The following is a 72,089-nucleotide window of genomic DNA, read 5'->3' as shown; positions in this document are numbered from 1 at the left end:
AACTTGCTTGTGCAGTTGTGAGAGCTCGGATAGAAGATCACCCGCAGAACCGGGCATCTCCTCCACGGGACGACCCGTCAGCATACCTGCAGACATAACTCTGTTAGCCGGCTTCTCCGCCGTCCCCTTTATTAAGGGTTCGTTCAAGCACTTACTAAATATGCCGCGTCAAAGCCGCTTATTCTCCTTCTCGGAGTCCGCAAGCTGGGCTCGAATATCTTTCAGTTCCACGCTCAGCTTGGTATTGGCATCTTGGAGGTTGTTTTTCTCCCGCCTGACCTCAGTCAGCACGCGTTCGCCAGCCTTTAGCTGTTGTACGGCGTGCTGCTCCTCCGGATTCTCTCCAGATTCATCTGCGACATCTATTGTTAGATTTGCATCCATGCCACATGCTATATGGCACCTATCATTCTTTGAAAGAAATCTTACCTGCCGGGGACTTTTTAGGTTCTTTCAATGTGGCAACAGCGGCCCGAAGTTGGGTCTTGCATTCCTCTAGCTCCTGTGACAGTCGATTATTCTTCTCTATAAGAACCCCCACAATAATATGATCCTTAAATCAGTTCTGCTAACTGTTTTAAGTCTCAGGGGCTACTGATACATATAATCATCATATTTGCTTACCCGTACATCCTTTACATACTGGTTCGTGGCTCTGGCTAGACCATTTTGAGCAGCACGGAGGTACGCCTCTCCAGAATTGAAGGCATCAAATGCCTCTGGTGAGAAGCAAGCGTCGCGGAGTACGGCCCGGCGATGCCTATGATTCATGGCGCTCTCCACTTCTAAATTTGTAGTGGATAGCCTATCCGCATCCTCTGTAGGGGGAGTATTCGGCGTCTGCCCCATGTCGGCTTCCACCTCTATGTCCGGTCCTGGAGCCCGGCTGGTGGAAGTGTGATCGGCAGCCTCACCGGACATATTCCGGCGAGCGTTTTTTCTGTTAAAGAAACATGGACGTTGTTACATTTCAAGAAAGACGACAACCACAGAGCGGGGTTTCTGTCATACCTCTGCGCCGACGTCTCCGTCCTGACCGCCTTCCTTTTTGGCCTGCCCGGCCTCAGTGCCTCTTGTTGGCGAGTTGCTGCGGGTTCGGCATGGTGTCCCGGGTGCCTTCCCTGTAAAAACACCATATGTATATGGTAGGTGAAGTGTCCAAAAGGGGATCCTAGTTTTTGGAGTTGGGATTTTTGGTTTTTCTTACGTGCGATGCAGGAAGCAGTCCGGGATAGTCGGCCATAATGGCCACCATGGCGTCATCACAGCTTAATTGATAGAACTGTCGGTCTATTAGCTCCACGAATATGTCCGGATCTTCTTCGAGTCCTGGACCGAGGGCCCGGTCAGGGTCCTCTGGTTGTGGAGATGGACTGCTGACCTCCCTTATGACTTTTCGCAGTTCCTGCCGCAAAATGACAAGGTGAGTACCTACGATAAAGAATACGGGAAGAATGAGAGTGAGGAGATATAACTCTCCCAGCTTGGAGGGTTGTACATGGAGAATCAATCCCGTGGCTTGATGCAGATGAACTCCTCTTCTTCTCCCTTGAACAATTCGGACATAATTTTTGCTAAAGCAGCAGCGTTGTCCAGACCCTTACGCCCACAACGGGTGGCGTCATCCTCCCCATTAAAACACCACAAGGGGTGCCCTCGGTATTGAAGTGGTTGCACTCCCTGCATTATGCATATTGACATAACCTCAATTACTGTCAATCCTGATTGAGCCAGCGCTTTAATCCGGTTCATCAGGTAAAGGACTTCTCCGTTGTCTTCCTCCTAGGGGCTCCGTGGGCGCCAACTTTGGCATTTCTTCGGAGGAGCATTGCTGAACTCAGGAAGACCCCACCGAACAGGGTCCGGAAGGGGGATGTCCTCCATATAAAACCATTCCGAAGGCCAGTCTTCGGACGTCTTCTTCGGAGTACCAGACAGGTATCCGATTTCGGTGATGCACCATATTTCGGCTCCGCCCACTTGATAAAGTGACCCCTTCTGTGTGCGAGGGATGAGGCAAAATAACCTTTTCCACAGCTCGAAATGAGCCTCACAGCCCAGGAATAACTCGCAGAGGGCAACATAGCCGGCGATGTGTAAAATGGAAGCAGGGGTGAAATTATGCAGTTGGAGGCCGTAAAACTCCAGGAGCCCGCGGAGGAACGGATGAATCGGAAATCCGAGTCCCCTCAATAAATAAGGGACAAGGCATACCCGCTGCCCCGTAGAGGGGATGGGGAAGCTCTCTGCTTGCTCCCTGCCATGGTAGGTGGCGAGCCCGGCTCGGACGGGCACCATATACGCCAGAGGGAGAAATCCCTTAGTCTGCAGTTCGACTAATCGACTGTGTGGGACTGAACACAACTCCCAATCACCGGGCTTAGGGCTACGGGGGCAGGAGGAGGAGCTGCGGAGGTCAGCCATGCTAGAGTGGATCTTTCCGAAGCATGCTCCGATGGATTCTCGCTGGGGGAGGATGGTATGGATTGGATCTAAGAATCCCCATCCCTTTAATAGACAATTTATTTCTCTGGCTAGGGGGGCGAATGTAAAAATGCCCTAGCGCCTCGCATTCATTCGACGCATGGAAGATAGCCCTTATTGGGCGCAGAAGCCAAGAGGTTCTACATTTATGGGACCAGACACTTCTTAATAAACGTTCAAAATTTGGAGAAGAACCTGCATTGCAATGCCGAAGACAACACTACGCGCCGGACTCATCGTCATTGAAGCCTGGTTCGGGGGCTACTGAGGGAGTCCTGGATTAGGGGGTATCCGGACAGCCGGATTATATCCTTTGGCCAGACTATTGGACCATGAAGATACAAGATTGAAGACTCTGTCCCATGTCCGGATGGGACTCTACTTGGCATGGAAGGCAAGCTAGGCAATACGGATATGTATATCTCCTCCTTTGTAACCGACCTTGTGTAACCCTATCCCCCTCCGGTGTCTATATAAACCGGAGGGATTTAGTTCATAGAACAACATACAATCATACCATAGGCTAGCTTCTAGGGTTTAGCCTCTCCGATCTCGTGGTAGATCAACTCTTGTACTACTCATATTATCAAGAATAATCAAGCAGGACATAGGGTTTTACCTCCATCAAGAGGGCCTGAACCTGGGTAAAACATCGTGTCCCCTGCCTCCTATTATCCGCCTTAGACGCAGAGTTCGGGACCCCCTACCCGAGATCCGCCGGTTTTGACACCGACAGGGTTGCTCCACATCCGCGATGTGCAAGGCCCCAAAGGGACAAGAACTATGGAGGCTAGGCTCGAAGCTATGGGGCAGGACGTCTTCCAGTGCAAGGGGGTGGTGGAGCGTGGACTCAACGCCAATCACCTCATGATCACAGACCTCTCCCGTGATCTGAAGGTGGATGGAAATCCCGTGAAGGACATCGTCTTCACCCTCAACGAGCAAATCAACTTCTTCCAAAGCCAGATCTATGATCTCCAAAACCAAGTCTTTGAATATGAGGCGAGGTTTGAAGGTATGAGTTTGGCCGCTAGTTGCAGGACCCGTGAGACTCACTCCTCCTCTTATGATGGTGGACCCTTGCCATGGAAATCTGAGGACAAGATTTCATCACCACCACCACCTTCTTCATCACCAAAAGATAATTGAGTATCGGGTATGGGCACTCCCCTTGGATTCCTCCAAGCTTTGGGGAGGTGCCCCGGTATCGTATCATCCCACTATCTTTTTGCCTTTACTTAATTTAGTTCGATCTCTTGCTTTAGATGAATAAAAGTTTAGTTCAATCCTTTCTTCTTTGAGAGTTGGCTTAGTGATCTATCCTTGTAATTGTGTGCAAGATATATAATAAAGTTTAGTTTGAGTTTTTGCTTTCTTTACTTTCATGTTGCAAATAAAAGGAAAGAAATAAGGAAGAAAAAAGAGAGAAAGGAAATAAATAAAAGAAAGGAAATAAATCAAGAAGACCATATACTAATCTTATATTATGTGGTGACACCACATAAGGAAAAGTATAAGTAGAAAATTTTATTAGAGATTGACAAACATAGCATTAGTCAATGATGCAACCCATGAAAGAATTCATAAGGGAAGAGAAGATTCACATATAAATATACTATCGTAGAAATCTTTTGTGATTGTGAGCCCTCATCAAAATATTATATGCCAAAATTGTTGACGTTGGACAAGGAAGACAACTTAATGGTTTATGTTTGTTTATATTCACATAGAAGTCATATTGTCATGGATCCTTTAATATATGGTGCTTGCCCCCTATCTTTGCTAGCCAAAAATTCCGCACTAAGTAGAGATACTACTTGTGCATCCAAAAACCCTTAAACCCAAATCTTATTTTCAAGAGTCCACCATACCTACCAACGGATTGAGCAAGATCCCTCAAGTAAGTTGTCATCGGTGCAAAAAGGGAAATAAAAATTTCTTCTAAAAGTGTGAGATCATTTAGTGTAAGAGAAAATTGAGCGTCGTACGAACTTGTGATGGTGAAGAATAAAAGCAACAGACTGCATAATAAAGGTCGCTATCACAAGGGGCAATGCAAAGTGACCTTCTTTTGTACTAAGGGGTTGAGCATACAAACAAATAAGCGCATGGCAACTTCTGCTTCCCTCTGTGAAGGGCCTATCTTTTACTTTTATGTATTTACTTTTATGCAAAGAGTCAAAGTTTTCCTTCTATTCCTTTTTATTTTTATCCTTTGGGCAAGCATCATGTAGTGAGGAAAGATCTAGGAACATATGTCCAGTTGAATATAGATAGCATGAGTTATTATTGTTGACATCACCCTTGAGGTGAATACGTTGGGAGGTGAAACTCTTAGCCCCTATCTTTTTATGTGTCCGGTTTAAACGTTTTGCTCATGTGTACGCGGTGAGTGTTAGCAATCATAGAAGACTATATATATGATGGTTGAGTATGTGGACTTTCCTAAAGGCTCCGATACGTGACCCTTCCTGAAAAGATGATGAATTGTAGTTGCAAAGTTGACTGAGAACATAGTTTGTTGGTTTTTAATAGAGTTTTTGCTTTAAACTTCAATAGTGTGATGAATTGTTACTTATTCATGAGAAGTCTATGATAAGAGCTTTATGATAAGAGTCTTATGTTTAAGTTTGTTGCTATTATAATAATGAACATGATCCTTCTATGTCCATATTTTGTTTTTATTGACACCTCTCTCTCTAAGCATGTGGACATGTTTTTCGATTTCGGTTTTTCGCTCAAGGACAAGTGAGGTCTAAGCTTGGGGGAGTTGATACATCCATTTTGCATCATGTTTCCTTACTATTATTTTTGATGTTTTTATGCATAATAATGCCTTTTGGAGTAATTCTAATGCTTTTTCTATCATAATTTACAAGGTACACACAAAGAGGGAGGATTCCGGCAGCTGGAAATCTGGACCTGGAAAAGCTACGTCAGGCCACCTATTCTGCACAACTCCAAACAAGCTGAAACTTCACAAAGATTTTTTATCAAATATATGATGAATATTGGAGCAAATAACTACCAGACGGGGCCCACCAGGTGGGCACAACCCACCTGGGCGCACCAGGGAGCCAAGGCGCGCCCTGGTGGGTTGTGCTCACCGAGGCCCACCTCCGGTGCCCATCTTATGGTATATAGGTCATTTTGACCTAGAAAAAATAAGGGGGGGACTTTCGGGATGGAGCGCCGCCGTCGCGAGGTGGAACTTGGGCATGAACACTTTTGCCGTCCATCGGAGCGATTCCGCTGGGGGAACTTCCCTCCCAGAGGGGGAAATCATCGTCATCATCATCACCAACAACTCTCCCATCTTCGGGAGGGAAATCTCCATCAACATCTTCAACAACACCATCTTATCTCAAACCCTAGTTCATCTCTTGTGTTCAATCTTGTTACCGGAACTATAGATTGGTGCTCGTGGGTGACTAGTAGTGTTGATTACATCTTGTAGTTGATTACTATATGGTCTATATGGTGGAAGATAATATGTTCAGATCCAATATGCTATTTAGTACCCCCTCTGAGCTTGAGCATGATTATCATTTGTGAGTAGTTACTTTTGTTCTTGAGGTCACAGGAGAAATCATGTTGCAAGTAATCATGTGAACTTGATATGTGTTCAATATTTTGATAGTATGTATGTTGTGATTCCCTTAGTGGTGTCATGTGAATGTCCGACTACATGACCCTTCACCATATTTGGGCCTAAGGGAATGCATTGTGGAGTAGCAATTAGATGATGGGTTGCATGCGAGAGTGACAGAAGCTTAAACCCCAGTTTATGCCTATTCCGTTAGGGACTGATTTGGATCCAATGGTTTAATGCTATGGTTAGAATTTATTCTTAATACTTTTCTCATAGTTGTGGATGCTTGTGGGAGGGTTAATCATAAGTAGGAGGTTTGTAAGTAAGAACAACACCTAAGCACCGGTCCACCCACATATCAAATTATCAAAGTACCAAACACGAATCAAACCAACATGGTGAAAGTGACTAGATGAAAATCCAGTGTATCCTCAAGAACGCTTTGCTTATCATAAGAGACCGTTTTGGCATGTCCTTTGCCTCAAAAGGATTGTGCTACCTTGCTGCTATTTTATTGCTACTATCATTACTTGCTCGTAACAAATTATCTTGTTATCAAACTATTGTACTACTTAGAATTTCAGCACTTGCAGACATTACCTTGCTGAAAACCACTTGTCATTTCCTTATGCTCCTCGTTGGGTTCGACACTCTTACTTATCGAAAAGAGTTACAATTGATCCCCTATACTTGTGGGTCATCAGGCACCATGTGATGATCGGGTGTGATAAGCTCTACATTCACATACAACGGGCACAAGACAGTTTTGCACATGCGGAATACTCGGGTTAAACTTGACGAACCTAGAATGTACAGACATGGCCTCAGAACACTGGAGACCGTAAGGTAGAACGTGAATCATATAGTAGATATGATCAACATAGAGATGTTCACCATTGAAAACTACTCCATCTCACGTGATGATCGGACATGATTTAGTTGATATGGATCACGTGATCATTTGGATGACTCGAGGGATGTCTATATAAGTGGGAGTTCTTAAGTAATATGATTAATTGAACTTAATTTATAATGAACTTAGGCCTCATAGTTTTTTCATATCTATGTTGTAGATCAATAGCTCGCGTATAGCTCCCCTATTTTATTTTTGATATGTTCCTAGAGCAAACTAAGTTGAAAGTTGATAGTAGCAATGATGCGAACTGGGTCCGTAATCTGAGGATTATCCTCATTGCTGCACAGAAAAATTATGTCCTTGATAGACCGCTAGGTGACAGACCTATTGCAGGAGCAGATGCAGATGTTATGAACATTTGACAAGCTCGACATGATGACTACTTGAAAGTTTAGTGCACCATGCTTTATGGCTTAGAACCGAGACTTCAAAAATGTTTTGAACGCCATGGAGCATATGAGATATTCCAAGAGTTGAAATTAGTATTTCAGACTCATGCCCGTGTTAAGAGGTCAGAGACCTCTGACAAGTACTTTGCCTAAAAGATGGAGGAGAATAGCTCAGCCAGTGAGCATGTGCTCAGAATGTCTGGGTACTACAATCGCTTGAATCAAGTGGGAGTTAATCTTCCAGATAAGATAGTGATTGACAGAGTTCTCTAGTCACTATGACCAAGTTACTAGAACTTCATGATGAACTATAATATGCAAGCGATGATGAAAACAATTCCCAAACTCTTCTGCGATGCTGAAATTGGCGAAGGTAGAAATCAAGAAAGAACATCAAGTGTTGATGATTAACAAGACCACTAGTGTCGGTGTCAAAACCGGTGGATCTCGGGTAGGGGGTCCCGAACTGTGCGTCAAGGCCGGATCGTAACAGGAGACAAGGGACACGATGTTTTTACCCAGGTTCGGGCCCTCTCGATGGAGGTAATACCCTACTCCTGCTTGATTAATATTGATGATATGGGTAGTACAAGAGTAGATCTACCACGAGATCAAGGAGGCTAAACCCTAGAAGCTAGCCTATGGTATGATTGTTGTATATGGAGTTGATGTCCTACGGACTACAACCCTTCAGTTTATATAGACACCGGATAGGGTTAGGGTTACACAGAGTCGGTTATAATGGTAGGAGATCTTGAATATCCGCATCGCCAAGCTTGCCTTCCACGCCAAGGAAAGTCCCATCCGGACACGGGACGAAGTCTTCCATCTTGTATCTTCATAGTCCAGGAGTCCGGCTGAAGGTATAGTTCGGCTACCCGAACACCCCCTAATCCAGGACTCCCTCAGTAGCCCCTGAACCAGTCTTCAATGACAATGAGTCCGGCGCGCAGATTGTCTTCGGCATTGCAAGGCGGGTTCCTCCTCCAAGTCCTTCATAGAAGATTGTAAACACCAAGAGCGGTGTCCGGCTCTGCAAAATAAGTTTCCACATATAGCCATAGAGAGAATAATATTAACACAAATCAAATCTGCTGACGTATTCCGCAGTGCGTCATCACACTACGGCCAAGTCCTTTACTCGAATCGTTTTTACTTTTCCACCTCAGCATGTTTTGCGAGGCGGTTTCCTTGGCACGTCTTGTCAAAGCAAAGATCGTGTACCCCTTTTACGGGATTCTCATCAATACGGAAGTGGGTAACCCAACCGTGCCCGTTAGCATGTTTCCTCGATTAAAGACGAGTCCCAAACGGTTACGGGGAGGGCTCTTGGTATTCAACCTCTTATAAAGAGACCAAGGCCTTACTCCTTTTTTCAATCTCAAGCGAGTTCGCCCGTCGCCTCGAGTTCCAACACCCTAGGCTCCAAATTCAAGGCGCTTCGGACCTTCGACGATGTCCGGTTCTGACCTTCAAGGCTGATGGACGCCCTCCTCCGTCACTGAGGAGGACGTACTAAAGTTGAGGGAGGCTAAGTTCCTGACCGGTGAAATTTCGCATAGGTTGCCTGCTCAAGGGAAGGTCATTCCCAGTCCCCAGCCCGGTGAGAGCGTGGTGTTCATGTCTCACTTCCTTCGGGGGTTGGGCTTCCCAATGGATCCCTTTGTGAGGGGACTGCTGTTTTATTACGGGCTGGAATTCCATGACTTGGCTCCGGAGTCCATCCTCCATATCTCCTCGTTCATTGTCGTGTATGAAGCGTTCCTCCGTGTTACCCCTCACTTCAGATTATGGCTCAAGACCTTCAAAGTGGAGCCGAAGATGATCAAGGGACGGCACGCAGAGTGCGGAGGCGCTGTTATAAGCAAAAATGCTGATGCTCCATGGCCCGAGGGCTCTTTTCAAGAGGAGCTAGGCTTGTGGCAACGAGAGTGGTTTTATAGGACCGCTCCCCGGAGCACCAAGTGGGTGGCGCCTCCTGCCTTTCGCTCGGGTCCCCCACCACGGCTAGCATCATGGGTCAACAGAGGGTCAGATTCGGGTTTGCCCAAAGACGTGCCCTTGTTGCAGTGCCGCATTAAGGATCTCTTGGAAGGAGACCTCAGCCTGGTCAAGGTGACGCAGGTCATGCTGATTCGCTGAATATTGCCCGGCAAACGTCGCTCCCTTCACCTGTGGGAGTTTGATCCAGAGGGACCGCGAGCTCTCCAGAATTTCATGGGCGCAACGCCCGCGGAGATGTAAAAACTGTTCTTCGGATCACAAGAGATGTGTCCGGATTTAACCGAGGACGCAGGCCTAAGCTGCAATCGCCCGGATACTCAAGTAAGCAACCTTGTGCCTGGACCTTCTATCCATATAATTGTCATAAACTTGCCCCTAAAAGAGCCTTCCTTTTAAACAGGAGTGGATAGCGAAGGCAAAGCTGATCAGGTGTCCGGCTCCCCTTCCCGAAACCAGGCCGGATCCCGTGCTGGTCAGAATGCTAGAGATAATGCCTTTGGAGGGAAGCAAGGGGGAGGACAAGGAAACTATGGACTCCTCGAAGGAGGCTGCTCCGAAGGGTGGAACCGACAATTCCTCTCCTAAGGGGAAGAAGAGAGCCGCCTCTGACGACCCGGAAACCATGGCCTCGAAGCGGGGGGAAAAATCCTCGCCAGAGGGTCCGACGCCGGGGAGTTCCTCGGCCGGACTACGCCCTCAAGGGGATCAGCCTTCCGGCGAGCCGTAAGTAGAGAAAGATCTTCCTTTTGAGGGATGAGGGAAATCCTTGATTTATATCTAAGAAGATTAACAGAATTTTTACCTTGTAGCTCGGACCTCGGCCCTTCTCAGCAGAGCTCGTCTTTGGGGGATCTCCTTCCGGAGATGATGGAGAGTGGGACGCCTCCCCCTGCCGTGCCGCCTAGCAAGGCGGGCGACTCTGAGGTGTCGTCACGGAGGGTTTCTCCGAATCCGGCAGGGGTGGAAGATAGCTATGTGGCCCCCCGAGGTTCTCCGCATCCGGCCTTCGAAAGAGGTCGTGGGTCATGTCCGGCACCGTCTGGTGCTCGGCCGGAGGAACTAAAGATTTTGCTGGGGCGAGCTTCTATCTCGGAGGAGCACCGTGTATTGATGGGCACGGTGATTGAAAGGATCTCATCCGCCAAGAGCGGGTTGCACGAGGCTGTCAAAAGTTTACTGACGGGTTTTGAGGTACATTAGATAATGTACACTTTTGTCAGTTGCGCATGAATAAGATGCGCCCTGTGTAGATAGTAGCCCCTGAGACTCTGCGCGTCGTCAAGAAATGACGCCACTCAAAGGATCATAATCCCAGGTCTAAGATGTCGCCTTTGAATGTAGGCGGCAGGGTGTCCGGAATCAAGCCGAACTGATGATTTTACCGAACTAAAGCGGCAACTGGACGTGGCAGATGCCGACATCGCGCTTGTCAACAAGCGGCTTGATGAGGCTCAAGGTATGTAATTCCTCGGGCGGCATCAGGTAAGAAGAGTTTTATGCCAGTGTCTTACGATGTGTGTGTTTGACGCAGATGGTGCGGCTGCCAAGAAAGCCCTTGAAGAGCTGAGAGCCGAACAGGCTGCTCATTGCCGAAGCAAGGAAGAGATGGCCGAGATGGCCGAAAATTTAAAGAGTGTTGCAGACCGTTGCAGACTTCTTGAGAAAGAAGACCAGGCGAAACAAGCGGACTTAGAGAAGGCCTTTGCCAATGCCAAGGACGCGCGCTCTGCGATGAGAGCTGCGAAGGAGGAGCTGCGTTAGGCCTAACAGATTGCGGCTGGGAAGCCCTTTATGCTGCGAAGGAAATTTTGCGCACCGAAGTTTGCTCCGTTGGACCGGATGTGGAGTGTGGAGGATACCTATCTGGATTTGGCAGCGAGTGTTGTTGATGCGACCGAACACTTTCGGGATCAGAAAGATCGCAAAGTGGAAAAGCTTTTCTAGTCGCAGTTTCACAATCCAGATCGTCCACTGGCAGTGGACGATCGTTTGGCTCAATGGGCCGAACTGAATAGGTTTTCCGGACTCGCCATGAAGTACGTCATGGGTCATCTGTGGTCGGGGAGATCGGAGCCGAAGAGTTATTTCAGCTTGGTGCAGCAATTCCTTGACGTGGTGCCGCGTATTAATGCAATGAAGAGGTCAGCATGCATAGAGGGCGCAAGGATGGCTCTTGCCCGTGTCAAGACATACTGGGCAGAGATGGAGACCACCGTTGTTGCGTCCCGAGATTCGGACAAAAGCCGAGTATCCTCCGAGCACTATTTTCAGGAAGTCCTTGAAGGCGCCCGTGTAATAGAGACGCAGTGCTCGAAAGATGCTATGTTATGATAGCATATGTAATTATAAAGTAATATTTTGATAAACAGTAGTGGCCTTTTTATACTTGTGCCTTCAAGTATTGGGAACACCTCCTGTGCGGCCGTTTTAAGATATATATATACAAAATCTGAAAGATGGCAGTCGTTGGCTTCAGCCCCCACGCACATAGTGCGGGGGTGCTCGCAGAAGACGCATTTTCACACTTAACCCAACGTCTTGGTCCTACAAAGGAGGTGATAGCGCAGCGGGCCAGGCAACCGGACTATAATGCTTTAACACTTTCACTTAGCCATAGGAGCTTGACAGTGAGACTATTTAGGTAGCCCCTTGGTGGCGACTGCGCTCGCCCGAGTTCGGGGCGCGTATGTGCCTGACCGGGAAGCGGCCCTTCATTAAAGCGGAGGAATCCGATAGATTCCGATAGGTCATCGAGTGGCTGACCAGTCTCATGCTACATCATGACAGTCAGTTTTCGGCTTTCTCTACTGAGGTGCTCGCCCGGCCGAACCGGGGCACAATCGCAGTAGTTCTCCTGGTGCTACCTTAGCCGATAGAGCGGAACGTAAGGTAGCCGAACTCAGGAGTCGGGCAACCCAACATTTGACCAAAGACATGATTCGGAGCTGATGCATATAATGCCAAAACTGGCGACGCCGAACACTCCCTAAGGTGTTCGGTCTTTATGAGTGCGGGCGAAACAACATTGTTTATTAAAATATCCCCTAGTGTCCAGGTACATGCAAAAAATTCTAACGTGGCCACATGCCAAGACGCCAGCCTCCTCCTTGGTTATGTCAGAAAGAACCACGGGATGTGTAGCAAAAAGAGACAGTAAAAAAGGTTTACGCAGGGTCTTAATCTAAAAAGAATCCTTTAGGACGGGTCCCTACTGCACGTCTGCGCCTGTGTCTCTGTTGTGCCGTATCCTGGATGGGCGCCGCACGATGTTCATCTGTAAAAGAGAGGAACTGAGTTGAAGACGGGTCATGCCGAACGAAAGTTTAAAATAAACAAAGTATAAAGTAAAATATATAAAATTGAGCTTTATTGTCTCTTATTGTATATGCATGGAGCCCCTAGTGGGGGTATATGGCCACTAAGCCTGCATCAATGATGATTTTGTCCCGAACTCATCTATCCGCATTCGTGGTCTTTAATGACCTATTTCGAAGTTTTTTGGTCGGTGATGCCATTTTACTGTGGGGCTGTCAAAGCGGCCGCACAGTCCTCCGCTTGGGGAGGCGCACTTTAGTGCTTCCCCTTCAAAGAGATGATGCCTCGTGGACCGGGCATCTTAAGCATGAGAGATGCATAATGCGGTATTGCGTTAAAGCGGGCGAAAGCTTCGCGTCCCAGTAGTGCTTGATAGCGACTTGAGAAAGAGACGATATGGAAGGTCAGCTTTTCGTGGCGGAAGTTATCGGCAGAGCCGAATATAACTTCGAGCCGGAGAAAACCCATACAATGGGTGTTCGGACCAGGTGTTACCCCTTGAAAGGAGGTTTTGCTGCGGCGGATTCTTGCTGGGTTTATCCCCATGTGATGGATTGTATCCTGATATATCAGGTTTAGTCCACTGCCGCCATCCATAAGGACATTTGAAAACCGGAGTCCGCCAATTATTGGATCGAGTATCAAGGCATTCCAGCCTGCATTCTTGATATTTCTAGAATAATCTAGCTGATCGAAGATGATTGGTTTTGACAACCAGTGGTGGGACCCTTTGGGGATAGGCCGTGTGGTGCGTACCTTTATGGGCGCCGCACATTTTGTTATGTGAAGGAAGTTCACTATTTTTACTTCTTGTTGGAAGTTCTTTTGTTTCCTGGTGCTCTGCTTTTGGGGTTCGTCCTCGTCTTCGCTTGGTGTGTCGAGCCCCTTGTGTTCGGCATTGAGTCTGCCGGATTGTTTGAAAACCCAACAATCTTTGTGGGCATGGTTAGCAGGCTTCCCGGGAGTACTGTGTATCTGACATATCCTGTCCAGGATTTTATTTAAGTTGGATGGATCGTCCCTGTTATCCTGGAGGGGTGGTTTTGTCTGATTTTGTCGTGAACCTTTGAATTCGGCATTGACTGTCGTGCTCTTCGGACTTTTTTCCTTAGTCCGGTGACGGTCCTTATTGCGTCGCGGTTTTCCGTTTCCATCCCTAGTTTCGGATGTACTTGGGTCGCTGGGGCTGCACCTTGCCAACCAGCTGTCCTCTCCTGCACAAAAGCGGGTCATGAGGCTTGTTAGTGCGGCCATTGTTCTTGGCTTTTCTTGGCCGAGGTGTATGGCGAGCCATTCATCTCGGACGTTATGCCTGAAAGCTGCTAAGGCTTCGGCATCCGGACAGTCGAGTATCTGATTCTTCTTAGTGAGGAATCTATTCCAGAACTGCCGAGCTGATTCTCGGACTATTGAGTTATGTGACTAAGATCATCTGCATCCGGTGGGCGGACATAGGTCCCTTGAAAATTTGCTCGGAAAGCATCCTCGAGCTCTTCCCAACTTCCAATTGTGTTTTCAGGAAGGCTTTTAAGCCAATGCCGGGCTGGCCCTTTAAGCTTAAGGGGTAAATATTTTATGGCGTGGAGATCGTCTCCTCTAGCCATGTGTATGTGGAGGATATAATCCTCGATCCAGACTTACGGGTTTGAATCCCTCTGGAAATTTATAGTCCAGGACCTCATCGGTGAAACATAGGGGGTGTGCGGCGCCCCCGTATTTGGGTGTGCCGGATTCTGATGATGGCTTTATTGCATTGCTTACGAGAGCTTGCTTTCTTGGCCCATAAATGGACCTAACAGGGCCATGATGCGAATCCTTAGGTGGGTCGCATGCCGATTTAAGTGCGGCGCCGCTTGCCGCTTTATGGGGTCGTCTATCCGACCGTGTGGCTTTCTTACTTTTTGAATGCGAGGGCTCTAGGGCCTCTTCGTCGAATTCAGGCAGTAGCTTTCTTTTCTGATAGCTTTTAGTGCGGCTACCGTCGCCGTATTTATCTGCGGTATTGATTACTTTGCTCCATCTAATCCGGAGTGCATATTCTGCTTTTTTAGCTTCCGCTTCTGCTTTTTTAGGCTGCGTCAGTTGCAACGAGCCTCTCGTGGAGATTCTTCTGCTCCATGGGTTTATCCGGCGTGAGGTCGTCCGGAATGCCATTTTCGCCGGAGGAGGGATGTTCGGTTTCTCTATCCGTGTAGCCTTGTTCGGACGGTTGCTCTAAGGCCTGCTCGTCGTCTACCGGCTCGTCCTGCTCTATGGCTGGGTTTTTATCGAGGCGGGGCTTGGGTCGGCGTTTACGCTGACGCTTTGATTGCTTTTCAGGGGGTCGATCTCCCGTTCCATCCCCTTTTTCCTCGTTGTCGCTTCCTTTAGGGGTATCCACCATGTACACATCGTGAGATGAGGTGGCTGTCCAATGCCCTATGGGCGTTGGTTCATCGGTATCTCCTGCATCGTCATCCATGTTGTCGATGTCTCCGGAGTCGAAGTTGAGCACGTCGTTTAAATTGTCGACAGTGGCTACCAAGTGGGTGGTGGGTGGGCTTTGAATTTCTTCATCATCCGTATCCCATCCTCGCTGACCGCAGTTCGGCCAGGGCTCTCCTGATAAAGAGAGAGACTTGAGAGAATTCAGGATATCGCCAAAAGGCGAGTGCTGAAAGATGTCCGCGGCGGTGAACTCCATTATTGGCGCCCAATCGGATTCGATCGGCAGGGGCGCAGGGGGTTCGGAGTCCGGAGAGGAGTCCGGATCCTCGGAGTCGTGAGTCACGCGGAGTGTGGGGCCGGCGTTCGGCTCGATCACCTTTGAGATCGCAACCCCCGAGGTGACGTGCAACCGCTCATCCTCGATTGACACAACTGGCTCCAAATTAAGGGTCAGAGCTGGTGCGTTTGCGGCCTCCGGGATACTGTTCGGTGACAGAGCTAGATCATGCCCCGCGAGACAGTGCGGCGCGCTTGGTTGTGGCTCGAATCCGTCGAAAATCAAATCTCCGCGGATGTCTGCCATGTAATTTAGGCTTCCAAACCTGACTTGATGGCCAGGGGTGTAGCTTTCGATCTGCTCCAGGTGGCCAAGCGAATTGGCCCGTAGTGCGAAGCCGCCGAAGACGAAGATCTGTCCGGAGAGAAAAGTCTCACCCTGGACCGCATCGTTGTTGATGATCAAAGGAGCCATCTGGCCTAAAGGCGATGACATAGAGGAACTCTCAATGAAAGCACCAATGTCGGTGTCAAAACCGGCGGATCTCGGGTAGGGGGTCCCGAACTCTGTGTCAAGGTCGGATGGTAACAGGAGACAAGGGGCACGATGTTTTTACCCAGGTTCGGGCCCTCTCGATGGAGGTAATACCCTACTCCTGCTTGATTAATATTGATGATATGGGTAGTACAAGAGTAGATCTACCACGAGATCAAGGAGCCTAAACCCTAGAAGCTAGCCTATGGTATGATTGTTGTATATGGAGTTGATGTCCTACAGACTACAACCCTCCGGTTTATATAGACACCGGATGGGGTTAGGGTTACACAGAGTCGGTTATAATGGTAGGAGATCTTGAATATCTGCATCGCCAAGCTTGCCTTCCACACCAAGGAAAGTCCCATCCGGACACGGGACGAAGTCTTCCATCTTGTATCTTCATAGTCCAGGAGTCCGGCTGAAGGTATAGTCCGGCTACCCAAACACCCCCTAATCCAGGACTCCCTCAACTAGTTTCAGGAAAAAGGGCAAGGGAAAGAAAGGGAACTTCAAGAAGAATGAAAAGCAAGTTGTCACTCTTGGGAAGAAGCCCAAAGCTAGACCCAAGCCTAAAACTGAGTGCTTCTACTGCAAAGGAAATGGTCACTAGAAGCGGAACTGCTCCAAATACTTGGCGGATAAGAAGGATGGCAAAGTGAACAAAGGTATATTTGATATACATGTTATTGATGTGTAATTTACTAGTGTTCATAGTAGCCCCTGGGTATTTGATATCGGTTCAGTTGCTAAGATTAGTAACTTGAAACAAGGAGTTACAAAATGAACAGAAACTAGTTTAGGGCGAACTGACGATGTGTGTTGCAAGAGATACCAAGGTTGATAAGATCACCATCGCATACTCCCTTTACCTTCGGGATTAGTGTTGAACCTAAAATAAATGTTATTTTGTGTTTGCGTTGAGCATGAATATGGTTGGATCATGTTTATTGTAATACAGTTATTCATAAGTCAAAGAATAATTGTTGTTCTGTTTACCTGAGTAAAACCTTCTATGGTCATGCAACCAATGTAAATGGTTTATTGAATCTCGGTCGTAGTGATACATGATACGTCTCCAACGCATCTATAATTTTTTATTGTTCCATGTTGTTATATTATCAATCTTGGATGTTTTATATTCATTTTATAGTCATTTTATATCATTTTTTGGTACTAACCTATTGACATAGTGCCAAGTGCCAGTTCCTATTTTTTCCGTGTTTTTTACATCATAGAAAATCAATATCAGACGGAGTCCAAATGCCACAAAACTTTATAGAGAATTTTTATGGGCCAAAAGGAACACAACGGGCCCTGGCCGCGCCTAGGGGGTACCCCAAGGTGGGCAAAACCCACTAGGGCGCGCCAGGAGGCCCAGGAGCGCCTTGGTGGGTTGTGCCCACCTTGGGTGCCCCCCAGACCTCCTATTTGCTCTATAAATACCCCAATATTCCAGAAACCCTAGGGGAGTCGGCAAAATATTGATCCAGCCGCCGCAGAGTCCAGAACCACCAGATCCAATCTAGACACCATCTCGGACGGGGTTCACCACCTCCATTGGTGCCTCTCCGATGATGCATGAGTAGTTCTTTGTAGACCTTTGGGTCCGTAGTTAGTAGCTAGTTGGCTTCATCTCTCTCTCTCTTTATTCTCAATACAATGGTCTCTTGGAGATCCATATGATGTAACTCTTTTTGCGGTGTGTTTGTTGGGATCGATGAACTTTGAGTTTATGATCAGATCTATCTTTTTATATCCATGAAAGTATTTGAGTTTCTTTGATCTCTTTTATGCATGATCTCTTATAGCCTCGTATTTCTTCACCGATATTTGGGTTTTGTTTCGCCAACTTGATCTATTTATCTTGCAATGGGAAGAGGTGCTTGATAACCCACAAGTATAGGGGATCGCAACAGTTTTTGAGGGTAGAGTATTCAACCCAAATTTATTGCTTCGACACAAGGGGAGCCAAAGAATATTCTCAAGTATTAACAGTTGAGTTGTCAATTCAACCGCACCTGAAAGACTTAATATCTGAAGCAAAGTATTTAGTAGAAAAGTAATATGGAAGTAGCGGTAACGGTGGCAAAAGTAACAGTATTGGTTTTGTAGTGATTGTAACAGTGGCAACAAAAAAGTAACTAAGCAAAGATCAATATGTGAAAAGCTCATAGGCATTGGATTAGTGATGGATAATTATGTCGGATGCGATTCCTCATGCAACAGTTATAACATAGGGTGACACAGAACTAGATCCAGTTCATCAATGTAATGTAGGCATGTATTCCGAATATAGTCATACGTGCTTATGGAAAAGAACTTGCATGACATCTTTCGTCCTACCCTCCCATGGCAGCGGGGTCCTATTGGAAACTAAGGGATATTAAGGCCTCCTTTTAATAGAGTACCGGACCAAAGCATTAACACTTGTGAATACATGAACTCCTCAAACTATAGTCATCACCGGGAGTGGTCCCGATTATTGTCACTTCGGGGTTACCGGATCATAACACATAGTAGGTGACTATTGACTTGCAAGATAGGATAAAGAACTCACATATATTCATGAAAACATAATAGGTTCAGATCTGAAATCATGGCACTCGGGCCCTAGTGACAAGCATTAAGCATAGCAAAGTCATAGCAACATCAATCTCAGAACATAATGGATACTGGGGATCAAACCCTAACAAAACTAACTCGATTACATGATAAATCTCATCCAACCCATCACCGTCCAGCAAGCCTACGATGGAATTACTCACGCACGGCGGTCAGCATCATGAAATTGGTGATGGAGGAAGGTTGATGATGACGATGGCGACGGATTCCCCTCTCCGGAGCCCCGAACGGACTCTAGATCAGCCCTCCCGAGAGAGATTAGGGCTTGGCGGCGGCTCCATATCGTAAAACACGATGAATCCTTCTCTCCGGTTTTTTTCTCCCCGAACGTGAATATATAGAGTTGGAGTTGAGGTCGGGGGAGCCTCAGGGGACCCACAAGATAGGGGGGCACGCCCCCACCGTCGTGGACAGGGTGTGGCCCCCTGACGTTGATTCTTTCGCCAGTATTTTTTATATATTCCAAAAATATTCCCTGTGAAGTTTCAGGTGATTCTGAGAACTTCTATTTCCGCACAAAAATAACACCATGGCAATTCTGCTGAAAACAGCGTCAGTCCGGGTTAGTTCCATTCAAATAATGCAAGTTAGTGTCCAAAACAAGGTCAAAAGTGTTTCGAAAAGTAGATACGATGGAGACGTATCAGTGCTTTATAGTGGGTTCGATCTTATGGTGCTTGATCCCAGTGACAGAAAGGGAACCGACACGTATGTATCGTTGCTACTAAGGATAAAACGATGGGGTCTATCTCTACATAGATAGATCTTGTCTACATCATGTCATCGTTCTTATTGCATTACTCCGTTTCTCCATGAACTTAATACACTAGATGCATGCTGCATAGCGGTCAATGTGTGGAGTAATAGTAGTAGATGCAGGCAGGAGTCGGTCTACTAATCTTGGACGTGATGCCCATGTAATGATCATTGCCTAGATATTTTCATGAGTATTTGAAGTTCTATCAATTGCCCAACAGTAATTTGTTCACCCACCGCTTTGCTATTTTTCTCGAGAGAAGCCACTAGTGAAATCTACGGCCCCTAGGTCTCTTTCTCATATTGTTTGCCTTTGCGATCTACTTTTATTTTCATTTATCTTCAGATCTATTAATCCAAAAACCCAAAAATATTTGCTGCACTTTATTTTATTCGCGATCTATTTATCCAATCTATTACAACCTTTTTCCTACCACGCACCAATTTCTGGCACCATTACCCGAAAGGGATTGACAACCCCTTTAACACATCGGGTTGCGAGGATTTGTTATCTGTGTGCAGGGGCTGTTTACGTTGTGTTGCTTGGTTCTCCTACTGGTTCGATAATTTTCGTTTCATATCTGAGGGAAATACCTACTGGAGCTGCGCTGCATCATCTCTTCCTCTTTGGGGAAATACCGACGTAGCTTCATGCGACATCAATACACATATTCACAATACTGATGCCAAAATATGGAAAGTTGATAATGATAGTGCAACGTATTTGTGGCACTGCCGTTTAGGTCATATTGGTGTAAAACGCATGAAGAAACTCCATGCAGATGGACTTTTGGAATCACTTGATTATGAATCATTTGATGCTTGCGAACCATGCCTCATGGGTAAGATGACTAAGACTCCGTTCTCTGAAACAATGGAGCGAGATACTAACTTATTGGAAATAATACATACCGATGTATGCGGTCCGATCAGTGTTGATGCTCGCGGCGGGTACCGTTATTTTCTGACCTTCACAGGTGATTTGAGAAGATATGGGTATATCTACTTGATGAAACACTAATCCAAAACATTTGAAAAGTTCAAAGAATTTCAGAGTGAAGTGGAGAATCATCGTAACAAGAAAAATAAAGTTTCTACGATCTGATCGCGGAGGCGAATATTTGACTTACGAGTTCGGCCTTCAATTAAAACAATGTGGAATAGTTTCACAACTCACGCCACCTAGAACACCACAGGGTATTGGTGTGTCTGAACATCGTAACCGTACTTTATTAGATATGGTGCGATCTATGATGTCTCTTACCGATTTACCACTATCGTTTTGGGGTTATGCATTAGAGACAGCTACATTCGCGTTAAATAGGGCACCATCTAAATCCGCTGAGACGACACCGTATGAATTGTGGTTTGGCAAGAAACCAAAGCCGTCGTTTCTTAAAGTTTGGGTCTATGATGCTTATGTGAAAAAACTTCAGCCTGATAAGCTCGAACCCAAATCGGAGAAGTGCGTCTTCATATGATACCCAAAAGAAACTATTGGGTACACCTTCTACCACAGATCCGAAGGCAAGATCTTTGTTGCTAAGAATGGATCCTTTCTAGAGAAGAAGTTTCTCTCAAATGAAGTGAGTGGGAGAAAAGTAGAACTTGATGAGGTAATTGTACCTTCTCTCGAATTGGAAAGTAGCTCATCACAGAAAACCGTTCCCCTGATGCCTACACCAACTGGAGAGGAAGCTAATGATAATGATCATGAAACTTCAGATTAAGTTATTCCCGAACCTTGTAGGTCAACCAGAGCACGTTCCGCACCAGAGTGCTACGGTAATCCTATTCTGGAGGTCATGTTACTAGACCATGATGAACCTACGAACTACGAGGAAGTGATGATGAGCCTAGATTCTGCAAAATGGCTTGAGGCCATGAAATTTGAGATAGGATCCATGTATGAGAACAAAGTATGGACTTTGGTTGACTTTGCCAATGATAATGTTACTGTCTACAAAGATCGACTTGTTGCGAAAGGTTTTTGACAAGTTAAAGGAGTTGACTGCGATGATACCTTATCACCTATAGCAATGCTTAAGTCTGTTCGAATCATGTTAGCAATTGCCGCATTTTGAGGTTATGAAATCTGGCAAATGGACGTCAAAACTACATTCCTTAATGGATTTCTTAAAGAATAGTTGTATATGATGCAACCAGAAGGTTTTGTCGATCCTAGAGGTGCTAATAAAGCGTGCAAACTCCGGTGATCCATCTATGGACTGGTGCAATCATCTCGGAGTTGGAATATACGCTTTGATGAATTGATGAAAGCATATAGTTTTATACAGACTTGTGGTGAAGCCTGTATTTACAAGAAAGTGAGTGGGAGCACTACAGCCTTTCTGGTAAGTATATGTGAATGTCATATTATTGATCAGAAATGATGTAGAATTTTCTGGAAAGCATAAAGGAGTGTTTGAAAGGAATTTTTCAAAGAAAGACCTCGGCGAAGCTGCTTACATATTTGGCATCAAGATCTATAGTGATAGATCACGACGCTTGATAAGACTTTCGATGAGTATATACCTTGATAAGATTTTGAAGGAGTTCAAAATGGATCAGTCAAAGAAGGAGTTCTTGCCTGAATTGGAAGGACTGAAGTTGAGTAAGACTCAAAACCCGACCACAGCAGAAGATAGAGAAAGAATGAAAGTCATTCCCTATGCCTCAACCATAGGTTCTATAAAGTATTCTATGATGTATATCAGACCTATCGTATACCTTGCCACAACAGAAGATAGATAAAGAATGAAAGTGATCCAGGAGTAGATCACTGGATAGCAGTCAAAATTATCCTTAGGTACCTAAAGAGGACTAAGGAAATGTCTCTCGGTTATGGAGGTGACAAAGAGTTCGTCGTAAAGGGTTACGTCGATGCAAGCTTTGACACTAATCCAGATGACTCTGAGTCTCAATCTGGATACATATTGAAAGTGGGAGCAATTACCTAGAGTAGCTCCATGCAGATAATTGTAGACATAGAAATTTCCAAAAATACATACAGATCTGAATGTGGCAGACCCGTTTACTAAACTTCTCTCACAAGCAAAACATGATCACGCCTTAGTACTCTTTGGGTGTTAATCACATAGCGGTGTGAACTAGATTATTGACTCTAGTAAACCCTTTATGTGTTGGTCACATGGCGATGTGAACTATGGGTATTAATCACATAAAGATGTAAACTGTTGGTGTTAAATCACATGGCAATGTGAACTAGATTATTGACTCTAGTGCAAGTGGGAGACTGAAGGAAATATGCCCTAGAGGCAATAATAATGTTGTTATTTTATATTTCCTTATATCATGATAAATGTTTATTATTCATGCTAGAATTGTATTAACCGGAAACTTGATACATGTGTGAATACATAGACAAAACACCGTGTCCCTAGTAAGCCTCTACTAGACTAGCTAGTTAATCAAAGATGGTTAAGTTTCCTAACCATAGACATGTGTTGTCATTTGATGAACGGGATCACATCATTAGGAGAATGATGTGACGGACAAGACCCATCTGTTAGCTTAGCATGTTGATCATTCAGTTTTACTGCTATTGCTTTCTTCATGTCAAATACATATTCCTTTGACTATGAGATTATGCAACTCCCGGATACTGGAGGAATACCTTGTGTGCTATCAAACATCAAAATGGAACTGGGTGATTATAAAGATGCTCTAAAAGTATCTTCAAAGGTGTTTGTTGGGTTGGCATAGATCGAGATTAGGACTTTTCACTCCGAGTATCGGAGAGGTATATGTGGGCCATATCGGTAATGCAAATCATAATAAGCCTTGCAAGTAATGTGACTAATGAGTTAGTAGTGGGATGATGTATTACGGAATGAGTAAAGAGACTTGCCGGTAACGAGATTGAACTAGGTATGAAGATACCGACGATTGAATCTCGGGCAAGTAACATACCGATGATAAAGGGAATAATGTATGTTGTCATTACGGTACGACCGATAAAGATCTTCATAGAATATGTGGACACCAATATGAGCATCTAGGTTCCGGTGTTGGTTATTGATCGGAGAGGTGTCTCGGTCATATCTACATAGTTCTCCAACCTGTAGGGTCTGCACGCTTAACGTTCGATGACGATTTTGTATTATATGAGTTATGTGATTTGGTGATCGAATGTTGTTCGGTGTCCCGGATGAGATCACGGACATGATGAGGAGTCCCGAAATGGACGATAAGTAAATATTCATATATAGGACGATGATATTCGGACATCGGAAGTGTTCCGGAGGGTACCGGGTACATATTGGGTCTTATGGGCCAAGAGGGGAAACACACCAGCCACTAAGGGGCTGGTGCGCCCCCCCCCCATATGGGCTGGCCAAATTGGAGTAGAAAAGAGTAAGGAGGGAAGGGAAAAGGGAATAGGATTCCCCCTTCCCCCTCTTCCCTTCCTACTCCGAATAGGAATAGGAAAGGGAGAGGCCGAATTGGGAGGCGCCCAAGTAGGATTCCTCCTACTTGGGGCGCCCCCTGGCTGCCTCTCCTCCCCTACAACCTATATATATGAGGGGGGCACCACTAGAACACAAAATAACGATTGTTAGCCGTGTGCGGCTCCCCCCTTCACAGTTTACGCCTCCGGTTATATTCACATAATTCTTAGGCGAAGCCCTACGTGGATCACTTCACCATCATCGTCACCACACCATCGTGCCGACGGAACTCTCCCTCAACACTTTGGTGGATCAAGAGTTCGAGGGACGCCATCGAGCTGAACAGGTGCAGAACTCGGACGTGCCGTACGTTCGGTGCTTGACCGGTCGGAACAAGAAGAAGTTTGACTACAACAACCGCGTTGTCAAACGCTTCCGCTTTCGGTCTATGATATGTCTCCAATGTATCTATAATTTTTTATTGTTCCATGCTATTACATTATCTGTTTTGGATGTTTAATGGGCTTTAATATGCTCTTTTATAATATTTTTGGGACTAACCTATTAACCCGAGGCCCAGTGCCAGTTTCTGTTTTTTTCCTATTTTAGAGTTTCGCAGAAAAGGAATACTAAACGGAATGAAAACTTCGAGATGATCTTTCTTGGACCGACAGCAAACCAAGATACTTGTAGTTGCAGTCTAGAACGCCACGAGGCAGGAGGGGGCGCCCAGGGGTGTAGGCGCCCCCCCCCCCACACACACACACACTCATGGGCCCCTCATAGCTCCACTGACGTACTTCTTTCGCCTATATATACTCTTATACCCTAGATCGATCGCAGAGAGCCACGAAACCACTTTTCCACCACCGCAACCTTCTGTACCTATGAGATCCCATCTTGGGGCCTCTTCCGGCAATCTGCCGGAGGGGAAATCGATCATGGAGGGCTTCTACATCAACACCCTAGCCTCTTCGATGAAGCGTGAGTAGTTTACCACAGACCTTCGGGTCCATAATTATTAGCTAGATGGCTTCTTCTCTCTCTTTGATTCTCAATACAAAGTTCTCCTCGATGTTATTGGAGATCTATTCGATGTAATACTCTTTTGCGGTGTGTTTGCCGAGATCAGATGAATTGTGGGTTTATGAACAAGATTATCTATGAATATTATTTGGTTCTTCTCTGAATTCTTATATGCATGATTTGATATCTTTGAAAGTCTCTTCAAATTATCGGTTTAGTTTTGCCTACTAGATTGATCTTTCTTGCAATGGGAGAAGTGCTTAGCTTTGGGTTCAATCTTGCGGTGTCCTTTCCTAGTGACAGTAGGGGCAGCAAGGCACGTATTGTATTGTTGCCATCGAGGATAAAAAGATGGGGTTTATATCATATTGCTTGAGTTTATCCCTCTACATCATGTCATCTTGCTTAATGCGTTATTCTGTTCTTATGAACTTAATACTCTAGATGCATGCTGGATAGTGGTCGATGTGTGGAGTAATAGTGGTAGATGCAGAATCGTTTCGATCTACTTGACACGGACGTGATGCCTATATTCATAATCATTGCCTAGATATTATCACATCTCCCTTTTGTGAGTGACCGTGAAGGGATTGTGTCGGTGTCAAAACCACCGGATCTTGGGTAGGGGGTCCCGAACTGTGCGTCTGAGGTTGATGGTAACAGGAGACAAGGGACACGAACTTTTACCCACGTTCGGGCCCTCTTGATGGAGGTAATACCCTACGTCATGCTTGATTAATATTGATGAGTATGGGGGTTACAAGAGTTGATCTACCACGAGATCGTAATGGCTAAAACCCTAGAAGTCTAGCCTATATGATTATGATTGTGATTGCCTCAACGGACTAAACCCTCCGGTTTATATAGACACCGAAGGGGACTAGGGTTGTACAAAGTCGGTTACAGAGAAAGGAATCTTCATATCCAAAAGCCAAGCTTGCCATCCATGCCAAGGAGAGCCCCATCCGGACAAGGGTGAGAGAATCTTTAGTCTTGTATCTTCATGGCCCAACAGTCCGGCCCATGTCCAACAGGCCGGACGCCCGAGGACCCCTTAGTCCAGGACTCCCTCAGTAGCCCCTGAACCAGGCTTCAATGACGAGGTGTCCGGTTCGCAGATTGTCTTCGGCATTGCAAGGCGGGTTCCTCCTCCGAATACTCCAAAACAGCCTTCGAACACAAAGAACGTGCCCGGCTATGCAAAACAAGCACCATGTATATCCGTAGAGAGTATAATATTTCATGAGTATAATCCACTAACAACTTTTTATGGCGTGACATCATGTCACAGCCCGGTCATTATTTCGAACCATTTTTTAGCCTCCCGCTTCACGTTTTAAGATGTGGTTTTATTGGCACGTCTTGTCGAAGCAGAGATCGTGTCCCCTTATTACGAGATTCTCATCAATATGGGCGTGGATAACCCAACCGTTCCGTTGGCATAATCCCTTGGGAATAGGCAGGCTTTAAGGCCTATGAGGAGGCATTTGATATTCATTGCCTTTATAAAGGGTCACATGCTCGTCTTTCTCCTCCGCGCCTACTATCGGTGTCAAAACCGACGGATCTCGTGTAGGGGGTCCCAAATTGTGCGTCTAGGATCGATGGTAACAGGAGACAGGGGACACGATGTTTACCCAGGGTCGGGCCCTCTCTATGGAGGTAATACCCTATGTCATGCTTGATTGATATTGATGAATATGAGTATTACAAGAGTTGATTTACCATGAGATCATAATGGCTAAACCCTGGAAGTCTAGCTTGTATGATTGTCATAATAATCTATCGACTAGCCCGGCCTTGCCTTATATAATGCACCAGAGGCCTAGGATAACAAGAGTCCTAGCCGAATACGTTGGTGGAGAGGAGTCCTTGTCTTGATCATCAAGTCTTGTGGAATACTCCTTCTATACGGCATGGGCTACCCGAAGTGGCCCATGAGTGAACGGCCATGGGGTTCCTCGGCCCGATCCACCTGGTCGGGAGACAATGTGGTGAGTACCCCCTAGTCCAGGACACCGTCAGTAGCCCCCTGAACCTGTCTTCAAGTTGGGGACGCTCCTCGATTCTTCCGAACTATTCTTCATCTTCGGCCGTCAGTCTTGAAAACTGGTTCAACAAATCTTCTCATCTTCGATCTTGAGGATTGCCAAAATGAATCTGAAGAGTTTACACGTCGGGTATCCGAGGAGCCCTTTAAGTCTTCGGCCTTTATCAATGCCTTGTTATTTTTATGCCACACCTCGGGTTTGAAGTTGTTCCCAGGCGGCAGTGTCCTCTTGCGTCCGAGATCCAACATCGGACTGCATTCGAGGTATCTTTCAAAACCGAGCACCAACACCAGACCGCTTTCGAGCTCCAACGCCAAAATGTATCCGAGCTCTAACGCCGGACTGTATCCAAAGAGTATTGTTATAGCCGAGCTCCAACGCTGAACTGTATCCGAGCTCCAACGCCGGACTATGTCCAAGGTCCAACGTCGGACTATATCCGAGGTGTCATAGATCACCTTGGTTCAAAAAAGTTGAAGGATTTTAGCCGAGCTTAATGCCGAAAATGCCCTCTATGGAGCCAGCCATTGGCGCCCGAGCTTTATGTCAGACTGCTCCGAGGTGGTGCACCACCCCGACCGCGGGCCTATTTTTTTGCCAATATTTTTGATTGGTGCAATTTATCCTCTACCGAGATATATAGCTAGTAGCCCTCGAGGTGTGTATCGGTCTAAAACCCGAGATGCACCTGAAGGATGACATAAGACCGATGATCCCAGTAGCCCCTGAGACTCAGGTTGATTTGCAAAATTGGCCCGAGGATCAACTCCTAGCTCGGCAGAATACTTCGGGACACAAAAAGCGGTGTGCAAAGTCCTCGAGACTCAGGTTGGGTGTGGCCGACCAACCTGAGGATCATAATCTCTGCGAAAACTATATTGCACTTAAATTTTCTGCATTGGATTGCCAATGCAGTAGCCCCCCGTGAATTGGGTTGGACAACATGGCCGACCCTAGGATCATACCTCCTCGGGAACTAGTTCAACTGTCATGTATGTTTTGACAATACCGAGGGGGTTCGGCAGAAAAGATACCGAACTGTAGTTTTAGAAAAGAGTTTCACGCCGAACACCTCAACCAAGAGAATGTCCTGCTTCTTGAAAGGAAAACATAAAATAGGTGAAAAGATGTTATAAGCTCAAAGGCCAAAAACATGCGTAAAAAACTTCACGTCTAGATTGAATCAAGATATTTTGGTGCTAATAAGAAATTGGTCTTAAAATTGTACTTCCGTCGTGCTTTGACATGACAAATCCGATCTCTAGACTTCAAGTGGGTCAGCCTTCGACTTCAACCTCCCTATCCCAAAGGCGGAGTGTTTCTCAGGCCAGTTTAGCGAACTAAACGCGAGCGGCTTTAGAGAGAAACCAGGCTACCCGGCTATTGATCATACACCTGAGTCAATAAAGGAGTGGTAGAAAAAGATTTTGCAACGACTAAGAAGAAAACTGCTCATATTAATTTAAGTGCCCCCAAGTGATTTGGGTAAAAGAATTATATGTATAATGATTGCATGTACCGAAGTACTTATATAATATCTGTGTTCACCCAAACTTTAAACGCGTCTTAACTGACCGTCGGCTTCTCCCTCTTCGGTCAAGGGCCGAAAAGTGTTACGTATTCCACCTGTCGAGAGTATCGACGCTGTTTCCGATAACCAGGCAATCAGGCCATAAGGCTATAATAGACAAAGCGCGCTCAGGGAACTTATGTTATATTACTGGCGAAGTGTAAGAAGCATCTTCAAAGAAAATAGTACCTCCACTGATACCTTTCTTCGGTTGCTCATTGTTACTATGAGACTTGTGCAACAATTTTTTTACTCATGAGTTCTGTTGTGTGCTGACCATGATTGAAAACAATAAGAGCGCTAGCATTCGGCTTCACCCAGTCTGAGGTACTAACTCGGATGACCCGGTAGTAACAATCACAGAGGTGCTCCCTTTACCAAATAGCCAAACAATCGGGAACGTAGGGGTAAGCATAGGAGCCAGGCAACCCAGCTTGCGAAACACTTAAGTCAACATGGTGCATATTGTGGCATAATACACGAACAAGGAACGAAGCCATACAAGTATAATCATATGGAAGAGGAAAGGCTTCATAAAGGAAGCCCCTAAATAAACGGGGTATTTGAATTTGTGTGTCACATACAAAGTTTTGACAAGGAATTTTGACACAACCAACTTTTTGCCAAAAAGTATAATGCTTAATTGAACCGATCAAATTTAAAATAGAAAGTTTTTGAGCATGAAAGAGACTTAGCTGGTTAATGTGCTCGGTGTTGATGACGCAATTCGGGCTTGTGGTGGGACGAAGACGCCCATTGATCTGTGACAGATCCGACAAGGTTCGCAGTCCTTGGCATGGCCGAGGTCCCAGCCTCCAAGCCCGAGGTGTCCGAGCAAGGAGTTCGGCACTCTGAGGTAGTGACACGGCTCGGCCAATGCAGGTCGGTAGAGTGACGCCGAAGTCCCTGGCGTGGGTTAATAAAGTGATGATGAAGCCCCCGGTCCAGCCAAGGTGACAGCGCTGCCCAATCTGGATCATTTACCTGCGCATAGAAGATAGTGCAAGCCGGAGATAACAGTAATAAAAAAGGTTGCATGATTAATAATTCATGCAAAGTGAGTAATAACAGAAATATGGCCCATGCGCCAAACACCCGACGAGGTAGGACCCTCTTGATGATGTCGAAGTCCCTGAGGAAATTGAACATGTTGGTATGGAAATTCAACCAACAAGATGATCATGCGAGCCAATTTATGCCAATTGGGACGATGACGTTGGCTTGCCGAAGTGACTGCATGACGCAGACGAAGTCGATCACCTACACACATAAAATAATGCGGTCCAAAACGAATAATATATATATAATCCTTGCGTAATTGTCTTTCGCAAAAATAATTTATTTAAAGATATGTGTCCTCGCGCCGAAGTCAATGTCGATGCAGGGCGTCGGCATGATGCGGTAAAGGCATGGCAAAGCCAAATTCACAAGTCGGTCCGAGCTCCGGATGCGGCGTTCGTCGAAGTATGTACAGAATCTGACCGAACCACCACGCGACCGTCGTTAATGCGGCCACCATTTGATAGATCTGTGTACAGATGATGGAACAAATCAGAGTAATAATTCCTTGGAAAAGATAAACCCGAACAAACAAAAATTGCTAGGATTAATAGCACCTAGTTTAATTGTTGTAGCAGTCTAAAGAAAGGTTACTCCCAAAATTGGGACTCAATCCGCACACCCATTGCCTGATGGTTGATGAAGCGATGGCATGGCGATGCTGGCAAAGATTGTCTCGCCGAGGCAAAGCCCCCGCTCCAGCTAACGTAACGAAGCTGGTCGGCTGGTGACGCCGAAGTCTCTGGAGTAGGTTAACAAAGAAATAGCGGAGCCCATGGTCCAGCCGAGGTGTTGAAGTAGGTCGGCGTGATGGACATCGGCTTGAAGAAGTAACAGTGCAGCCATGTCGATGCAGGTCGTAGCTCGTGACTTGGTCAATGCCGGCTTGATGAAGTGACCGTGCGGCGATGCTGGTGTGCCCGCTCCATGTAGTCCGTGGGGCCGCGATGTTGGTGATGATTTATCCTTCGCGATGCCGAACTCTTGTTCGACTCATAGAGATGATGATCCGAAGAAGTTGAGCTCGGCTCAACAAAGCGACGACGTGACTAGCGCAGGTCGGCAGCCGTAGAGCAACATTGTCGGGCTGGTTTGACACCGGCGCGATGGTGAAGATCATATTGGAAAAGACTTTAAATTTAGCGGGATGTGTTTGGGAACAAAACACAATACCCCATACAAAACTTCCTTCAAAAAGGATGTCCGAAATCCCGTTCATAAAAAAGATGAATTCGGGTCGGATTCGTTCTCGCGCAGAAAACAGGTCTGAAAAGTGATGCACTAATAGGAAGGTTCACAGAGTTTGGACGGTTGGATCAAGCTGAAATATTGAGGGGTGGTAGATATGGGAATTCCGCAGCAGATGAACAGTTGGATCTTCCAAAGGGCCTCCGAGATGGGCTCTGGAGATCACGCCCTAAACTCGTCCAGATTCCCGTCTAGATTTGACAGGGCTCTGGTATATCGTAGATTGCCAGAGATTCCTCCATCAGAACTCGATGAAATTTTCCAGGGTTATTGTAGACTCAATTATGCGCAATTCCGCCGAAGCAATCGTTAAAACCACACTCAAGGAGGCGGTGGCGGCGGATACAAGTTCGTTGTCCTGAAAAACAGCACAGTCGCCCGAGGGCAATGTTGACGTTGAGCCCCCGAGCTCCATGGATGATTTCTCCATGATCTTGATAGAGATCGGAGTTAATGTTGATGAAGGCCCTCATCCGAACATGACGATCGGAGGTAGGGCGTAGTCCTCGGTCAAGCCAAGGTGACCAGTCAAGCCGGCGACGAAGATGCCTACATCGCAGTTGATCTGCAGTCAAGCCATTGATCCTTTGCCGATCACACAACAGAACTCTCAATGAAAGCACCAATGTCGGTGTTAAAACTGGTGGATCTCGGGTAGGGGGTCCCGAACTATGCGTCTAAGATCGATGGTAATAGGAGACAGGAGACACGATGTTTACCCAGGTTCGGGCCCTCTCTATGGAGGTAATACCCTACGTCCTGCTTGACTGATATTGATGAATATGAGTATTACAAGAGTTGATTTACCATGAGATCGTAATGGCTAAACCCTAGAAGTCTAGCTTGTATGATTGTCATAATAATCTATCAACTAGCCTGGCCTTGGCTTAAATAATGCACCAGAGGCCTAGGGTAACCAGAGTCCTAGCCGAATACGTTGGTGGAGAGCAGTGTTTGTCTTGATCACCAAGTCTTGTAGAATACTCCTTCTATGTGGCATGGGCTGCCCGAAGTGGCCCATGAGTGAACCGCCATGGGGGTCCTCGGCCCGATCCACCTGGTCGGGAGACGATGTGGTGAGTACCCCCTAGTCCAGGACACCGTCACCTACCTCTTCCTCAATCTTTCCACCCTTGAGTTCTAGCACCCAAATTTCAACTTAACTGTTCTGAGCCTCCCAGTCATGTCCGGACCCAGCCCTCAAGGGCGGTGATTGGCCTCCTCAGTCACAGAGGAGGATATTGCGAAGCTCCGGGCGGCTAGATACCTGACCGCGGAAATCCCCCATAGGCTCCCTGCTAAAGGACAGGTTATTCCTACTCCCAGATCCGGCGAGAGGGTAGTATTCGTCTCCCACTTCCTCCCAGGGCTAGGGTTCGCTCTTCATGCCTTCGTTCGCGGCCTCATGTTTTATTACGGGCTACATTTTCACGATCTAGCTCTGGACTCCTTCCTTCACATCTCGGTGTTTATTGTCATGTGCGAGGCCTTTCTCTGCATTACCCCTCACTTCGGTTTATGGCTTAAGACCTTTTACTTGAAGCCGAAGGTAATCAAGGGGGAGCGGATAGAGTGTGGAGGTGCCATGGTGAATAAGCTCCGCAATGCTTTTTGGCCCAAATGCTCTTTCACAGTTTCCGACCTATGGCAGCGGGAGTGGTTTTACATCACCGAACCTCGTGGTACCAAGTGGGCAGCTACAGCTGCGTTCCGACCTGGCCCTCCATTACAGCTCGCATCATGGATTAATAAGGGGTTGGACTGGGGATCCATTGACGAAGTGCAGATGCTACAAAGCCACATCCGGAGCCTCCTTGAAAAGGACACCGGCCTCATCAATGTAATCCAGGTAATGCTAGTCCGCTGGGTCCTGCCGTGCCAGTGATGGCCCCTCCGCATGTGGGAGTTCAATCCAAAAGGACCACAGACCCTTCATCACTTTTTTGGCACGACGCACAAAGGAATGTGGAAGTTATTCTTTGGGACACGAAGGGAGTGGCCGGATACCACGGAAGACATCGGCCTCGACTGCAATCATCCGGATACCTCGGCAAGCACTCGACTCCCGAACACAACTTAGTTAAACATCCCGTAATACTGAGAAAACCATCTTCGCACAGGCCTGGGTAAAGAAGGCGGAATGAATTAGGTGTTCGTCCCCTCTTCCTGAAGACTCGGCCGATCCTGTGTTAACAAGGATGCTGGTTCCGGCACCATATCAAGTGTCGGCGAAGGAGGACAAGGAGGAGAACAAGAAGGCCAAAGGTGACCTCCATTCTAAAGGTACACCAGACGCTATGTCCGGGGAGATTGGGGATCCCTCTTCCAAAGACAAAAGAGAAGGGGAAGCAGACATCGCTTCCCCATATGGGAAGAAGAGGACTGCCTCTGAACATTTGGAGGAAGGAGCTCCTAAGTGAGGGAAGATGTCCTTGCCAAGCGGTCCGGGTTCGGAAGACGACGTTGACGCGCAGTTCCTCCATAAGGACAAGCCTTTAGCCGAATCGTAAGTGAACAAAGGTGTTCTAAAGATATCCCGTTCCTTTACGCTTACAAGGGAAACATCTGAAAATATATGTTTGCAGTCCAACACGCAGTCTTCCTCAACAGTCCTCCTCCTCGGGGGATCTTCTTCTGGAGATGATGGAAAGCGAGACACCTCCCCAGACCCTCTCGCCCAATAGGGCGGATGACTTTGAGGTGTCGTCCCGGAGGATTTCTCCTGATCAACAAGTGGTGTGAGGGACAATGAAGACCGCACCCAAAGGTGATACTTCGGCGGCCCAGGGTTCGGGGCATGCAGCCCCTTTGGGGACCAACAATAAAGGCCCCGAACTATCCGGTTTACAGCTGGAGACGCTTCTAGAGTCGAGCAAACACATCCCCGCGAAGGGAGTCCATACTCCCATCGCTGCTTCCAAGAATCAGGAGGCGTCAGATACCTTGATGGACGTGTTGCAACACGCGTCCATCTCAGAGGAACATCGTACCTTGACGGGTACGATAGCCGAGAGGATTCTGTCCACGAGAAGCAGATTGCATGAAGCCTTCATGGGCCTGTTAAGAGGATTCGAGGTATGCAATGTAATATCTTCAATTGCACTTTACATACAAAAAATGCACCCGTGTATAGATAGTAGCCCCTGAGACTCTGGTTGGCGTCCGATAGGAGGCAATCAGAGAATCAAAAAAGATATACCCAAGAAATAATCTAACTAAGTGGAACACGGGCTATTTCATCCACGGCGACTGCCCGTGCTATAGAGATTGCCGATCTAAAGCGGAAAAGTTGATGTGGCGGATGACGACATCACTCTTATTAACAGGCGGCTTGACGAGGCGCAAGGTATGTTTTGGGGCAGTCAATATATGTATGTATAATAATATGAGCATAAAGCCGAGAATTATATACTGAAATATGCATAACTGCAGATGGTGCTGCCGCGGTTGAGTCCGTGTGGGTTGAGCTCATCCGGGCCAAGGAGCAAGTCAGGATGAGTAATGTGGCTGCCAAGAAGGCAGCTGAGGAGTTAAAGGCCGAACAGGCTGCTCAGCGCCAGTGCAAAGAGAGTATATCTTCCATAGAGCAAGATCTAAAGGATTTCACTCACAAATGCCAAGCACTCGAGGAGGAGAACAGGGCCAAAGTAGCTGAACTCGAGAGGGCCTTGCAAGAGGCGACAGAGGCACGATCCGAGTCGAGAGTGGTTCGGGAGGAGATCCGGCAAGCCGGGGAGATAAAGGTCGGTAAGCCCTTTCTATTACAGACTAAATTCGGCAATCCGAAGTATGCCCTGCTTAATCAAATGTGGAGCTCTCCAGACGCATTCTTGGACTTGCCGAAGAGTACCTCTGATGCGACGCAGTTTTACCAAGCGCAAGAAGGGTGTGCAATGGAGAAGCTTTTCTGGTCACAATTCGGCACGCCAAAGCACCCGCTATTGCTGAATGAACAGATGACCCAGTGGGCCGAGCTCCACAAGATATTCGGTTCTGCCATGAAGGACGTCATGGTCCAGCTGTGGCCGACTGACCCAGTTCCGAATAGTTATTTCAGTTTGGTGCAACAACTTGTGGATGTGGTGCCGCGTATCGACGCCATGAAGCAATCAGCGTGCACTGAAGGTGCGCGGATGGCCTTTGCCCGTGTCAAGACGTATTGGGCAAAGATGAAGGCCACCGATATTGTAGCGAAGAGTCCACCCGGGGGCAAGGACAAACACGCGTCGGAGTAGTATTTTGAAGATGTCCTAGAGGGCCCCCCTTAATATAGGGTCAGTGCTCGAAGGATATGATCTTCGAGTGAATGTACGAAGATTGTAAAAAACAATATTATGATATATTAAGGCTACATTTTTTATACTTTTTCCTAAAAGTTTTGGTTCCTCCTGTGCAGCCATCCTTGTATAATTTGAAAGTTTTCCAGTCGTCGGCTTCGGCCCCCACGCAAAAAATACGGGGGTGTTCGGAAAAGCACTTGATCACTCTTGACCCAACGTCTTGGTCCATGAATGAGGTGTCAAGGCGGCGAACTAGGCAATTGGAGTATAGGGCTTTAACACTTTCACTTAGCCATAGGAGTTTGATGGTGGGTCTATGATATAGCCCATGGTATGTACGCGGTTATACCAATACGATACATTACATAGGCGACCTTAAGAACGGTCCTTCATGTAATACAGAAGGAATCGCAAAAGATTCTGATAAGTCATCGAGTGGTTGACCAGCTCTCGCCGCATCATGACAGTCAGTTTTCGGCTTTCTCTATTGAGGTGCTTGACCAGATGAACCGGAAACACATTTGCAGTAGTTCTCCCTTTACTACCCTAGCCGATAGAGCGGAACATAAGGTAGTAAGCACAGGAGCCAGGCAACCCAACTGTTGACCAAAGACATGATTCGAAGCTGATGCATATAAGCCCAAACTCGTGACGCCGCAGTGTGCTATAAAGTTGTTAGGACTTGTCGGCGACTCACTTGTTCCCATATCGAGCCCCTGGCAATTTGTGCCAAGGTGCGTGTGTGAAATAACCGAAGAAGCAAAATTTAGTTCTGTAGAAAAAGAAAATATTGAATACAGATTATGTTCAGTGGGACCTGATTGTTACGTCAATCGCCATCTTACAGATAATAACACCACAACCCAGACTATTTGACATGTCGGGGGTCGAATGCTGAGGAAAAAGGCACTTTACAGGCTCGAAATAGAGAGTGCGGTCTACAAAGAATTATTTGGACCTCCTGTCGCACGTCTATGCCGCTTTGCCTCGGTGAAAGGACTCCTTAACAGGAATAGCCTTTGAGTATGAAGCCGAACTCCGAAAGAGTCCGTGAGATGACCAGCCTTTGAGCCACCTGTGGTAAAAGATAAAAAATGGTTTAGAAAAGAAAAAGAGGCTATGGGAGTGCTTGTAGGCCAGTCCGTATTGTGCCTCCGCTGATGACTAGGGTATTTTAAGTGCATAATTATGTATGTGTGGTACAGACTTCGCAGGTATATGAGGTGAACGACGAAGGCCGAACTGCTAATCCAGCCTTGAGATTGATCGGTCCTATTTAATAGAGACCGGCGGCTTAATGGCCGATAAGATATGCGGCTTGATGATGCCGCTTTGTACTTCGGCTGTACTAGCCGTAGTATGACCCTCTGTACGGAGGGAGCGTTCCATATTTCCATTTATTGTTATGACGCCGCATGGACTGGGCATCTTAAGTTTTGCATGGGCGTAGTGTGGGACCGCATTAAAACAAGCAAAAGCAGTACGCCCCAGAAGTGCATGGTAGCCAATGCGGAATGGGCAATATCAAAGGTCAAGCCTTCGCCTCGAAAGTTGTCCGGCGAACCGAAAACTACTTCCAATGTGATGGAGCCCGTGCAGTGAGCTTCTACGCTAGGTACTACTCCCTTGAGAGTAGTTGTCATGGGCTTGATTATTGAAGGATCAATGCCCATTTTGCGGATAGTGTCTTGGCAGAGTAGATTAAGGCTGTTGTCGCCGTCCATAAGGAATTTTGTGAGATGTAGCCCATTGATGACTGGATCGAGGACTAGGGTTGCGTGACAGATACTGACTGGGTGATCCTTGCGATCAAAAGTGATCGGGCAGGCCGCCCATTGGTTAAATTTTGGGGGGACCAGCTCTATGGCGTAGGCGTCCCATGGTGCGCACTTGCGCTCCCCTATAGGGGTGTGTGTCACGTATACCATGTTTACTGTTTTTACTTCAGGGGGATATTGCTTCTGACCCCCGGTGTTTGGTGGGCGAGTCTCTTCGTCATTAATGTCACTGGGCGGCCCCTTCCCCTTGTGTTCGGCATTAAGGTTGTCGGCTTGTTTGAAGACCCAATAGCTTCTATTGGTATGATTGGCGGGTTTATCGGGGGTGCCATGAATCTGGCAGGGCCGATCCAGTATCTTGTCTAAATTGGATGGTCCGTCTCTGTTTGCCTTGAATGGCTTTTTCCGTTGACTGGGTTTGGAGCCGCTGAATCCGGCGTTGACCGCCGTGTCGTGCGTTCCTTCATTATTATTTCGACGCTTGTGTTTATTGCGTCATGACTTGCCGTTGATGTCTCGAACTTTGGAAGTGCCCGGGCCACTGCTGTTGTTGCTTCTACGAGCGAGCCAGCTGTCCTCTCCTACGCAGAAGTGGGTCATCAGAGCGGTATGGGCTGCCATGGATTTTGGTTTTTCTTGTCCGAGGTGGCGGGCGAGCCATTCGTCCTGGACACTATGTTTGAAGGCCGCAAGGGCTTCGGCATCTGGACAATCGACAATTTGGTTCTTTTTAATTAAGAACCTAGTCTGGAGCTTACTGGCTGACTCCCCGGGCTGCTGGATAATGTGACTTAGGTCTTCGGCATCCGGGGGCCGGACATGTGTACCTTGGAAGTTATCGGAAGGCGTCTTCCAAGTCTTCCCAACTGCCAATGGAATTCTCGGGCAGACTATTTAGCCAGTGCCGAGCTGGCCCCTTGAGTTTTAGCGGGAGGTATTTGATGGCATGAAGATCGTTGCCGCGGGCCATATGAATATGGAGAATAAAGTCTTCAATCCATACCGCAGTATCTGTGGTTCCATCATATGATTTGATATTCATAGGTTTGAAACCTTCTGGGAATTCATGTTCCATTACTTCATCAGTGTAGCAGAGGGGGTGTGCGGCGCCTCTATATCGGGCCAGGTCGTGGCATAGTTTGGATGGAGTCCGTCTGCGGCTTTCGACTCGGACGTGATTGTGCTTGCCATGTTCGGCTTCATAGACGTCGTCACGCGTCGGGGCACGCCCCCGCGATCCGTTGATCGATCTGGTCCGACCTGCCCTACCGACCAGGTCCTGCCGTAGGTCGTATGTATGTCCCCGAGATTTTTTTCTTTTTGCCTTTATGGTGAGGTAGTGCTAGCTGGTGTTCGGCTTGAGTTGCCTCTTTGTCTTGGCCATGTGGTGGTCGATCAGCCGCATTACGTGCTGACGGTATATGCTCCATCGCCTCGTCGTCCAATTGAGGTAGCAATTTGCGCTTCGGATAAATTTTGGATGGGCGCTCGAGGCCGTATTCCTCGGCTGCCAGGACATGAGTCCATCTATCGTTGAGTAGATCTTTGTGAGCTTTAAGCTGCTGCTGCTTCTTTTTCAGGCTCCTTGCAGTGGCTATTAGCCGGCGCTTGAAGCGCTCCTGCTCGAAAGGTTCCTCAGGCATGATAAAATCCTCGTTGTTGAGGCTCTGCTCATCCTCGGAGAGTGGAAGATAATTACTATCCTCCGAGTCTTTGTTTGCAGCCTGTTCATCAGGGCTAACTCACCCATCCTATCGACCGTCTTGTTCGAAGTATTGCTCGACGGGATTTTCTTGGCCTTCGGCATCATCAGGAGTGTTGTTGTCTCTCATGCCGGTATTGCTGTCTTTGCTGCGTCGTTATTTAGAGAGGCGTCGTTGACGCTTTTGTTGTATCTCGGGAGGTTTATCCTCTACTGGATTTTTCTCTTTGTCGTTGTCACCCTCCTTGGGTGCATCCACCATGTACACGTCATACGAAGACGTGGCCATCCAGCGTCCGGTAAACGGCGGGTTTTCGGCTTGCTCCTCTCCGGCATCGTCGTCCATACCGTTGATATCTTCGGAGCCGTAATCGAGCATGTCAATTAAGTCCTCTACTGTGGTGATGAAGTGGGTGGTGGGTGGGACGTAAAATTCCCCGCTCTCAGCCCCTAGTCCGGGCTGGGCGTAGTTTGGACATTGCTCCTCCGTAATCACGAGGGATCACGTCAAGTCCAGAGTCTCGCTTAAAGGCGAGGTTTGTTGAGGGAGAAGAGAATTCGTGGAGTATGGCGGGAAGGGAATTCCTTGGACGAGCTCACACGATGCTGACTCCTAGAGTTCGGAGCCGTCGTCCGGGGAAGAGTCCGGCTTGGCGATGGATGCCGGTGACGCTGCTTCCTTCGGCTCTCCCGTACTGGGCTTAGTGGCCACAGATAGTTCGGCGGGTTTAGAAATACCATCTTTGGTATTGGCGAGGCGCTCCGGCTCTAACGCCAGAGCAGAGGTTGGGGTCGTTGTAAGGGCATATTTATCCCTACGGTGTTTTGGTGATTGATGACAATGCTTTTGTGGACTAATCGTGTGCCTTGAGTATTTCAAACGTTTCATCACTAGACACAAGATGGTTTCTGTCCCCCTCGAAGACTATTTGAAGACGGCAGTTGTCTACGTTTATTTTCCATGGATTTGAGTCGTAGGAAAGCCGTACTATTAAGAGGGGGTCCGCATTGGTGAGGCTAGGCTGGAATCAACACGTACACATTCCTTGCGCACCCTCTGAGCTTTTCCATTTCGTTGAAGGCTTCCTCCCTCCCTTCTCCCTGTGGTCTGGTCCCAGCGGTAGTACCGCGGACCTCAGCAGTAGTACCACTCGAGAGCTACAAAGCGGCAGTACCGCTCCTCAGCGCGGTAGTACCGCTTGGAGCTCTTAGCCATAGTATCAATGCAGCTCCGTGCTCCTACTGCCTCGATTCGAGGGTTCTCCTCTCGTGTCGGGTTTTGCGGCACTAGCTGCGGTAGAAGGGGCGGAAGTACTTCTCGTGGGCGGTAGTACCGCCCTTACCTCCATGGTAGTACCGCCCTGGGACCAGGTCCTGCTCTGCGCCTTACTGCACGGCAGTATCGCGAGGTGGAACGGTAGTACCGCTGGCCACTGCGATAGTACCGCTCACCCCTGCGGTAGTACCGCCCTGTGCGGGGCTGAGCAAGGGTAACAGTAGGATTGTCTTCCCCACTTATAAATGGAGGTCTTCTTATCCAAGTTGACTTATGTAAGTGCATCTAGTGCCCCTTAGTGATTTTGGTGTATTGAAGACTTATAGGTTAAAGGACTAATGCGTGTGTGAGTGTACACAGGTCTATAAGTCTATGAGGAGTTTGATATTTACAGGAAAATTCGACCCCTAAAAATGAATATCTTCGACTGAAGATTTTGGTATTTCTGAAGACTTTCATGAAGACTTTGAAAGTAAAGAAATTGGTGTGTCCGTGAAGACTTGATATTCATGCGAGAAATATGAAGCTTGAAGACTTTCGTTTTCATAGTTTTGTTTTTCTCTTTCTTGAGTCATAGGAAACACCGTACTGTTAAAGGGGGTTGAGGAAATACTAAGGAAAAATTTCCATGTGATGCTCAACTCAAAATCCTACACCTATCAATTCCTTCGAGTGAAGCCATTGAAAATCTCATACGGTTCAGTCAATTTCTTCAGTGATAGAGACGAAGTTCTTCTGGTCTCTGAGGAATTTGTCCTGACTGAGGAGTTAGGAATTCTCCAGTGCGGATTGCCTACACAGTGAGGAACATGATAGACCTGAGGATTTTGGTACTCAAAATTCCGACCGTTGTTGTGCTATGCGCCAGCTGTTCCAAAATATCTATCCACCTAACAGTCATATCATTGAAGGGTATTTATGTCTTATCATGTCGGGCTGCTCCCTAGGCTATAAATAGCCGCCCCCTACAACCACTAGCTGGGAGAGGCTGCTCCGAGAGAAACCGACACTTGTCATTTGAGAGCAACCCATCCTCCGAGGACTTTGAGCGAAAATCATCAAGTGAGGAAAAACCAAAAACCCAAAACCCAAACACCTACAAACCCCAAGTGATTGAGCATCACTGAAGAGATTGATCCTGAGTGGCTCTGACGCTTGTTACCTTTGAAGACTGTGCTTCTTCCAGACGGTTAGGCGTCATGGTCTAGAGCATCCAAGAGGAATTGTGGATCACCGGGTGACCAAGTTTGTGAAGGTTTGGAAGTCTCCTGAAGACTTACCATGAGTGATTGGATGAGGTCTGTGTGACCTTAGTTCAAGGAGAATACGGTGAGGACTGGGTGTCTTGGACTAAGTGTCCTTGACTGGGTGTCCGGGACTGTGTGTCCTCGAGTTTAAATACTCAGCCGCTCCAACCAGACGTACAACTGAGACAGCAGTTGGAACTGGTCTACCAAATCATTGTCTTCACCGAGCTTACTGGTTCTATTTTCTCAACTCTTTCATTTCCTCATAACTGTGTTGTATGTTTGTTCATATCTGTGTTTGAAGACTTTGACTGAAGACTTTCTCAATTTCCTCAGTTCAATTTCTTCAGTCTGTTTGTCTTCATCCTGTGTTATCCTGTGATTACGCTTCATGTACTCTGTGCCTGTCTTCATTTCATCCTGATGACTATGCTTGTATTCTGTTGTGTTTACTTTTGAGTACTTATTCCGCTGCTAGTAGTTCTTCGCTAAGGAATTTCCTCACCGGCAAATTCCTCAGTGAAGAATTTCATAAAAATCGCCTATTCACCCCCCCCCCCCTCTAGTCGATATAACGCACTTTCAACTTACCTCTTTTCCCCAAGCTCCATTGTTGCTCGAAAGCTCATTTTCCCCCAATCTCTCTCCTTACCCAATCAAACTTGTTGATTTTCTAGGGATTGGTTGAGAAGGCCCAGATCTACACTTCCACCAAGAGAAATTTGATTCCCCCCACTCATCCCTTGCGGATCTTGTTACTCGGGGTGTTTGAGCACCCTAGACAGTTGAGGTCACCTCGGAGCCATATTCCATTGTGGTGAAGCTCCGTGGTTTCGTTGGGAGCCTCCAATTCGGTTGTGGAGAGAGCCCCAACCTTGTTTGTAAAGGACCGGTTGCCGCCTCCAAGGGCAGCAATAGTGGAATCACAGCATCTCTCATAGTGTGAGGGCGTGAGGAGAATACGATGGCCCTAGTGGCTTCTTGGGGAGCAATGTTCCTCCACACCGCTCCAACGGAGACGTACTTCCCTTCAAAAGGAAGGAACTTCTGTAACACATCCTCGTCTTCACCGGCTCCACTCTTGGTTATCTCATGCCTTTACTTGTGCAAGCTTTTGTGTTGTACCTTTAGTTTGCTTGTGTACTTTTTGTTGTTGCATCATATAGGTTTCTCACCTCGTTGCATATCTAGACAACCTACTTTGATGCAAAGTTTAAATTGGTAAAGAAAAGCTAAAAATTGTTAGTTGCCTATTCACCCCCCTCTAGTTAACTATATCAATCCTTTCAATTGGTATCAGAGCCTCGTCTCTTTACTAAGGAATTTGCCATCCAAAGAGTATGGTTGACACCGTAGACGGTGTGGAGGAACACTCCGGTGTGAATCCAATCTCGTCTACGACCGATGGGGGAACCACGATCTCTCGTGAGGAATTCAATGTGGCCTTGGACACATTGAAAACCTCCATGACGACCGAGGTTGAAAGAATGTTTAATAAATTCATAGAAGGGCTTAAACTATCCACCCACCGTTGAGAGTGGGTGATCCCACTAACAAGGTGACAGATGCCAACTCCGACAAGGGGGAAGCTACTAGTGATCAAGTTCCTTCTTCTGGTGGTAAAAAATGGCACTAGCATCTTTTCCCATGTGGAGCCTCCACTTGTTTATGGTAGACCGATTCCTTCCACTCATTTGAATCATGCCGGTCCTCCCCCCAAGATTGTGAAAAATGAGGACTTTGATTCTTGGGTCTATCGCTTTAAGAATCATTTAAATCATGTGAATACTAGTCTTTGGAGAATCATTGAAGAAGGTTTCTATCCGCAAAACCAAAGCAACTTCACTCCTAGAGAAGCCGCGGATAATCAATTCAACGAGAATGCTCTCTTCATCATCCAAGATGCAATTCCACTCGAAGATCTTCCTCATCTCCGGCCCTTCGCCATGGCCAAAGATGCATGGCATCAAGTTATTTCCCTCTACAAGGGAAGCGCAAGCATACAACTCTCCAACTATGAAGTGGTGCAAGATGAAGCCAATGAGTTTGCAATGAAAGAAGATGAAGAACCTCGTGAGCTTTATCGGAGGGTAACCAAACTCGTGGTCTCACTCCGAGATCATGGGAGCAAGGACATGGATGACAATTGGATCAAGCGCAAATTCCTCAAGGCAATGATGCCTTACCACAAGGCCATGTCCTCCGTCATTCGTCAAAGGCTGGACTTCCACACCTTGTCCTCAAGTGAAGTGTTGGATGAGTTTGTGGCCATGATCATCTTGGACAAGACCGCCGACAATGCGGTGCTACGTTCTCAAAGAGCAAAGAAGCCCAACCTTGCATTAAAGGCCAATGTTAGTGTGGAAGAAGAGGACGAAGAAGAAGAAGAGGAGAGCAACCCCGAAGATACAAAGTATGCCTATCATGAACACATGGCTCTTGCTTCAAGGCAATATTGGAGCAAGAAAAATTCAAGGCCCAACTTCAACAAGAACAACTCAAGTGGCACGAAGGGCAAGCAACATGTGAGGACTTGCTATAATTGTGGCAATGCTAGCCATTTTTTTGTGGAGTGCCCGTATGATAAGAGGGAAGACAATGGTGGAAAGCTCATTCGAAAGGACAAAGCCAAGTCTTTCCCAAACAAGAGCAACTTCACCAAGAAGACTCCTCCCAAAGCGTTGGTGGTACAACAAGAGTACAATGAGGATGATGATGATGAAAGATGAGGATGAGTTGGTTGCCATGGCCTCCGTTGCCATTGCGACAACTCCACAAGTGTCACTCTTCGACTCACCCAATGAGAGCATCACCGCCAAGTGCCTCATGGCTAAAGACACCAACAAGGTAACCCCCAACATCAAAACTACCATCATTAATAATCCTTCTTTGACGGATTGCATTGATGAACATGATGGACCTAATGTGGAGGAGAATGAGTTTGAGTCCTTTATGGGCAAACTCAAGGGTAAATCCAAGAAGCACTTCGTTGCTCTCTTGGAACAACTTGGTGAAGCCAATGACATGATTGAGGCTCACGAAGATACCATCTCTAATATGGAGGGGCATAGTCGTGACTATGCCAATGAGATTTCAGATATTTCTAATGCTCTTGAGAAAGAGCGTGGTCTTCGTTTGGCTCTTGAGGAGTCACACAACGATGATCACGCTAAGTTAAAGAAAGATCTTGATCATGCTATTGTTGTTTCTCGTGTGCTAAACTCCGAGAAGGCCAGGCTTGGGATTGATCTTGCTAGACTCAAAGAGGAGTTTGACCTACTTTACAAGGCTCACAAGGTCTTGAAGGGTACTCATGCTAGCCTCAAAGAGTCTCATGATCAACTTCAAGTAAAGCTAACCAAGGAGAAAGCCACATTTCCGCATATGGTGTTAATTGATAATGCAAATGCTACTAACCCATGTTGTAAGCATGTGCATATTGTTGAGGAGAATTCTAAGTTGAAGGAGCGACTTGAGAAAGGCCTTGTGTCTTCCATACAAGGTGAGAAAAACCTCAACGACCTTTTGAGCAATCAAAAGGGAGTTGTGGCCAAGGAAGGGATTGGGTACGCACCCGAGTCCAAGAACAAGAAGAAGAATGACAAGGCCAAACGACCTCCCCCTCTCAAGCAAACATTTTTGAAGGAGGGAGAGGGTGCTACTAAGGAGAATAAGAAGAATAACACCGGGAAGGGTGGTGATGCCAAGAAGGGCAACACTTCCCTTCCCAACCAAGTCGGCGACTTTAACCCTTCTTATGTGTTGTGTCGTGCTAGTGATGGACATGTTTATGCCAAATTTGTTGGCTCTCCTTATGAGTACATTGAATGGTCTATTTGGGTTCCTAAGACCCTTGTTACTAACATCAAAGGACCCATTACTAAATGGGTACCTAAAACCAAGCATTGATCTCTTGTAGGTGTTTGCTTCCAGTGGGGGGTCATGGTTGCTCGATAGTGGAGCCACTAATCATATGACCGGAAGCAAGGACTTGGTGGTGGATGTTCACAAGATTCCATCTATGCCCACCAATGTCGAGTGGGGTGATGCCTCGTCCTCCAAGGTATTGGGGCTTGGCAAGGTTGTCATTTCTCATGATCTCATGATCGAGAAGGTCATGCTTGTTGAGTCCCTTGCATACAATTTACTTTCTGTTTGTCAACTTGCACTTATGGGCGTTGACACTTTCTTTGATGTTGATACCGTGGCCCTCTTGTGGAGCAAGACTCTTAAAGTAGCCTTTGTTGGGCCTGTCGAGAATGGTCTCTATGTGATTAACTTTCCGGAGTGACCCACTAAGACCGCGACATGCCTAATGGCTAAAGTTGACGTGGGATGGCTTTGGCATCGCCGTTTAGCCCATGTCAATATGAGATCTTTGCAAAGTCTTCTCAAGGGGGACCATATCCATGGACTAACAAATGTTAGTTTTGCTAAAGATCGTGCTTGCAGGCTTGTATCGAAGGAAAGCTTCATGAAAAGGCTCACTCTCCCACGACTATCATCTACTCGAAGAGGCCTTTGGAGCTCCTTCACTTGGATCTCTTTGGGCCTCCATCCTTTGATAGTCATGGGGGTAGAAAGTATTGCTTGGTGATTGTGGATGACTATTCAAGATACACTTGGGTATACTTCTTCAAGAGGGAGAGCGAGACCCAACAAACCGTCATTGACTTTGCAAATGAAGCCCAATGACAACACAATGCAAAGATCTTGACAATAAGAAGCGACAACGGCACCGATTTCAAGAACTACACCTTGGATGAGTTCCTTAGTGATGAGGGGATCAAGCATCAATATTCCGCACCATACACCCCTCAACAAAATGGTGTAGCGGAGAGGGAAAAACGGACGTTGATGGATGCGGCAAGGACCATGATGGCGGAGTTCAAGTCTCCATACAACTTTTGGGCCGAAGCCATCAACACCACTTGTCATGCATCCAATCGGCTCTACCTACGCAAGGGCTTGAACAAGACTCCTTATGAGATACTCATCGGTAACAAGCCCAACCTCAAGTACTTCCGGGTGTTCGGGTGTAAGTGTTTCATTCTCAAGAAAGGTGTTCGTTTGTCTAAATTTGAGGCTAGAGCTTATGAGGTCATATTTGTTGGTTATGCTACCAACTCTCATGCTTACCGTGTCCTCAATAAGTCCACGGGACTCATTGAGGAGACGTGTAACATAGAGTTTGATGAGAATAACGGCTCCCAAGTGGAGCAAAGTGGCACTTGTGATGTAGGTGATGAAATTCCTCCCCAAGCTATAAGAAGAATGGGAGTTGGCTTTATCCTACCCATTGAGGAACCCCTTGTGGCCGAAGGAGAAGGACAATGCTCCACTCAGGTGGAGCCATCACCAACCCAAGGCCCACACGCTTCCGAAGAACAAAATGAAGGCCCTTAACATCATGAACAAGACCAAGGGAAAGATCAATCTCAAGACGGTGTTGAATCACCAAGTGATGCCCAATGTCAAGTTCCCTCCTCCGAGCAAGTTCAAGATCAAGAACAAGCTCAAGACGGCGCTCAAGATGATCAAGTCACCGCTCCTCAACTCACCCTTGAGGAGGAATTGGAGCGTCGTGCCGCCAAGATCGCTTCGAAGCTCACAACCAAGGGCCATCTCATGACAAATGTGCTTGGAAGCATCCGAAAGGGGGTAAGCACTCGTAGACAATTGGCAAACTATTGTGAACATCACGCGTTTGTCTCTTGTGTTGAACCCCAAAAGGACTATGAGGCGCTCGAAGATCCGGATTGGCTCAATGCCATGCATGAAGAACTCAACAACTTCGAGTACAACAAGGTGTGGAGATTGGTGCCAAGGCCAATGGGGAACCACAATGTCATTGGAACCAAGTGGATATTCAAGAACAAGCAAGACACTCATGGAATTATCATTCGCAACAAGGCCCGGTTGGTAGCACAAGGCTACTCCCAAATTGAGGGTATCGACTATGGTGAAACCTTTGCTCCCGTTGCTCGCCTTGAGCCCATTCGCATTTTGATTGCTTATGCTTCTCATCATAACTTTAAGTTGCAACAAATGGATGCGAAGAGTGCATTTCTTAATGGTCCCATTAATGAGTTGGTGTATGTCAAGCAACCCCCCATGTTCGGGGATCCCTATTTTCCTGATCATGTGTACCAACTCGATAAGGCACTCTATGGCCTTAAGAAAGCCCCATGTGCGTGGTATGACCACCTTATCGAGTTGTTGTAAGATCGCGGTTTTGAAATTGGTAAAATTGACCCCACTCTTTTTACCAAGAAGGTCGAAGGGGAGTTGTTTGTGTGCCAACTATATGTTGATGATATTATCTTTGGTTCCCCTAACAAAGCTTTCAATGAGGAATTTTCCGCACTCATGACCTCCAAGTTCAAGATGTCCATGATGAGAGAATTGAAGTTCTATCTTGGGTTCAAAGTCAAGCAATGAAGAGAAGGAACCTTCATCAACCAATCCAAATACACTCAAGACATGCTCAAGAGATTCAAGCTCAATGATGTCAAGCCGGCTTCCACTCCAATGCCCGTCAAATGCCAACTTGTCTTAGATCCTAATGGTAAAGCGGTGGATCAAAAGGTATATCGCTCCATGATTGGCTCCTTGCTTTACCTTTGTGCATCTAGACCGGATATCATGTTGAGTGTGGGAATTTGTGCATGGTTTCAAGACGCACCTAAGGAAAGCCACTTTGTGGTGGTCAAGCGAATATTTTGATATTTGTCTCATACCCCAAACTTTGGCTTATGGTACCCAAGAGGAGCAAACTTCAAGCTTGTCGGTTATTCAGACTCCGATTGGGCGGGAGACAAAGTGGATAGGAAGTCCACCTCTGGAGGATGCCAATTTATTATTGCTCTTTGGTGAGTTGGTCTTCCAAGAAGCAAAGTTGTGTGTCTCTCTATTCCACCGAGGTGGAGTATGTGGCCGCCGGTAGTTGTTGTGCACAACTTCTTTGGATGAGGCAAACTTTAAAGGATTACGGTGTCATTTGTGACAAAGTGCCTCTTTGGTGTGACAAGGAAAGTGCCATCAAGATTTCTCTCAACCCGTTTCAACATTTCAAGACGAAGCATATTGAGATTCGGTATCACTTCATCCGGGATCACATTAGGCAAGGGGAGATCGAGCTCAACTATGTCAACACTCATGATAACCTTACAGATATTTTCACGAAGCCTTTGGATGAAGCAAGATTTCGCGAGTTAAGGCATGAGCTAAATATCATAGATTTGAGCAATGTTACTTGAACCCTTGCACAACCCACCATACTCAACTTGTTGTCTTGTTTAGGTGTAGGCATGGACATAGGGGGAGTGTTGTTCTCTCAATGAACTCTTCCTCCCCCCATTATGCATAAATTGATCAAGTCTGTCACATTAGCCATTTTTGATGGTACTTGTGCTTCAAAGACGAGTTGTGGTCAGGGGCCCAAGGTTAAAATATTCGTGGCGCCATACCTCTTGACTCATACATAGGTGGCCTCGGCCACCGCCCTCTCTTGAAGAGGTGTGTGTTTATTGTCCTCTCTCTAGTGTTCTCGTTGTTGTGTTTTGCTTCCCTTTCTTGCCTTTTGCTTTTCCTTTCTTTTTGAGCTAGCCGTTTAGTGTCATGTTTTGGGTCTTGTTGGGCGGTACTGCCGCTGGTGGTGCGCGGTACTACCGCTGATGTTGACAAGCGGTACTACCGCCCACCCAAGAGGTACTACCGTTGAGGGGCGGGACCAGGGGTTATGTCGGGGCAAGGGGAGGTTTCGTCTCCCCCATACCCATTCGCACCGCCCCCTCGTTCCTCTTCGTCTCTCCAGCGTCGCCTCGTCGCAGGAGGGCTCCGGCGGGCCGCCGCCTCCGGGCCATCCCTCTCCTTTTCCTTCGGTGGAGTCGATCCCCACCCCGTCCTCTTGCCATGGATGCCGGTATTGCCCCCGTTCTTTATGATTGTTCCGTGTGTCCGTGTGTTTGGTTCTAGGTGATGGTCCTTCTGAGCAGCATGTGCGCCGTGTCAACCCCGGGCATGCCACTTCCAAGCGCTACCTCACCTCTGAGACAACGGCGGCCTCTTCAAGTGTTCCGCCTCAAATGAAGAAGATGAGTGCGTCCAAGCCCAAGCCAAGGGCCAAGTCTGTGACAGAGATGTCTGACAAGGAATTCTGGGAGAAGCGTCGACACAACCCCTATGAGGTCGCTCAAGAATCTGCCTTGGTCAACCGCATGTTCTGGAACCGTTTTCAGCATGCCATCTACTTTGATGTGATCAAAGCCAAGAAGAATTTTTTTGTTGATGTTCGCTCCATCGATGTTGCCTTTATGGAGAAGGATCCTGACTACTTTGGGGAGGCTCTTCAGATGTGCTCTCAGTTGAACATCCTCAGGATCATGCAGTTCAACAAGGACTTTGCTGCAGATTTGGTGGCTCAGTTTTATGCCACCATCCATCTTGGAACAGATGAGGACAGGACTCTGACTTGGATGACAAATGGCATGATGCTTTCTGTCAAGTGGAAGGCCTTCATGGAGCTTCTTGAAGTTGAGGATCAAGGTCTTGATAACCCAGTTGGCTTTCGCCCTCATCGCAATGCAACTTTCACTCACAAGCAAGCTCTCTGGCCATACTATACCTTGAAGATTAACCCAGTGACTCAGAAGGAGACCTATGTGCTGCCAGCATTTCTGGATATTCTCCATCGCATCTTCAGGGAGACTCTCTTCCCTCGCATTGGCAACTTGGATATGGTACACTCTTTTCTTGTGGACATGCTTCTTTTCTGTCAACATGAGAAGGAAGAAAACATTGGAGACTCTTTGGATATCTCTCATGTCATGTGGTCTGAGTTGGTTTCTGTCATCTCTAAGCGCAAGTGCCCTATCTATGGATCGTTTATCATGTTGCTCATTGAGAAGGCCTGGGAGCGTGTGTATCCTAACGTGGTGCTGGAGACTGGAGATCTAGTTTCTCATGAGATCAAGCGTCTGAGGAAGAAGGAGAATTGGGGCACCACAGCTCCGAGTTCTGGCATTCCGCCTGGAGCTGCTGACATGGAGACCGAGTCTGATGCTGATGATGATGATGACTATGAGCCATCTGGAGCAGAGCCCTCTTGGGCAAAGAAGCTCAAGTGCAAGATGAAGAAACTCTTCTGCATGGAGTCTCACAGTCAGTACATGACTCATGTGGCTGAGAAGCAGGCCAGGAGTCGACACAAGGAGCTCAGGCATCAGTTGGGTGCGACCATTGCTAGCGGTTCTGAGGGCAAGATCACTGATGAGGAGGAGTGGATTCAACAGCACTGTCCGTGGACCGATTCAGACACCGAGCAGTTTCCAACTGAGGATGGCAGTGCAGACGATCCTGCTAGGATGTGATGATTGAGCCCCTCAGTTTGTTATCACCTGGAGCCTTAGCAGCGCTCTTTGCCTTTTTGGTGTCTCGATGCCAAAGGGGGGGAGAGCTTAGGGATTTGTCATTGTCGAGTTGTGAGCGTGTGTTTGTGTGGCGTGTTTGCCTTGCATGTCTTTCTCGCAAACTCTTTTCTCATGTTGAACCTTGCTTGCGTTGGTTTGATTGTGCTCATGAGACTTTTCTATCATATGGTGTAAGACATATGCACTCTATCGCATCTTATTGAGCTTATGTTATCTTGTGCTAGTTATGTTATGCTCATATTTACTATCTTGCTTAGTGTTAGCCTTATTGTTGCAAGATATGCATTGTCTATAAAATATAGGGGGAGTGTTGATCCTAGTATGTGCGCCGTGCAGTCCAAAGCACTTTTCTAGATAGCACACATCTAGGGGGAGCCCGTCTATATTTTAGAGATGTGGGGGTTGCTTATGTACTATATTTTCCCCTTTGTGAAATCCCGTATTGTCATCAAACCACCAAAAAGGGGGAGATTGTAAGGGCATATTTATCCCTAAGGTGTTTTGGTGATTGATTACAATGCTTTTGGGACTAATCGTGTGCCTTGAGTATTTCAGACGTTTCATCACTAGGCACAAGACGGTTTATGTCCCCCTCGAAGACTATTTGAAGACGGCGGTTGTCTACGTTTCTTTTCCGTGGATTTGAGTCATAGGAAAGTCGTACTATTAAGAGGGGTCCGCATTGGTGAGGCTAGGGTGGAATCAACACATACACATTCCTTGCGCACCCTCTGAGCTTTTTCGTTTCATTGAAGGCTTCCTCGCTGCCTTCTCCCTGTGGTCTGGTCCCAGCGGTAGTACCGCGGACCCCAGCGGTAGTACCGCTTGAGAGCTACAAAGCAGCTATACCGCTCCTCAGCGCGGTAGTACCGTTTGGAGCTCTCAGTTATAGTACCGCTGCGGCTCCGTGCTCCTACCGCCTCAATTCGAGGGTTCTCCTCTTGTGTCGGGTTTTGCGGCACTACCTGCGGTAGTAGGGGCGGAAGTACCGCTCGTGGGCGGTAGTACCGCCCTTACCTCCACGGTAGTACTGCCCTGGGACCAGGTCCTGCTCTGCGCCTTACTACACGGCAGTACCGCGAGGTGGAACGGTAGTACCGCTGGCCACTGCGGTAGTACCGCGAGGTGGAACGGTAGTACCACTGGCCACTGCGGTAGTAATGCTCACCCCTGCGGTAGTACCGCCCTGTGCGGGGCTGAGCAAGCGTAACGGTTGGATTGTCTTCCCCACTTATAAAAGGAGGTCTTCTTCTCCAAGTTGACTTACCTCTTTTCCCCAAGCTCCATTGTTCCTCCAAAGCTCATTTTCGCCCGATCTCTCTCCCTACCTAATCAAACTTGTTGATTTTCTAGGGATTGGTTGAGCAGGCCCAGATCTACACTTCCACCAAGAGAAATTTGATTCCCCCCACTCATCCCTTGCGGATCTTGTTACTCTTGGGTGTTTGAGAACCCTGGACGGTTGAGGTCACCTTGGAGCCAATTCCGTTGTGGTGAAGCTCCGTGGTTTCGTTGGGAGCCTCCAATTCGATTGTGGAGAGAGCCCCAACCTTGTTTGTAAAGGATCAGTTGCCGCCTCCAAGGGCACCAATAGTGTAATCATGGCATCTCACATCGTGTGGGGGCGTGAGGAGAATGCGGTGGCCCTAGTGGCTTCTTGGGGAGCATTGTGCCTCCACACCGCTCCAACGGAGATGTACTTCCCTTCAAAAGGAAGGAACTTCGGCAACACGTCCTCGTCTTCACCGGCTCCACTCTTGGTTGTCTCGTGCCTTTACTTGTGCAAGCTTTTGTGTTGTATCTTTAGTTTGCTTGTGTACTTTTTGTTGTTGCACCATATAGGTTGCTCACCTCGTTGCATATTTAGACAACCTACTTTGATGCAAATTTTAAATTGGTAAAGAAAAGCTAAAAATTGTTAGTTGCCTATTCACCCACCCCACCCTCTAGTCTACTATATTGATCCTTTCAATCGTGAATCCTTGAAAGATCACGTCTCCTCAGATATCAACGACATAATCCAGGTTTCCGAAACTAATCTGGTGACCTAGGGTGTAGCTGTCGATCTGCTCCAGATGGCCAAGCGAGTTGGCCCGCAGTGTGAAGCCACCGAATACGAAGATCTGGCCGGGGAGAAAAACCTCCCCTAGGGTAGCATCGTTGCAGATGATGGATGAAGCCATCGAACCTTCTGACGCGACACAGTGGAACTCTCAATGAAAGCACCAATGTCGGTGTCAAAACCGGCAGATCTTGGGTAGGGGGTCCCAAATTGTGCATCTGAGGTTGATGGTAACATGAGACAAGGGACACGAAGTTTTACCCAGGTTCGGGCCGTATTGATGGAGGTAATACCCTACGTCCTGCTTGATTAATATTGATGAGTATGGGGGTTACAAGAGTTGATCTACCACGAGATCGTAATGGCTAAAACCCTAGAAGTCTAGCCTATATGATTATGATTGTGATCGCCTCTACGGACTAAACCCTCCAGTTTATATAGACATTGGAGGGGACTAGGGTTGTACAAAGTCGGTCACAGAGAAAGGAATCTTCATATCTGAACGCCAAGCTTGCCATCCACGCCAGGGAGAGCCCCATCCGGACACGGGTGAGATAATCTTTAGTCTTGTATCTTCATGGCCCAACAATCCGGCCCATATCCAACAGACTGGACGCCCGAGGACCCCTTAGTCCAGGACTCCCTCAGATTGACAACCCCTTTATCGCGTTGGTTGCAAGGTTCTTGATTGTTTGTGCAGGTACTAGGTGACTTGTGCGTTGTCTCCTACTGGATTGATACCTTGGTTCTCAAAACTAAGGGAAATACTTACGCTACTTTGTTGCATCACCCTTTCCTCTTCAAGGGAAAACCAACGCATGCTCAAGAGTTAGCAAGAAGGATTTCTGGCGCCGTTGCCGGGGAGATCTACGCCAAGTCAAGACATACCAAGTACCCATCGTAAACTATTCTCCCTAGCATCACATTATTTGCCATTCGCCTCTCGTTTTCCTATTCCCCACTTCTAAAATGATTTTTGAAAACCTTTGACTTTCTATCGCCATGGCCGAACCAAAAGGGGCTAAGGGTTTTCTCCCGGGTTTTAATACTTTGGATAGTCCCTCTGTCCTTTCTAAGCTCATAAACAATGATGTTATGGAAAGACCTACCAGGATTATCGATGAGAGTTTGAATAATTTTGATGAAGATGATCCTGAAATTTTTTGTTATTTTCTTGATGAATCTTTGAAAGATGCTTGGGATATGCTATTAAGGATCCGAGCCAGCTATGTGCCCCAATATCAAATTGAGATTTACTTAAAAAGTTTTTATGTTGGCTTACCTTCTTCTTTCAAGCAAGTCTTGGATTCTATTTTTGAAGAAGGTTTCCTTGAGGGGGATGCCATCGATACCTATGAAAAGATGAAATCTATATTTGGGAACCCCATGAGTGAAAAGGTTGGATCCACCTCTCTTTTGTGTTTTTATCAGAATTAAATTATCAAAGATATGAAGGATAGCTTAGATGCAAATTTTCGTAGTGTGCTTAATCTTTCTTCTACCACTAATGGCCACATACTCTCACAAAATAGAAATATAAATGCTTTAGATAATAAATTCTCTTTAGATAATAAATTCTCTCTTTATCACAAAAAGGGAGAAGATGGCAATACCTAGATCTATTCTTGTTTTTATGCCTAGCTAGGGGCGTTAAACGATAGCGCTTGTTGGGAGGCAACCCAATTTTTTTTTCTTGTTTAGTAATAAATAATTCATCTAGCTTCTGTTATGATTGTGTTTTTTATGTTTTAATTAGTTTTTGTGCCAAGTAAAGCCTTTAGGATCTTCTTGGGTGATTGTTGTTTGATCTTGCTGATAAAAACAAAAAGTATGTGCTCACGAAAATAATTTTCATTTTTTACCAGAGAGCGATAAAATACACAATCCACTTTCAGTAGATCAATATACAAATTATACTGGTCATCCTAGTTTTTCAGAATTTTTGGAGTTATAGAAGTATTCGGAACCTCCAGATTGTTACAGATTGTTCTATTTTTGACATATTCTGTTTTTCGTGTGTTGTTTGCTTATTTTGATAAATCTATGGCTAGTATCTGGGGGTATGAACCATAGAGAAGTTGTAATACAGTAGGTTTAACACCAATATAAATAAATAATGAGTTCATTACAGTACCTTAAAGTGGTGGTTTATTTTCTTATACTAACGGAGCTCATGAGATTTTCTGTTGAAGTTTTGTGTTGTGAAGTTTTCAAGTTTTTGGGTAAAGATTTGATGGATTTTGGAATAAGTAGTGGCAAGAGCCTAAGCTTGGGGATGCCCAAGGCACCCCAAGGTAAATTCAAGGACAACCAAAAGCCTAATCTTGGGGATGCCCCGGAAGGCATCCCCTCTTTCGTCTTCGTCATCGGTAACTTTACTTGAGGCTATATTTTTATCCACCAAATGATATGTGTTTTGCTTGGAGCGCCTTGTATGATTTGAGTATTTGATTTTTAGTTTACCACAATCATCCTTGCTGTACACACCTTTTGGGAGAGACACGCATGAATCGGAATTTATTAGAATACTCTATGTGCTTCACTCATATCTTTTGAGCTTGATAATTTTGCTCTAGTGCTTCACTTCTATCTTTTTAGAGCACGGTGGTGGTTCTATTTTATAGAAATTATTGATCTCTCATGCTTCACTTATATTATTTTGAGAGTCTTTTAGAACAGCATGGTAATTTGCTTTGGCTATAAAATTAGTCCTAATATGATAGGGCATCCAAGATGGGTATAATAAAAACTTTCATATAAAGTGCATTGAATACTATGAGAAGTTTGATTCCTTATGATTGTTTTGAGATATGAAGATGGTGATATTAGAGTCATGCTAGTTGAGTAGTTGTGAATTTGAGAGATACTTGTGTTAAAGTTTGTGATTCCCATAGCATGCACGTATGGTGAACCGTTATGTGATGAAGTCGGAGCATGATTTATTTTTTGATTGTCTTCCTTATGAGTGGCGGTCAGGGACGAGCGATGGCCTTTTACTACCAATCTATCCCCCTAGGAGCATCCGTGTAGTACTTAGTTTTGATAACTAATAGATTTTTGCAATAAGTATGTGAGTTCTTTATGACTAATGTTGAGTCCATGGATTATACGCACTCTCACCCTTCCACCGTTGCTAGCCTCTCTAGTACCGCGCAACTTTCGCCGGTACCATAAACCCACCATTTACCTTCCTCAAAACATCCACCATACCTACCTATTATGGTATTTCCATAGCCATTCCGATATATATTGTCATGCAACTTTCCACCGTTCCGTTTATTATGACACGCTCCATAATTGTCATATTGCTTTGCACGATCATGTAGTTAACATCGTATTTGTGGCAAAGCCACCGTTCATAATTTTTCATAAATGTTACTCTTGATTCATTGCACATGCATCCCGGTACACCGCCGGAGGCATTCACATAGAGTCATATTTTGTTCTAAGTATTGAGTTGTAATTTTTGAGTTGTAAGTAAATAAAAGTGTGATGACCATCATTATTAGAGCATTGTCCCAGTGAGGAAAGGATGATGGAGACTATGATTCCCCCACAAGTCGGGATGAGACTCTGGACAAAAAAGAAAAAAGAAAGAGAAAAAAGAGGCCATAAAAAAAGAGAAAAGGCCCAAATAAAAAAATGGGAGAAAAAGAGAGAAGAGACAATGCTACTATCTTTTTCCACACTTGTGCTTCAAAGTAGCACCATGATCTTCATGATAGAGAGTCTCCTACTTTGTCACTTTCATATACTAGTGGGAATTTTTCATTATAGAACTTGGCTTGTATATTCCAATGATGGGCTTCCTCAAAATGTCCTAGGTCTTCGTGAGCAAGCAAGTTGGATGCACACCCAGTTAGTTTCTTTTTGAGCTTTCATACACTTATAGCTAGTGCATCTGTTGCATGGCAATCCCTACTCACTCACATTGATATCTATTGATGGGCATCTCCATAGCCCATTGATACGCCTAGTTGATGTGAGACTATCTTCTCCTTTTTGTCATCTCGCAAACCACCATTCTATTCCACCTATAGTGCTATGTCCATGGCTCATGCTCATGTATTGCGTGAGGATTGAAAACGTTTGAGAACATCAAAAGTATGAAACAATTGCTTGGCTTGTCATCGGTGTTGTGCATGATTTAAAAATGTTGTGTGATGAAGATAGAGCATAGCCAGACTATATGATTTTGTAGGGATAACTTTCGTTGGCCATGCTATTTTGAGAAGACATGATTACTTTGTTAGTATGCTTGAAATATTATTATTTTTATGTCAATATTAAACTTTTGTTTTGAATCTTTCGGATCTGAACATTCACCACAATAAAGAAAATTACATTGATAATTATGTTAGGTAGCATTCCACATAAAAAATTCTATTTTTATCATTTACCTACTCGAGGACGAACATGAATTAAGCTTGGGGATGCTTGATATGTCTCCAACGTATCTATAATTTTTTATTGTTCCATGCTATTTTATTATCTGTTTTGGATGTTTAATGGGCTTCAATATGCTCTTTTATATTATTTTTGGGACTAACCTATTAACCGAAGGCCCAGTGCCAGTTTATGGGTTTTTTCCTATTTTAGAGTTTCGGAGAAAAGGAATACCAAACGGAATGAAACCTTCGCGGCGATCTTTCTTGGACCGAAAGCAAACCAGGAGACTTGGAGTTGAAGTCTGGAATGCCACGAGGCGGCCACGAGGCAGGAGGGCATGCCCAGGGGGTAGAGGCGCCCCCACCCTCGTAGGCCCCTCGTAGCTCCACCGACATACTTCTTTCACCTATATATAATCTTATACCCTATATCGATCGCAGAGAGCCACGAAACCACTTTTCCATCGCCGCAACCTTCTGTACCCGTGAGATCCCATCTTGGGGCCTCTTCCGGTGATCTGCCAGAGGGGGAATCGATCACGGAGGGCTTTTACATCAACACCATAGCCTCTCCGATGAAGCGTGAGTAGTTTACCATAGACCTTCGGGTCCATAGTTATTAACTAGATGGCTTCCTCTCTCTCTTTGATTCTCAATACAAAGTTCTCCCCGATGTTCTTGGAGATCTATTCGATGTAATACTCTTTTGCGGTGTGTTTGCCGAGATCCAATGAATTGTGGGTTTATGAACAAGATTATCTATGAATATTATTTGGTTCTTCTCTGAATTCTTATATGCATGATTTGATATCTTTGCAAGTCTCTTCGAATTATCGGTTTAGTTTGGCCTACTAGATTGATCTTTCTTGCAATGGGAGAAGTGCTTAGCTTTGGGTTCAATCTTGCGGTGTCCTTTCCCAGTGACAGTAGGGGCAGCAAGGCACGTATTATATTGTTGCCATCGAGGATAAAAAGATGGGGTTTATATCATATTGCTTGAGTTTATCCCTCTACATCATGTCATCTTGCTTAATGTATTATTCTATTCTTATGAACTTAATACGCTAGATGCATGCTGGATAGCGGTCGATGTGTAGAGTAATAGTAGTAGATGCAGAATCATTCCGATCTACTTGACACAGACGTGATGCCTATATTCATGATCATTGCCTTAGATATTCTCATAACTATGCGCTTTTCTATCAATTGCTCGGCAGTAATTTGTTCACCCACCGTAATACATGCTATCTTGAGAGAAGCCACTAGTGAAACCTATGGCCCCCGAGTCTCTTTCTTATTATATTGCATCTCTTTTATTTACATCGCATCTCGTTTAGTATTTTGCAATTTGTACTTTCCAATCTATACAACAAAAATACCAAAAATATTTATTTTACTATCTTTATCAGATGTCACTTTTGTGAGTGACCGTGAAGGGATTGACAACCCCTTTATCGCGTTGGTTGCAAGGTTCTTGATTGTTTGTGCAGGTACTTGAAGGAAATATGCCCTAGAGGCAATAATAAAAGTTATTATTTATTTCCTTATATCATGATAAATGTTTATTATTCATGCTAGAATTGTATTAACCGGAAACATAATACATGTGTGAATACATAGACAAATAGAGTGTCACTAGTATGCCTCTACTTAACTAGCTCGTTGATCAAAGATGGTTAAGTTTCCTAGCCATTGGCATGGGTTGTCATTTGATTAACGGGATCACATCATTAGGAGAATGATGTGATTGACATGACCCATTCCGGTAGCTTAGCACACGATCGTTTAAGTATGTTGCTATTGCTTTCTTCATGACTTATACATGTTCCTATGACTATGAGATTATGCAACTCCCGTTTACCGGAGGAACACTTTGTGTGCTACCAAACATCACAACGTAACTGGGTGATTATAAAGGTGCTCTACAGGTGTCTCCGAAGGTACTTGTTGGGTTGGCGTATTTCGAGATTAGGATTTGTCACTCCGATTGTCGGAGAGATATCTCTGGCCCCTCTTGATAATGCACATCACTTAAGCCTTGCAATCATTGCAACTAATGAGTTAGTTGCGGGATGATATATTACGGAACGAGTAAAGAGACTTGCCGGTAACGAGATTGAACTAGGTATTGAGATACCGACGATCGAATCTCGGGCAAGTAACATACCGATGACAAAGGGAACAACGTATGTTGTTATGCGGTCTGTCCAATAAAGATCTTCATAGAATATTTGGGAGCCAATATGAGCATCCAGGTTCCGCTATTGGTTATTGACCGGAGACGTGTCTCGGTCATGTCTACATAGTTCTCGAACCCGTAGGGTCCGCACGCTTAACGCTAGGATGACAGTTATATTATGAGTTTTATGTTTTGATGTACCGAAGGTTGTTTGGAGTCCCGGATGTGATCACGGACATGACGAGGAGTCTCGAAATGGTCGAGACATGAAGATTGATATATTGGAAGCCTATGTTTGGATATCGGAAGTGTTTCGGGTGAAATCGGGATTTTTCGAGAGTACCGGGGGGGGGGGTTACCGGAACCCCTCGGGGGCTTAATGGGCCTACATGGGCCTTAGTGGAAAAGGAGGGAAGCAAGGGAAGTGTGGGGCGCCCCCCCCCAAGGCCCAAACCGAATTGGTTTAGGGCAAAGGGGGCCGGCCCCCCTCTTTCCTTCGTCCTCCCTCCTAAGTCCTAATCCAACTAGGAAAAGGGGGGATTCCTACTCCCGGTGGGAGGACTCCTCCAGCGCGCCTCTCCCCTTGGCCGGTGCACCCCCCCCCCCTTGCTCCTTTATATACAGGGGCAGGGGGCACCTCTAGACATACAAGTTGATCAAGTTGATCATCTCTTAGCCGTGTGCGGTGCCCCCCTCCACCATAGTCCACCTCGATAATACTGTAGCGGTGCTTAGGCAAAGCCCTGCGTCGGTAGAACATCAACATCGTCACCACGCTGTCATGCTGACGAAAACTCTCCCTCAACACTTGGCTGGATCAGAGTTAGAGGGACGTCATCGGGCTGAACGTGTGCTGAACTCGGAGGTGCCATGCGTTCGGTACTTGATCGGTCGGATCGTGAAGACGTACGACTACATCAACCGCGTTGTGCTAACGCTTCCGCTTTCGGTCTAGGAGGGTACGTGGACAACACTCTCCCCTCTCATTGCTATGCATCACCATAATCTTGCGTGTGCGTAGGAATTTTTTCGAAATTACTGTGTTTCCCAATAGTGGCATGCGAGCCTGGTTTTATGCGTTGATGTTATATGCACGAGTAGAACACAAGTGAGTTGTGGGCGATATAAGTCATACTGCTTACCATCATGACATACTTTGGTTCAGCGGTATTGTTGGATGAAGCGGCGCGGACCGACATTACGCGTACGCTTACGCGAGACTAGTTCTACCGACATGCTTTGCACATAGGTGGCTGGCGGGTGTCAGTTTCTCCAACTTTAGTTGAATCGAGTGTGGCTATGCCCGGTCCTTGCGAAGGTTAAAACAGCACCAACTTGGCAAACTATCGTTGTGGTTTTCATGCGTAGGTAAGAACGGTTCTTACTAAGCCCGTAGCAGCCACGTAAAACTTGCAACAACAAAGTAGAGGACGTCTAACTTGTTTTTGCAGGGCATGTTGTGATGTGATATGGTCAAGACGTGATGCTATATTGTATGAGATAATCATGTTTTGTAACCGAGTTATCGGCAACTGGCAGGAGCCATATGGTTGTCGCTTTATTGTATGCAATACAATCGCCCTGTAATGCTTTACTTTATCACAGCGGTAGCGATAGTCGTGGAAGCATAAGATTGGCGAGACAACAACGATGCTACGATGGAGATCAAGGTGTCGTGCCGGTGACGATGGTGATCATGACGGTGCTTCGGAGATGGAGATCACAAGAACAAGATGATGATGGCCATATCATATCACTTATATTGATTGCACGTGATGTTTATCTTTTATGCATCTTATCTTGCTTTGATTGACGGTAGCATTATAAGATGATCCCTGACTAAATTATCAAAGTATAAGTGTTCTCCCTGAGTATGCACCATTGCGGAAGTTCTTCGTGCTGAGACACCACGTGATGGTCGGGTGTGATAGGCTCTATGTTCAAATACAACGGGTGCAAAACAGTTGCACACGCGGAATACTCAGGTTAAACTTGACGAGCCTAGCATATAACAGATATGGCCTCGGAACACGGAGACCGAAAGGTCGAGCGTGAATCATATAGTAGATATGATCAACATAGTGATGTTCACCATTAAAACTACTCCATCTCACGTGATGATCGGACATGGTTTAGTTGATTTGGATCACGTGATCACTTAGAGGATTAGAGGGATGTCTATCTAAGTGGGAGTTCTTAAGTAATATGATTAATTGAACTTAAATTTATCATGAACTTAGTACCTGATAGTATCTTGCTTGTCTATGTTGATTGTAGATAGATGGCCCGTGTTGTTGTTCCGTTGAATTTTAATGCGTTCCTTGAGAAAGCAAAGTTGAAAGATGATGGTAGCAATTACACGGACTGGGTCCGTAACTTGAGGATTATCCTCATTGCTGCACAGAAGAGTTACATCCTGGAAGCACCGCTAGGTGTACCTCTTGCGCCAGCAACTGCAGACATTGTGAATGCCTGGCAGTTGCGTGTTGATGACTACTCGATAGTTCAGTGTGCCATGCTTTACGGCTTAGAACCGGGACCTCAACGACGTTTTGTACGTCATGGAGCATATGAGATGTTCCAGGAGTTGAAGTTAATATTTCAAGCAAATTCCCGGATTGAGAGATATGAAGTCTCCAATAAGTTCTATAGCTGCAAGATGGAGGAGAATAGTTCTGTCAGTGAACATATACTCAGAATGTCTGGGTACCATAATCACTTGACTCTGCTGGGAGTTGATCTTACGGTTGATAGTGTCATTGACAGAGTTCTTCAATTACTGCCACCAAGCTACAAGAGCTTCGTGATGAACTATAATATGCAAGGGATGAATAAAACAATTCCCGAGCTCTTCGCAATGCTAAAGGCTGCGGAGGTAGAAATCAAGAAGGAGCATCAAGTGTTGATGGTCAACAAGACCACTAGTTTCAAGAAAAAGGGCAAAGGGAAGAAGAAGGGGAACTTCAAGAAGAACAGCAAGCAAGTTGCTGCTCAAGAGAAGAAACCCAAGTCTGGACCTAAGCTTGAAACTGAGTGCTTCTACTGCAAGCAGACTAGTCACTGGAAGCGGAACTGCCCCAAGTATTTGGCGGATAAGAAGGATGGCAAGGTGAACAAAGGTATATGTGATATACATGTTATTGATGTGTACCTTACTAATACTCGCAGTAGCACCTGGGTATTTGATACTGGTCCTGTTGCTAATATTTGCAACTCGAAACAGGGGCTACGGATTAAGCGAAGATTGGCTAAGGACGAGGTGACGATGCACGTGGGAAATGGTTCCAAAGTCGATGTGATCGCGGTCGGCACGCTACCTCTACATCTACCTTCGGGATTAGTATTAGACCTAAATAATTGTTATTTGGTGCCAGCGCTGAGCATGAACATTATATCTGGATCTTGTTTGATGCGAGACGGTTATTCATTTAAATCAGAGAATAATGGTTGTTCTATTTATATGAGTAATATCTTTTATGGTCATGCACCGGTAAAGAATGGTCTATTCTTATTGAATCTCGATAGTAGTGACACACATATTCATAATGTTGAAGCCAAAAGATGCAGGGTTGATAATGATAGTGCAACTTATTTGTGGCACTGCCGTTTAGGTCATATCGGTGTAAAGTGCGCGAAGAAACTCCATACTGATGGACTTTTGGAACCACTTGATTATGAATCACTTGGTACTTGCGAACCGTGCCTCATGGGCAAGATGACTAAAACGCCATTCTCTGGAACTATGGAGGGAGCAACAGATTTGTTGGAAATCATACATACAGATGTATGTGGTCTGATGAATGTTGAGGCTCATGGCGGATATCGTTATTTTCTCACCTTCACAGATGATTTAAGCAGATATTGGTATATCTACTTAATGAAACATAAGTCTGAAACATTTGAAAAGTTCAAGGAATTTCAGAGTGAAGTTGAAAATCATCGTAACAAGAAAATAAAGTTTCTATGATCTGATCGTGGAGGAGAATATTTGAGTTATGAGTTTGGTCTACATTTGAAACAATGTGGAATAGTTTCACAACTCACGCCACCTGGAACACCATAGCGTAATGGTGTGTCCGAACATCGTAATCGTACTTTACTAGATATGGTGCGATCTATGATGTCTCTTACAGATTTACCGCTATCGTTTTGGGGTTATGCTTTAGAGACGGCCGCATTCACGTTAAATAGGGCACCATCGAAATTTGTTGAGGCGACGCCTTATGAACTGTGGTTTGGTAAGAAACCAAAGTTGTCATTTCTGAAAGTTTTGGGTTGTGATGCATATGTGAAAAGGCTTCAACCTGATAAGCTCGAACCCAAATCGGAGAAATGTGTCTTCATAGGATACCCAAAGGAGAATGTTGGGTACACCTTCTATCACAGATCCGAAGGCAAGACTTTTTGTTGCTAAATTCGGAGTTTTTCTAGAGAAGGAGTTTCTCTCGAAAGAAGTGAGTGGGAGGAAAGTAGAACTTGATGAGGTAACTGTACCTGCTCCCTTATTGGAAAGTAGTTCATCACAGAAAACGGTTTCTGCGACACCTACACCAATTAGTGAGGAAGTTCATGATGATGATCATGAAACTTTAGATCAAGTTGTTACTAAACCTCGTAGGTCAACCAGAGTAAGATCCGCACCAGAGTGGTACGGTAATCCTGTTCTGGAGGTCATGTTACTAGACCATGACGAACCTACGAACTATGAAGAAGCGATGGCGAGCCCAGATTCTGCAAAATGGCTTGAGGCCATGAAATCTGAGATGGGATCCATGTATGAGAACAAAGTGTGGGCTTTGGTTGACTTGCCCGATGATCGGCAAGCAATTGAGAATAAATGGATCTTCAAGAAGAAGACTGACGCTGACGGTAATGTTACTGTCTATAAAGCTCGACTTGTTGCGAAAGGTTTTCGACAAGTTCAAGGGATTGACTACGATGAGACCTTCTCACCCATAGCGATGCTTAAGTCTGTCTTGAATGGATTTCTGGAAGAAGAGTTGTATATGATGCAACCGGAAGGTTTTGTCGATCCAAAGGGAGCTAACAAAGTGTGCAAGCTCTAGCGATCCATTTATGGACTGGTGCAAGCCTCTCGGAGTTGGAATAAACGCTTTGATAGTGTGATCAAAGCATTTGTACAGACTTTTGGAGAAGCCTGTATTTACAAGAAAGTGAGTAGGAGCTCTGTAGCATTTCTGATATTATATATGGATGACATATTACTGATTGGAAATGATATAGAATTTCTGGATAGCATAAAGGGATACTTGAATAAGAGTTTTTCAATGAAAGACCTCGGTGAAGCTGCTTACATATTGGGCATTAAGATCTATAGAGATAGATCAAGACGCTTAATTGGACTTTCACAAAGCACATACCTTGACAAAGTTTTGAAGAAGTTCAAAATGGATCAAGCAAAGAAAGGGTTCTTGCCTGTATTACAAGGTGTGAAGTTGAGTAAGACTCAATGCCCGACCACTGCAGAAGATAGAGAGAAAATGAAAGATGTTCCCTATGCTTCATCCATAGGCTCTATCATGTATGCAATGCTGTGTACCAGACCTGATGTGTGCCTTGCTATAAGTCTAGCAGGGAGGTACCAAAGTAATCCAGGAGTGGATCACTGGACAGCGGTCAAGAACATCCTGAAATACCTGAAAAGTACTAAGGATATGTTTCTCATTTATGGAGGTGACAAAGAGCTCATCGTAAACGGTTATGTTGATGCAAGCTTTGACACTGATCTGGACGATTCAAAATCGCAAACCGGATACATGTTTACATTGAACGGTGGAGCTGTCAGTTGGTGCAGTTCTAAACAAAGCGTCGTGGAGGGATCTACATGTGAAGCAGAGTACATAGCTGCTTCGGAAGCAGCAAATGAAGGAGTCTGGATGAAGGAGTTCATATTCGATCTAGGTGTCATACCTAGTGCATCGGGTCCAATGAAAATCTTTTGTGACAATACTGGAGCAATTGCCTTAGCGAAGGAATCCAGATTTCACAAGAGAACCAAGCACATCAAGAGACGCTTCAATTCCATCCGAGATCTAGTCCAGGTGGGAGACATAGAAATTTGCAAGATACATTATCTGAATGTTGCAGACCCGTTGACTAAGCCTCTTCCACGAGCAAAACATGATCAGCACCAAGGCTCCATGGGTGTTAGAATCATTACTGTGTAATCTAGATTATTGACTCTAGTGCAAGTGGGAGACTGAAGGAAATATGCCCTAGAGGCAATAATAAAAGTTATTATTTATTTCCTTATATCATGATAAATGTTTATTATTCATGCTAGAATTGTATTAACCAGAAACATAATACATGTGTGAATACATAGACAAATAGAGTGTCACTAGTATGCCTCTACTTAACTAGCTCGTTGATCAAAGATGGTTAGGTTTACTAGCCATTGACATGGGTTGTCATTTGATTAACGGGATCACATCGTTAGGAGAATGATGTGATTGACATGACCCATTCCGTTAGCTTAGCACACGATCGTTTAAGTATGTAGCTATTGCTTTCTTCATGACTTATACATGTTCCTATGACTATGAGATTATGAAACTCCCGTTTACCGGAGGAACACTTTGTGTGCTACCAAATGTCACAATGTAACTGGGTGATTATAAAGGTGCTCTACAGGTGTCTCCGAAGGTACTTGTTGGGTTGGCGTATTTCGAGATTAGGATTTGTCACTCCAATTGTCGGGGAGGTATCTCTGGGCCCTCTCGGTAATGCACGTCACTTATGCCTTGCAATCATTGCAACTAATGAGTTAGTTGCGGGATGATATATTACGAAACGAGTAAAGAGACTTGCCGGTAACGAGATTGAACTAGGTATTGAGATACCGATGATCGAATCTCGGGCAAGTAACATACCGATGACAAAGGGAACAGCGTATGTTGTTATGCGGTCTGACCGATAAAGAACTTCGTAGAATATGTAGGAGCCAATATGAGCATCCAGGTTCTGCTATTGGTTATTGACCGGAGACGTGTCTCGTTCATGTCTACATAGTTCTCAAACCCGTAGGGTTCGCACGCTTAATGCTATGATGACGTTATATTATGAGTTTTATGTTTTGATGTACCAAAGGTTGTTCGGAGTCCCGGATGTGATCACGGACATGACGAGCAGTCTAAAAATGGCCGAGACATGAATATTGATATATTGGAAGCCTATGTTTGGATATCGGAAGTGTTCCGGGTGAAATCGGGATTTTACTAGAGTATCGGGGGGGTTACCGGAACCCCCCGGGGGCTTAATGGGCCTAAATGGGCCTTAGTGGAAAAGGAGGGAAGCAAGGGAAGTGTGGGGCGCCCCCCCCCCCAAGGCCCAACCGAATTGGTTAAGGGCAAAGGGGGCCGGGCCCCCTCTTTCCTTCTTCCCCCCTCCTAAGTCCTAATCCAACTAGGAAAAGGGGGGAGTCCTACTCCCGGTGGGAGTAGGACTCCTCCGGCGCGCCTCTCCCCTTGGCCGGCCGCACCCCCCCTTGCTCCTTTATATACAGGGGCAGGGGGCACCTCTAGACATACAAGTTGATCAAGTTGATCGTCTCTTAGCCGTGTGCGGTGCCCCCCTCCACCATAGTCCACCTCGATAATACTGTAGTGGTGCTTAGGCGAAGCCCTGCGTCGGTAGAACATCAACATCGTCACCACACCGTCGTGCTGACGAAAACTCTCCCTCAACACTCAGCTGGATCGGAGTTAGAGGGACGTCATCGGGCTGAACGTGTGCTGAACTCGGAGGTACCGTGCGTTTGGTACTTGATCGGTCAGATCGTGAAGACGTATGACTACATCAACCGCGTTGTGCTGACGCTTCCGCTTTCGGTCTACAAGGGTACGTGGACAACACTCTCCCCTCTCGTTGCTATGCATCACCATGATCTTGCGTGTGCGTAGGATTTTTTTTGAAATTACTACGTTTCCCAACAGTACTGGGTGACTTGTGCGTTGTCTCCTACTGGATTGATACCTTGGTTCTCAAAACTGAGGGAAATACTTACGCTACTTTGCTGCATCACCCTTTCCTCTTAAAGAGAAAACCAACGAATGCTCAAGAGGCAACAGTCTATGAGGGTACGTGGACACACTCTCCGCCTCTCGTTGCTATGCATCTCCTAGATAGATTTTGCGTGAGCGTAGGATTTTTTTTGAAATTGCATGCTACGTTTCCCAACACCACCGCCAAGGAGGCCATGGACCAGAGGGGGAACTCTACTCCCATCTAGGGGGAGGCCAAGGAAGAAGAAGAAGGAGGGGGGCTCTCCCCCCTCTCTCCCGGTGGCGCCGGAGTGCCGTCGGGATGACGATCTACATAAAAAATCTTGCTACCGTAAACACCAACTTTCTCCCCCTCTATGAAGCGGTGTAACACCCCTTCTCCCCGCTGTAATCTCTACTTAAACATGATGCTCAACTCCATATATTATTTCCCAATGATATTTAGATATCCTATGATGTTTGAGTAGATCCGTTTTGTCGTGTGGGTTAATCGTGATCTTGGTTGGTATGATTGTATATTTTATTTATGTTGCTGTCCTACGGTGCCCTCCGTCTTGCGCAAACGTGGGGGATCCCCGCTGTAGGGTGTTGAAATACATTCATGATTTGCTTATGGTGGGTTGCGAGAGTGACAAAAGCTTAAACCCAAGTAGGTGGGTTGTTGCGTATGGGATAAAGAGGACTTGATACTTAATGCTATGGTTGGGTTTCATGACCTTAATGATCTTTAGTAGTTGCGGATGCTTGGTAGAGTTCTAATCATAAGTGCATATGATCCAAGTAGATAAAGTATGTTAGCTCATGCCTTTCCCTCATATAGAATTGCAAGAATTATTACCGATACTTGTTATCGATTGCCTAGGGACAAATGACTTTCTTGTTGACAAAGGCTATCCACTTCTATTATCTTCCAATTTATTCGTAGTTTTATTCCTGCAAAGTACTTGTAGTTTTATTCTTGCAAAATAGTTTCATACTTGTTTTAGGTAAAGCAAACGTCAAGTGTGCGTAGAGTTGTATCGGTGGTCGATTGAACTTGGGGGAATATTTGTTCTACCTTTAGCTCCTCGTTGGGGTTCGACACTCTTATTTATCGAATAAATCTACAAACGATCCCCTATACTTGTGGGTTATCAAGACCATTTTCAGGCTACTTGCCGGGGAGCGATAGGGTGGGGTGAGTATTCTCGTATGTGCTTGTATTCTTTATCACTAAGCAGTTTTTTCCCGTTCTAAGTTGTTCTCTATCTTTAGTTATGGATATGGAACAGGAAACACCAAAAAATTGGTGGTACTTGGTACTCATGGAGATGGGGAACCTCCTAAACCCTTGATGCTCATTATGTGAAAAATATTATGCACTACTTTGATAATCCTGAGAAAACCCCATTCAACTTGATAATGGGAGTAATGTTGGATCAACGTGAATACTTTAGGGATTATCGCTTGACTCAAAAAGGAAAACTTTTATGGGATCAAATTGATATGTTGCATGGATATGCTTGGAATTTATGCCAGAGATATAATTATACTTGTTGCTCTAGGATGAACGCTCCGCACCTTCCCTTTTCATGAAAATTTAATGATAATGGAACCTTCGCTTGTTATGCCAATGGTAGATATGATTATTATGATGTGGAACGAATAGAAGAATTTGTTGCTTTTAAGGGTGCTTATGAAATTGAATCTTTGTTTTTAAAGTATGAAGCTTTCGATGATGATGTTTATAGACCTGAAAATTTTGCCATCCTTAAATATTGTTATGATAATTATAAATATAATTCCGATACTGATGAATTTATTGAGAAAATCTCCGCTGTCCGAGAAGAGACTAATATTTTGCAGGAGTCTATGAAAGAAGAAATTGATGAAACGGTGAGCTCATTGGATGAAGAAGATGATGAAGAGAGTGAAGAACAAAAGGAGGAAGAGCGGATTAGATACCCGTGCCCACCTTCTAATGAGAGTAACCCTCCAACTCATACATTATTTAATGTCCATTCATGCTTGCTGAAGGATAAAAGCTATGATAATTGCTATGATCCCCTTGATTCTTTTGAAATATCCCTTTTTGATGAACTTGATGATTGCTATGTTTGTGACCATGATGCCAATATGAATTATATTTATGGAGATGAACTTGCTGTAGTTCCTTATGTTAAGAATGATATTGTTGCTATTGCACCCAATCATGATAGCCTTATTATCTTTTTGAATTCTCCAAACTACACTATATCTGAGAAGTTTTCACTTATTAAGGATTACATTGATGGGTTGTCTTTTATCACTACACATGATGATTTTGATGAATATAATATGCATGTGCTTGCTGCTCCTACTTGCAATTATTATGAGAGAGGAACTACATCTCCGCCTCTCTATGTTTCCAACACGAAAGAATTACAAGAAACTTCTTATGCTATGTATTGGCCTTTACTTGATGTGCATGAATTGTTCTTGTATGACATGCCGATGCATATGAAGAGAGTTAGACTTCGTCATTGCATGCTATATGTTGCTTTGTGCTCATTACTAAATGCCAAATCATTGTTAATTAAAATTGGCTTTGATATACCTTGGGATCCGGGAGGATCCATTATTTGAGCACTTTATGCCTAACTTAATGGATTTAGAGAAAGCGCTGCCAGGGAGACAACCTGAAAGTTTTAGGGAGACATTTCTTTCTGTTGAGTTCTTTTATAAAGTTTTAAAACAAAAAATATATAGAGGGGAACCTAAAAACTTCTTCAAAAAGAGAAGCGATTGAAAGGTGATGCATTGGAGAAGTGAGGGTCGACCTTGAACACTTGTGTTAATGCTCATGGAAACAATGTAGAATTTTTCATGAAGATTCTCACAAAAATAATTAACCCCTTGTACAATTACATTGTATTATAAAAATAATGTGCTAAGATTTGCCTTTAGGATGAGTAGATTGCCTGTTTGTATGTGCGGTGCAAAAATAGAAACTTTGGTTGTAGTGCACGATTTTACATTTTTTTACTGGAATGTCGAAAGTTTCTGAAATTTTCTGCATAGTCTTGCTATACAAATTGTTTATTTTTTCCTAATTTTTCAGAATTTTTGGAGTACCATAAGTATGGTGAATCTTCAGATTACTACAAACTATCCTGTTTAAGACAGATTTTGTTTTTGATGCATTGTTTTGCTTGTTTTGATGAAACTATTGATTCTATCAGTGGAATAAGCCATGAAAAAGTTGTATTACAGTGCTACAATGCAAAAACAAAATATGAATTGTTTTCCAATAGTACTTAGAGTAGTGATTTGCTTTATTATACTAACGGATCTTACGGAGCTTTCTGTTGAGTTTTGTGTGGATGAAGTGATCAAAGATCGAGGAGGTGTCGATACGAGGAGAAGGAGGAGAGGCAAGAGCTCAATCTTGGGGATGCCGAAGGCACCCCAAGTAAATATTCAAGGAGACTCAAAGTGTCTAAGCTTGGGGATGCCCCAGAAGGCATCCCATCTTTCTTCAACAAGTATCGGTATGTTTTCGTCTTTGTTTCGTTCTTGTGATATGTGCAAATCTTGGAGCGTCTTTTGCATTTACTTTTCATTTTTATTTTATGCACCATGTTGGTATCATATAGTCCATAGTTGATTTATAGAATTCTCAATGCACTTCACTTATATCTTTTGAGTGTGGCTTTATAGAATGCTTCATGTGCTTCACTTATATCATTTGAAGTTTGGATTGCCTGTTTCTCTTCACATGGAAAACCGTTGTTTGTAGAATGCTCTTTTGCTTCACTTATATTTGTTAGAGCATGATATTTTTTTAGAAATAATTAAACTCTCATGCTTCACTTATATCTATTTAGAGAGTCAAAAGGAATTGGTCAATTGCATGGTTAGTCATAAAATCCTACATAAAACTTGTGGATCACTAAATATGATATGTTTGATTCCTTGCAATAGTTTTGCGATATAGAGATGGAATATGTGGGAGGTACTAGTAAATGGTTGTGGTTAGTAAGAATATTGGTGCTAAGGTTTGCAATTCCTGAAGCATGAACATATAGTCTCTCGTTATGCTATGAAGTTGGAGCATGATTTATTATTGACTGTCTTCCTTATGAGTGGCGGTCGGGGACGAGCGATGGTCTTTTCCTACCAATCTATCCCCCTAGGGGCATGCATAGTAGTACTTTGCTTCGAGGGCTAATAAAATTTTGCAATAAGTATATGAGTTCTTTATGATTAATGTGAGTCCATGGATTATACGCACTCTTACCTTTCCGCAATTTGCTAGCCTCTACGGTACTGTGCATTGCCCTTTCTCACCTCGAGAGTCGGTGCAAACTTCGTAGGTGCATCCAAACCCCGTGATATGATACTCTCTATCACACATAAGCCTTATTATATCTTCCTCAAAACAACCATCATACTTACCAATTATGGCCTTTTCATAGCCATTCTGAGATATATTGCCATGCAACTTCCACCGCTTCCGTTTTGATGACTTGAGCATTCATTATCATATTGTTTTGCATGATTGTAAGATACCTAGCATGATATTTCCATGGCTTGTCCATTTTTTGATATCGTTGTTATGATAGATCATTGCACATCCTAGTACACTACCAGAGGCATTCATATAGAGTCATATTTTGTTATAGGTATCGAGTTGTAATATTGAGTTGTAAGTAAATAGAAGTGTGATGACCATAAATTATTCATTACTAGAGCATTGCCCTAGTGAGGAAAGGATAATGGAGACTACGATTCCCCCACAAGTCGGGATGAGACTCCGGACATTGAGAAAAAAAAAGAAAGAAAAAAGAAAAGAGTAAAAAAGAGAGAAGGGGCATGCTAGTTCCACACTTGTGCTTCAAAGTAGCACCATGTTTTTCATATGGAGAGTCTCCTATGTTGTCACTTTCATATACTAGTGGGAATTTTTCATTATAGGATTAGATGCACACCCACTTAGTTTTTGTATTGAGCTTTCATACACTTATAGCTCTTAGTGCATTCATTGCATGACAATCCCTACTCCTCACGTTGATACCA

The sequence above is a fragment of the Triticum aestivum genome, chromosome 3A (assembly GCF_018294505.1).
Source record: "Triticum aestivum cultivar Chinese Spring chromosome 3A, IWGSC CS RefSeq v2.1, whole genome shotgun sequence".
Taxonomy (NCBI): domain Eukaryota; kingdom Viridiplantae; phylum Streptophyta; class Magnoliopsida; order Poales; family Poaceae; genus Triticum; species Triticum aestivum.
The sequence above is the reverse complement of the archived record's forward strand: the minus strand, read 5'-3'. Positions refer to the sequence as shown.